The sequence below is a fragment of the Salmo salar genome, chromosome 28, assembly GCF_965601325.2.
Source record: "Salmo salar chromosome 28, fSalSal1, whole genome shotgun sequence".
Lineage (NCBI taxonomy): Eukaryota > Metazoa > Chordata > Actinopteri > Salmoniformes > Salmonidae > Salmo > Salmo salar.
In genome coordinates this window covers 12714814-12775761 of record NC_138318.1, presented here as the reverse complement: position 1 = coordinate 12775761, position 60948 = coordinate 12714814, and the positions used below count along the sequence as shown (strand labels likewise).

Below are 60948 nucleotides of genomic sequence, written 5' to 3'. Positions count from 1 at the left end.
GAATGGGCTACAAGACCATCGCCAAGCAGCTTGGTGAGAAGGTGGCAACAGTTGGTGCGATTATTCGCAAATGGAAGAAACAAAAAAGAACTGTCAATCTCCCTCGGCCTGGGGCTCCATGCAAGATCTCACCTCGTGGAGTTGCAATGATCATGAGAACAGTGAGGAATCAGCCCAGAACTACACGGGAGGATCTTGTCAATGATCTCAAGGCAGCTGGGACCATAGTCACCAAGAAAACAATTGGTAACAAACTATGCCGTGAAGGACTGAAATCCTGCAGCGCCCGCAAGGTCCCCCTGCTCAAGAAAGCACATACACATGCCCATCTGAAGTTTGCCAATGAACATCTGAATGATTCAGAGGACAACTGTGTGAAAGTGTTGTGGTCAGATGAGACCAAAATGGAGCTCTTTGGCATCAACTCAACTCGCCGTGTTTGAGGGAGGAGGAATGCTGCCTATGACCCCAAGAACACCATTCCCACCGTCAAACATGGAGGTGGAAACATTATTCTTTGGGGGTGTTTTTCTGCTAAGGGGACAGGACAACTTCACCGCATCATTTGATGGGGCCATGTACCGTCAAATCTTGGGTGAGAACCTCCTTCCCTCAGCCAGGGCATTGAAAATGGGTCGGGATGGGTATTCCAGCATGACAATGACCCAAAACACACGGCCAAGGCAACAAAGGAGTGGCACAAGAAGAAGCACATTAAGGTCCTGGAGTGGCCTAGCCAGTCTCCAGACCTTAATCCCATAGAAAATCTGTGGAGGGAGCTGAAGGTTCGAGTTGCCAAACGTCAGCCTCGAAACCTTAATGACTTGGAGAAGATCTGCAAAGAGGAGTGGGACAAAATCCCTCATGAGATGTGTGCAAACCTGGTGGCCAACTACAAGAAACGTCTGACCTCTGTGATTGCCAACAAGGGTTTTGCCACCAAGTACTAAGTCATGTTTTGCAGAGGGGTCAAATACTTATTTCCCTCATTAAAATGCTAATCATTTTATAACATTTTTGATATGCGTTTTTCTGGATTTTTTTGTTATTCTGTCTCTCACTGTTCAAATAAACCTACCATTAAAATTATAGACTGATCATTTCTTTGTATGTGGGCAAACGCACAAAATCAGCAGGGGATCAAATACTTTTCCCCCCCACTGTATTAACAAGGGAGCAGGTCAATACAACGCACACATATAAAGTGAATCGATTGAGTGCTCTACAATAATGATGACTGGTCATAGCTGGTCGACAATTCACGCTCAGATGATTCGTTGAGAGCCCCGAGACAAAAGTACAAACGTCTTTTATAGCCAAGATACACCCCTTTCAACCTACATGACGAACAACAGATACATAGAATGGGTCACAAGGTTAAGATCTGGATGAAAGATACCTATAATACATAGCATACAGTATCTGCTGTGTCAACAGTTTTCATTGTATAGACCAGAGTCTGTCCCTCTGACTCCAAACTGGAACCATCTCTCCCTGGTACGGTATAGAACAGAAACATTAACTCATGCTCTGGAATGCTCTTTAGGTTTTATCACCCAAAAGACCTCATAAATCTCCTCTGTCAGTGTTATCTCCCAGAGGCCCATCCTCAGTAGAACACACACACACAATAGTTAATAGAATACTCTATTCTGTTCCATAACACAACCATTTGATGCAATAAAGGTAGTATAACATAGTCTTGCAGTTTTGCTCTCACAACCCTCTATAACGTTCTCATTTATCATTATTCACGATTCATTCAGGATTATCCGTAAATTTGTCACAAGCTTGATGTAGTCCTTACGTACTAAGAATATGGAACCAAATACGACATTTCTGACTACTTTATTTATAAGAATCTTTAAGGCTGTCAATCATTAATCACCCCTATAAAAAAAATACTTAAAACAATCTATTTTTCTGAGCAATTGTATTAGTATAAAATAATATAATTTCCCCTTTTTTTTTGCTTACAATATACTGTAGCTTAGTATTAGATTTTTTACATTTTATACAGTCATTATTGTTCATATTCATCAATGGTGTCAATAATGTCGGAACCCACTGTATGTATAAGAGCATCTGGGTGTGTGGACCCTACACTGTTACTACAAAGTTCAGAGGTAACTGATATCAAACCCACACAGGAGCTGGAGCCGGAGGAGGCTCCACAATCTTTCAGGGTGAAGGAAGAGGGGCTGGTCCAGGCTAATGGAACCTCTGCCCAGGCAGCAGGAGAGGAGTTACAGCTGGCTAGAGAGGCACGAGAGGAGGAGATGGAGGAGGATGAAATTGTCTCACCTTGCTCCCTATCAGAGGTTTTCAAATTCTAAAGTAGGTTTGGAAGTTCTGAAAATGTGGCTTTTTGAGTAGTTGTACCCATTTTGAAATTGGCTGTACAATACTGAGATTAATAAAGGTGCGCTGTCATTGATACTAAACATTTTGTCAAAAATCATTGACTACGGAATGAGTTTTCCTTTTCTCTGCACCACAATGCAATGGTGTGCATGTTGATATTTTCGTCCAATTATATCGACCTTTCTCTTGTCCTGTCCAGTTCCCAGTCCAGACCTGAGCTTCCAGCCAGATGAGCACCTGGAAGTGTATGTGTCAACGTCAGAGAACCCCCACCACTTCTGGATCCAGATTCTGGGGCTGGACAAACTTACTGCCGAGATGAGCCGCTTCTACAGCAAAGGAACCCGGCAGGTCAGTCATACCTTGCTTGTGTTCTATAGACACCAAACAGACAAATGCTTTCCGTTGTGTGCCCTAATGAACATGACTTTCTAGATTCCATCTACAATGAACCACTGAAATAGAATGGTGTCTAGAGCTGACACTATTATTTTATTCTCCATTACAGAGAAACACAATATGTTTCTATAGTGTTGAACTCTAGTGTTGAGCCCTATGTGTGATGTCTCCAGGAGCAGCCAGTGGAAATCTTCATGGTGGGGGACATTGTGGCTGCTCTGTACCGGGACTGTAGCACCTGGAACAGGGCTAGGGTCCTGGGGGAGATGTGCTCTGGTTTGGTGGACCTCGACTATGTCGACTTTGGAGACAGTATAGAACAACACAGGGACAATCTACGAAGTATGAGGTGAGAGGTCAGGGTTATGAGGTTAGGGCTCTGAAATAAATAATTTTGTTTCCAAGAAAGAGCTGGACAATACATTCCAGCACTCCTCGTTGTATTGCAAACGTAATAAATCATAGATGAAAGCTGTTACTCTAATAGCTGTTAGCTATTTGGCTAATGGTTTGTATTTTCTTCTCTCATGCCCCTTTTAGGAGTGACTTCCTCAGCCTACCATTCCAGGTCATCGAGTGCAGCTTAGCTGGAGTCAACCCAGCAGGCAGGTGTGGAGAGAAGAAGTCCTGGATGACTTTGACCGCCTGACATAGTGGAGACCCCTGCTGGCCAAACTGTGCAGCTACACCCACTCTGGCCCAGTGTACTGTACAGCCCTACGACAACACAGAGGGCAAGATCAGTACTAAACTGGACTGGGGTGGAAAATGGCACTATATCTCTCGCCTATCTCTTACTGTCTCTCATTCACTCACTCACGCTCTCTCTCTGTCCTTCTCTGTCACGGTCTTACAGGCACAGTCTCTCTCCCTGTGTATGTTATCGCTGTCTCTCTCCCTGGAAGATGCCTTGTCATTTGTCTCTTACCATGATCTCCCCCTTTGTGTGTGACTGGTTTCTCATTCTCTCTCTGTCAGACTGTGGATCTAGGAGAGGAGCTGGTGAGTCTTGGCCATGCTCTGCCTAGCCAGGATAATTGGAACGGTAGGGGCGACAGGTACTACCCCGGATCACCACAGAGGATGTTGGTAAGAGCACAAGGCAGAGGAGAGGGACAATAAATTAGAGCGATTTAGAGATACAAATGTAAAGTATGTAACTATATCAGGGTTTCCGTTAGCTGGTAATAGACGGCTTTTGGATGATATATTTTGTTTGTTGAAAAACCAATAAATAAAATTGGGTTTGTGCAGATTTATAGAATATTATAACGTTCAAAATGAGACTGATATGAGGTAATAATAATTAATGGATGATTAATACGATAATGATATGTTCTGATATTGTTGAGTTTATTTTGGGAAACGGTAACTCATTAAACAAACTTTTTCTGTGGTGCCCCAAGATTGCTAATGAGTTAATTGTTACATGATTAATTTAACCATCGTATTAATTAAACATAGTTAAGTTGATTTGATAAAATAATCATCATCACATTAATGATATTCACATTATATACAAAATAAGTTACAAATAATGCGAAAAAAACATACACAATAGCACAATTGGTTAAGGGATCGTAAAACGACAGCCATCTCCTTCGGCGCCAAAATCAGACCATATCCGTAGAGGCAATTATTTTATATAAACTTTCTTTCATTTTCCAGTAGCCAAAGGCACAAACCTAGTCATATTAGCAACTCATGCTAGTTGTTGCATCTTAGATCTCCCCTCTTTCAAATTTTCAAAAGGATATTTTCATCTTGGTCACATGATATTCGTCACATGAAACCGCTCACATGTGCGGTGCGCTTTTGACAGTGGTATTTTCCTGCTAATTGAATTATTGTGCACATTGCTGCCCTTATAATGTCATGAAATAATAAACTGAACAAGAACATAAACACAACATGCAACAATTTCAAATATTTTTATGAGTTACAGTTCATATAAGGAAATCAGTCAGTTGAAATACATTCATTAGCCCCTTTTCTATGGATTTCATATGAATACAGATATGCTTCTGTTGGCCACAGATACCTTAGCGTGACCCTGGACAACACCCTGTCGTTCTCCGAAAACATCAAGGCGGTGACCCGATCCTGCGCACAATCCACTGGCTTCCAGTTGAAGCTCGCATCTGCTACAAGACCAAGTTGCTTGCCTACGGAGCTGTGAGGGGAACGGCACCTCCGTACCTTCAGGCTCTGATCAGTCCCTACACCCAAAGAAGGGCACTGCGTTCATCCACCTCTGGCCTGCTCGCCTCCCTACCTCTGCGGAAGCACAGTTCCCTCTCAGCCCAGTCAAAACTGTTCGCTGCTCTGGCACCCCAATGGTGGAACAAGCTCCCTCATGACGCCAGGACAGCGGAGTCAATCACCACCTTCCGGAGACACCTGAAACCCCACCTCTTTAAGGAATACCTGGGATAGGATTAAGTAATCCTTCTAACCCCCCCACCCTCCCCCCCCAAAAAGATATAGATGTACTATTGTAAAGTGGTTGTTCCACTGGATATCATAAGGTGAATGCACCAATTTCTAAGTCGCTCTGGATAAGAGCGTCTGCTAAATGACGTAAATGTAAATGTAAATGTAATACCTTAAATAAAGGTAGGGGCATGGATCAGAAAACCAGTCAGTATCTGGTGTGACCACCATTTGCCTCATGCAGCGCGACACATCTCCTTCGCATAGAGTTGATCAGGCTGTTGATTGCGGCCTGTGGAATGTTGTCCGACTCCTCTTCAATGGCTGTGCGAAGTTGCTGGATATTGGCGGGAACTGGAACACGCTGTCGTACACGTCGATCCAGAACATCCCGAACATGCTCAGTGGGTGACATGTCTGGTGAGATTGCAGGCCAATAACTGGGATATTTTCAGCTTCCAGGAATTGTGTACAGATCCTTGCGACATGGGGTCGTGCATTATCATGCTGAAACATGAGGTGATGTTGGCGGATGAATGGCACGACAATGGGCCTCAGGATCTCATCACGGTATCTCTGTGCATTCAAATTGCCATCGAAAAAATGCAATTGTGTTCGTTGTCCGTAGTTCATTGCTACCCATACCATAACCCCACCGCCCCCATGGGACACTCTGTTCACAACGTTGACATCAGCATACCGCTCACCCACACGATGAAGCCGTACACGTTATCTGCCATCTGCCCGGTACAGTTGAACCTGGGATTCATCTGTGAAGAGCACACTTCTCCAGTGTGCCAGTGGCCATCGAAGGTGGGAATTTTCCCACTGAAGTAGGTTACGACGCGGGAACTGCACTCAGGTCAAGACCCTGGTGAGGACGACGAGCACGCAGATGAGCTTCCCTGAGACGGTTTATGATAGTTTGTACAGAACTTCTTAGATTGTGCAAACCCACAGTTTCATCAGCTGTCCAGGTGGCTGGTCTCAGACGATCCCGCAGGTGAAGATGCCTGCAGTCAGCATGCCAATTGCACACTCCCTCAACTTGAGAGTGCAAGTTATTGTAACCTCTTCAAAGTGCGCATCAGAATTCGGTAAGAAGGACTGCACATCGTTGCATCCTCAACTTGCATGTTCTGTTAAGATTAATTACCATAAACTAAATGTGATTTCTGTCATTCTGAGCACCATGGGTGGATGCCCTAATCAGGTTACACACACAATACATGTGGGTCCGGTAAATTTTTCAAATGTCTGATAAATTAAAATGCTGCTGGTCAAATGTCCGGCGCCACGTTTTCCTAACAGAAACCCTGAACTATATATGACTTTACTGTGTCTGTATTTCGTTAGGATGATGTGACGGAAGCCTGTCCTGCATCAGCTTATCAGGTGGGTTTACACTGAGAAGGGTTACATTCAGTAGCTAAGAAATTGACTAAATGTTTTGAAATAGAGGAATGGATTATGTTCTACCTGAATGTGTGAAATCACTTACTTTCATTTTCTGTTTCAATACATTTTCCACATTTATTGAATATTACATTATATTACATTATTACCATATACTACCCACCACTGCGACCTGTACGCTCTCGTTGGCTGGCCTTCGCTTCATAATCGTCGCCAAACACATTGGCTCCAGGTCATCTACAAGACCCTGCTAGGTAAAGTCCCCCCTTATCTCCGCTCACTGGTCACCATAGCAGCACCCACCTGTAGCACGCGCTCCGGCAGGTATATCTCTCTGGTCACCCCTAAAGCCAACTCCTCCTTTGGTCGTCTCTCCTTCCAGTTCTCTGCTGCCAATGACTGGAACGAACTACAAAAATCTCTGAAACTGGAAACACTTATCTCCCTCACTAGCTTTAAGCACCAGCTATCAGAGCAGCTCCCAGATCACTGCACCTGTACATAGCCCATCTATAATTTAGCCCAAACTACTACCTCTTCCCCTACTGTATTTATTTATTTTATTTATTTTGCTCCTTTGCACCATATTATTTATATTTTAACTTTGAACTTTCTTCAAACTACAAATCTACCATTCCAGTGTTTTACTTGCTATACTTTATTTACTTTGCCACCATGGCTTTTTTTGCCTTTACCTCCCTTATCTCACATCATCTGCTCACATTGTATATAGTCTTATTTTTTTCTACTGCATCATTGATTGTATGTTGTTTTACTCCATGTGTAACTCTGTGTTTTTGTATGTTGTCGAACTGCTTTGCTTTATCTTGGCCAGGTCGCAATTGTAAATGAGAACTTGTTCTCAACTTGCCTACCTGGTTAAATAAAGGTGAAATAAAAAAATTCAAAAATATTAAACACAGTTGTCCACAGGTGTTTTCTCTCCTTTCAGTATGAACAACTCCTTTTGGCGGCACATGTCTTGATTAAAGTACAGGCCCTCATAATGGAGAGTGGGTGTCAGAACTGGCCACAACATCATCTCTGTTCCCATTGTCTTCAGGTTCTTTGAGGTTTCTGGAGCTGCAGCGGGCTGATGTTGAAGACAGCCCCTCCTCTCCCCAGACCACCAGGTCCCAGCCCAGCGCTTTCACACGCTCAACCGAACCACCAACCTCTACAGCATCTCGGTGCCCCAGCTGCCGCTCACACACACTTACTTTAATGTATTATTATTTTATTTTATGGAATATTAAAACATACAATCTACTTGCAGTGAAGCCGCTCAACATCTACATCACATTCACTCATCTAACAGACTCCCGTCCAGAGCGACCCACAGAAGCAACCAGGGTCAACACCCTGCTCAAGGGCACGTCGACAGATCTCCCACAAGATTAAAAACGGGGACCCGAACCAGTGACCTATCAGCCACTGGCCCAAGCTCCCAACCGCCAGGCCACCAGCCCTCCAAAATGTAATCATTCCATTCCCCACCCCACCCCCAAGACCGCCCGTCCCCACAAGCCCCTGTCACCCAATGCACTAACAACCAAAAAAATTAAAAAGACAAAGGCAAAGAAAAACAAAAGACATCAAGGACAACAAAAATCATAACAGCAAGGCCAACTGAATATGTTTGAGTGCATGTATGGCACTATTACCTGTGTGTGTGTCCATGTATGTGCACATGTGTGCATTTGAATGGGTGTGTGTGTGTATATGCATGTGTACAAACACATGCACGGCAGCAGCCTCAGGCAAACCGGCATTAGCTGTAAAAACGCTGCCCCTCAGTTTCATTCAAATATACTTTTTGTTATGTTTTATTTTGACTTTGTTGAATTTTTTTAATACTTTTATCTTTGACTGTTATTCTATCCCTGCCCAGCAACTCCACTCCCTCTTGTCTCTAATTCCACATTCCAACCCTCAGCCCCTCCCATCTATCTCTGCTGGCCACCCTCTTCGGATTTTTATGCACCATATATCTTTCAACTATGCTGTGATGTTTAACATACAATTTCAATCTATGTAATTGAATAGAATCCACAGATTGCAAGTTGAAGATACATACTTTTACTAAGAATATTAGTATATTCTTAATTGACTGACCCGGTCTCTCCAGATCTCCCAACAGTACTATTTCTAGGGTCAATTTTAGATCAATGTTCTGCATTTTTAGCCATTCCTGAACCTGAGACCAGAAACAGGCTACCTGAGGGCAATACCAAAATAAATGGTCTATTGATTCTGCATCCTCACAACATTATCTGCAGAGCTTCGATGATTGAATGCCCCAAATATTCAAAATTTAGTTGGTGGCAAGAATTGTATATAATCATTTCTGCTGATAATTTTATATATCAACTCATACACCCTGTAACATGGAATTGGTGCGTCAAAAATCTCTTCCCTACTATTTTGCAATCTGTATGGCACAGCTGTCAACATCCTGGTCCTCAAATGAAACTGGTATACTTTCCGATTTATGAATATTTTTATTCCTCCACCCTTTTTGATCCTTTATATTGGGCAGACAGACCAGTTCCCTACTGTACCTCCTCCCGCTGCCACCTGCCTCCTCTATTTTTGGGATAATGCTGTAATCAATTGGTTGTAATCTTGGATTGAGCAGACCTTCCCATACAATTCTGCTAACTCCATGAAAGACAACTCTACCATTCCAATTTACAATATCATTTAAAAACAAAATACTCTTTTCAAACATCTTTACCATAAATACAGGTATTTTATTAACCAGGTTTTATCAATAGGTGCCCTTCTTTGCGAGTTATTGGAAAACCTCCCTGGTCTTTGTGGTTGAATCTGTGTCTGAAAGATAATTGTATTTTGTGGGGTACAGAGATGAGGTAGTCGTTCAAAAGTCATGTTAACCACTATTATTGCACACAGAGTGAGTCCATGCAATTTATGTGACTTGTTAAGCAACTTTTTACTCCTGAACTTATTTTGGCTTGCCATAACAATGAGGCTGAATACGACAATTCAGCTTTTAATTTTTTATTAATTTGTAAAAATGTCAAAACATATGGGGTATTGTGTATAGGCCAGTAACACAAAATCTAAATATAATCCATTTTAAATTCAGGCTGTAACACAACAAAATTCAGAAAAAATCTAGGTGTGTGAATCCTTTCTGAAGGCACTGTAGGTAATTGTGGCTAATGTTTGGATTGTGTTTGGTTTTCACTTATTTTCTATCTCTATGGAAATGCAAATGTAGGCCTCTGTAATATTGTGCTTCAGATGTTTATGTTGTGAGAAAGAATTAAGATATATTACACGTTAAAATATTTCAATATAAGAAGGGTTTTCTGATTTTATTTCAAAGTACACTACAAATTCCTTTTAAATTATCTTGAATCTGAACCTTTTGCCAGTTTACTTTGATCCTTTTACTTTTATGATCAAAGATTGTGGTCATTTAGTAATCAATTTACATGGAGGGTAATCTATTTACATGACAAGAGGGATGGTCTGTTTTGTTTTCTACAACTCTCGTTCAACTCTGACCAATCACAGCAAAGTGGGTTAAACACGCGCGTGCGCTTTCGATACATTGTGTTTTTGTTGATATCCTGATATTTTCAGGCTCCGACTTTAGCTTTCTGAAGCTAATAAACCTCCCCTACTTTGGGGGGTTTTACTATTATAGCCAATTGAGACAATAATAAAATACCATAGCTAGCTATATGAAGGGCTGATGGAGAACACAAGGAATTTGGTGAGTTCATTTCCCCGATATGGTTCGTCCGCTTCCGACTTGTTGTGTAGCTAGCTACGTTAGCTAACGTCGTTAGTTGGCTAACATTAGCTAGCGCTCCCCCTTCGTTGTTATCAGATTATAGTAAGAACAGCTGATTGAATCACCAAAATTGCTAGATAATGTCCAATAGCCCTGATTTGGAAAGTGAATAAACGGATGCTTTATTCGTTTTTTACACGATAAAGGTCTACTCGTTTATTGAAATAATTTATTGCAAACGGTCTTGTTACTAGCCAACGTTAACTAGCTAGGTCTGGCTAGCTAACTAACGCTATGGTGGAACTGAAATAACAGATATGCTAAGGCCCCAGCTCTCACATTCATTCTACACAAGTCGGTTAGTTACTTAGCCAGCTAAGTGTGCTAACTAGAACATTCTAAATAGCTAGCCAGTAACGTAGTGCGAAACAGATCATGGGGAAATCATTTTACAGTAACGTTACTGTCATATGCAGAAGAGGAAGTGGTAAATAAATGCATACTCTGAGACGGCTTTGTAGTTGTATAGGAAGGTAACTGCTATTATATATGCTAACTATGTGGCTAAGACTCAGTCATTGCTCAGTAAAACGTTATCTCATACTATTAACGTTAGCTCTATTGGTATGGATGTTGTTTCTCATCTCATTGATACCGGTAGCCATGTACATATGCATAGCCATTGTTTACCATACCCAGTTTCCAAGTATACCAGTTTTCAAGTCAATATTCTATTATGACTATGCCATAATAAAACATGTGGTTACAAAGTTATAATTACTTACTTTTTGAAAGAAAAAACAGTCATAATAATGAATGATAGATCTCTTAGTCTAGCTCTCCATAAAACTCTAGCACAACATTATAGACTCACTCACACACCCTCTCACTGTACAGTTGGTGTCATTCACTCCCTCTCTTTGCTCCTTCCAGGCTGAGCGCACCCCGCGTTCGGAGCGTAAGCGTCAGGACTCGTTCGGTATGTTTGACGGGTACGACAGCTGCAGTGAGGAGAGCACCAGTAGCTCCAGCTCAGAGGACAGTGAGGACGAGGTGCCATCCATCCCTGCCAGCCTGCCCATCATCAAGAACAATGGACAAGTTTACACCTATCCCGACGGCAAGGCCGGCATGGGTCAGTACGGACAAATATAGATATAGAATCTGAAGATATAGATCGAAATTGGTCAGGAATATCTATGGGTCAGTCAGTGTCACTCTGGGGTGATCGCACAAAGCCGGTTGGGGATTGGTGGATGGAGCCGGTGGAAGAGATTGTGAATTAAATGGCTGCCTGTAATTGAGGTTAGACTATAGAGTGTGTATTGACATGGATCCCGGGCCTGCAACTGAGAAGAAGAACTGATGAAAGAATACATTACTTTGAATGAATTGGAATTTCCTGCTGTATTCTTAGTTTCCTGGGAATGTTTATGTGTTGCCTCTGTTCTCCAGCCACCTGTGAGATGTGTGGGATGGTTGGAGTGCGAGATGCCTTCTACTCCAAAACCAAGCGCTTCTGCAGCGTCTCCTGCTCTAGAAGTTATTCTTCTAACTCTAAAAAAGCCAGTATAATGGCTAGACTCCAGGTAATCATGATATGCCCAACTATGTTCTGCATTTTGTTTTAGCCAGATGGTAGAATGAGAATCTTTTATTGTATTTCCTTTGGAAATGCAAGAAAACATCAGTAAAATTTGTTGTCATTGTTATGTGCTTTTTACTCGAAGGGTAAACCACCTACGAAAAAGGCCAAGGTCTTACAGAAACAGCCTCTCATGGCGAAGTTGGCAGCTTATGCCCAGTACCAAGCAAGTCAACAACAACAAAACCTGGCTAAATCAAAAGCAGGTGAGTCCCCCAGTAGACCAAACATACAGTCTCTCATATTGTTGTAATGGAGAAGAATGACCTTGAATGGAAAGTTAGTTCAGTCAAAAGAACACACGTTCTCTGTATTTTCTTGACCCAGTATAGTGAACATGTGATGTTGACCTTGTTCCTTCTCCCCTACAGTAGTTCCTGTTGAGTGCTTTGATTGGGGAAGATACATCTGTAGCAATAACCTGGTTGGAGCACCAGTCAGCTGCTTCAAGCACGTACGTTTAAACAATAGCCAGACATTCAAATTGTCTATTACAGATGCTAATGTTATACATCTGTAAATCTACACTGTTTTGATCAAAACAATTGTCCCTTGTGGGAAATAATATGAAGTCGTGTTAAATTGAAATGTTTCTCTGTGTCTTAGGTCCCTATGGGTACGTGCTGGGGAGACCTAGCTGAAGGAGTGAGGGTGGAGGTGCTCAACTCCGATACTAACCTCTCTACTAAAGTCTACTGGATAGCGGGGATCGTCAAACTTGCAGGTAAGAATACATCTAAACACATGGAGGATTTTGTAAAAATTGTACCTGGGGTACAATAGAAGTATTACGTGGCTTTTTGTCACTATGATCACACTATACTTGTATAACAAGTATAAGGTATTCCTCTTAGAAGAATGGACGGTAATGAGGTTGTAACGATGTCACGTGAAAGATTCTGTTTTATCTGTTGTCTCTTTCTGTTTTGTTCTCTTCCCAAGGGTTCAAGGCTCTGCTGCGGTACGAGGGTTTTGACAACGACACCATCAGGGACTTCTGGTGTAACCTCTGTGTTCCAGAGATCCACCCCGTGGGGTGGTGCGCCTCCAGTGGGAAACCCCTCGTACCTCCCAAATGTAAACATCACTCTAATCATAATAATGATCATAGTAATACGCTTTGTTTTGAACATGCCATTGATAAAATAGTCACCTATTCCCTAACAGAAGATGAAAAACCAGGTTGATAGACTGATGGCGGATATGTTTTTGTGTTTTCTCAGCGATACAGAATAAGTACTCTAACTGGAAAGCTTTTCTTGTGAAGCGACTCACTGGAGCCAAGACACTGCCACCGGACTTTGCTGCTAAGGTAAGATTTCATAATTACGAGCCGCAGAGGCAAGATGATAGCCTAAGCACACCAGTATTTCTACTTACACATCATCATCTGCACATCTCACTCCAGTGTTAATTTGCTAAATTGTAATTACTTCGCTACTATGGCCTATTTATTGCCTTACCTCCTTACTCCATTTGCACACACGGTATATAGATTTTTCTATTGTGTTATTGACTGTACTTTTGTTTATCCCATGTGTAACTCTGTGTTGTTGTTTTTTGTTGCACTGCTTTTCTTTATCTTGGCCAGGTCACAGTTGTAAATGAGAACTTGTTCTCAACTGGCCTACCTGGTTAAATAAAGGTAAAATAAAAAATAGAGCTCTTAAAGCTCCCACTCTAAACCAGGGGTTGGAACCGGTTCAGGGAACAGAACCAAAAACTGGAAAATAATGTACATTTTTCAAGGAACAGAAACAGAACAGGGAATGAAAGTGACCTCTGCTGCTCCTGTACAAAACCGTTATTTTTAAAAGCATGGAACCGGTTTATAATGTTCTTCTTTTACATAGTGCTTTCGGGAAGTATTCAGACCGCTTGACTTTTTACACATTTTATTAGGTTACAGCCTTATTCTAAAATTGATTGTTGTTTTTTCCCCTCATCAATCTACACACAATACCCCATAATGACGAAGCAAAAAAAGTTTCAGAAATTGTTGCTAATTTAAGAAAATTAAATAATGATCACATTTACGTAAGTATTCAGACCCTTTACTCAGTACTTTGTTGAAGCACATTTGGCAGCGATTACAGCCTCGAGTCTTCTTGAGTATGACACTACAAGCTTGGCACACCTGTATTTTGAATTTCTTCCGTTCTCTGCAGATGCTCTCAAGCTCTGTCAGGTTGGATGGGGAGCGTTGCTGCACAGCTATTTTCAGGTCTCTCCAGAGATATTCGATCGGGTTCAAGTCCGGACCCTGGCTGGACCACTCAAGGACATTCAGAGACTTGTCCCAAAGCCACTTCTGCATTGTCTTGGCTGTGTGCTTAGCGCCGTGGTCCTGTTGGAAGGTGAACCTTCGCCACCCCCAGTCTGAGTTCCTGAGTGCTCTGGAGCAGGTTTTCATCAAGGATCTCTCTGTACTTTGGTCCATTCATCTTTCCCTCCATCCTGACTAGCCTCCCAGTCCCTTCCGCTGACAAACATCCCTACAGCATGATGCTGCCACCACCATGCATCAATGTAGGGATGGTGCCAGGTTTCTTCCAGACGTGACGCGTGGCATTCAGGCCAAGGAGTTCAATCTTGGTTTCATCAGATCAGTGAATCTTGTTTCTCATGGTCTGTAAGTCTTTAGGTGCCTTTTGGCAAACTCTAAGCAGGCTGTCATGTGCCTTTTACTGAGGAGTGGCTTCCATCTGGTCACTACCATAAAGGCCTGATTGGTGGAGTGCTGCAGAGATGGTTGTTCTTTCTCCACAGAGAAACTCTAGAGCTCTGTCAGAGTGACCATGAAGTTCTTGGTCACCTCCCTGACCAAGGCCCTCCTCCCCCGATTGCTCAGTTTGGCTGGTCGGCCAGCTCGAGGTAGAGTCTTGGTGGTTCCAAACTTATTCCATTTAAGAATGATGGAGGCCACTGTGTTTTTGGGGACCTTTAATGCTGCAGAATTCTTTTGGTACCCTTCCCCAGACGTGTGTCTCGACACAATCCTGTCTCGGAGCTCTACAGACAATTCCTACGACCCCATGGCTTGGTTTTTGCTCTGACGTGCACTGTCAGCTGTGGGACCTCATACAGCAAGGTGTGTGCATTTCCAAATATGTCCAATCAATCAAGTTGTAGAAACATCTCAAGGATGGTCAATGGAAACAGGATGCACCTGAGCTCAATTTCGAGTCTCAGAGTAAAGGGTCTGAATACTTATGTAAATACGGTATTTCTGTTTTTTTATTTGTAATAAATTAGCAAAAATGTCTAAACATGTTTTCACTTTGTCATTATGGGTTATTGTGTGTTGATTGCTGAGGATTTTTATTTTTATTTCGTCCATTTTGGAACAATGGAATTTTAGAACAGTGAATACATTCCGAAGGCACTGTATTTCCAGTCCCACCAAAAAACAAACAAATAAGGGCTTATGCAAGGCCTACTGACATGCCAAGTGTGATTCACAAGGGGACAGAGATGTTTTATTAGAGAAGAACAGATTAACTATAGTATCCTTAACTAGCATTGAAAAAGTTATCACATTTCACATTTGATTTATTAGCTACAAAAAGGTAATACGTGTTTTTAATTCTGGTGCCGCTCTGCACACACAAGCTTGTTAGCTAGCTCTGGTCCAGCGTTAAACCTACTCCGTTCAAAGGACTTTGAAAGTTCCTCCATAGAAGCCGCTCCTCCGTAGATGGGCTATATTCTGTGAGCCTAATTCAGGTAATGCATGTCATCACAAGATGCCCAGCGCTTCAAGCCTCCTCTGCTCTCTCCCCAACCGCACAATTTCAGTCGTATCTCATACCCTACACTTGTCCGTCCATTACGTATGTTAACAACTAGCTTGCCCGCTCCATAGCAAGCTGCTCTATCCGCATTGATTGATGTAGTAATTTAATGAGCTAAATGTTAAAAAACAGTAAATTTTCACAGGTTAAAAATGGAACAGAAAGGAGCAATATTTGTTTTGAACTGGTTCAGAATTGTATTTTGCTGGTCGGAACAGCGGGGGGGAATGTGTGGTTCTGTTCAGAACGAAATAGTTGGAAAATAATTTAGCTTCCAGTCCCTGCTCTAAACGCCTTCCATTCCCCCCTCTCAAACCAGGTCCATGAGAACATGCAGTTCCCTTTTAAGAAGCTGATGCGAGTGGAGGTGGTGGATAAGACACATCTGTGCCGAACTCGGGTAGCTCTGGTGGAGCAGGTGATTGGGGGAAGGCTGAGACTCGTCTACGAGGAGAGCTCCGACGACTTCTGGTGTCACATGTACTCCCCGCTCATACACGCCATCGGATGGTCCCGGAGCATCGGACACCGCTTCAAACGATCCGGTCAGTCAAGTTCGTTGTTTTGGGTAGTTAAGTTGTTAGTGAGTTAGGCCTAGTTAGTTAGTTGGTTAGTCCAATGTGTTTGTTTTCTGGCTCTGATGGCAAGGATTGTTTTCCAGATGTGTCAAAGAAAATCGATGGTCAGATGGACGCCCCCGCCCCGCTGTTTGCCAAGGTAATGTAATACCTTGCCATGTGTAGTTACAGTGGCCCAAGTCTTTCTGCCTCTGTGGTTTCTATTGATATTTTCCTATGTATGGATCCGGAATGATGAATGTGTCTGTGATGTTTCCTCAGGTGAAAGATGTGGACCAGAGTGGTGAATGGTTCAAGGACGGGATGAAACTAGAGGCCATTGACCCTCTAAACCTCTCAGCTATATGTGTAGCCACTGTAAGAAAGGTAACTGTCTCACCCCTCCGCTATATGTGTAGCCACTGTAAGAAAGGTCACTGTCTCACCTCTCAGCTATATGTGTAGCCACTGTAAGAAAGGTAACTGTCTCACCCCTCCGCTATATGTGTAGCCACTGTAAGAAAGGTCACTGTCTCACCTCTCAGCTATATGTGTAGCCACTGTAAGAAAGGTAACTGTCTCACCCCTCCGCTATATGTGTAGCCACTGTAAGAAAGGTCACTGTCTCACCTCTCAGCTATATGTGTAGCCACTGTAAGAAAGTTCACTGTCTCACCTCTCAGCTATATATGTAGCCACTGTAAGAAAGTTATGGCAACAGTTTGGATTGTTACCAATGGAAAACTTTCATATAGGGCAAATTCAAGGGGCATTTAGCCCAATCATACTTCTCCATTGTTGGTACCCCTGGATTGGGGAGTCCATGTTCTTATTTTCAGTCCCCTGTAACCTGTTCAGGGGTTCCGTTGTACATTTACATTTAAGTCATTTAGCAGACGCTCTTATCCAGAGCGACTTACAAATTGGTGCATTCACCTTATAATATCCAGTGGAACAACCACTTTACAATAGTGCATCTAAATCTTTTAAGGGGGGGGGGGGTTAGAAGGATTACTTTATCCTATCCTAGGTATTCCTTAAAGAGGTGGGGTTTCAGGTGTCTCCGAAGGTGGTGATTGACTCCGCTGTCCTGGCGTCGTGAGGGAGCTTGTTCCACCATTGGGGTGCCAGAGCAACGAACAGTTTTGACTGGGCTGAGCGGGAACTGTGCTTCCTCAGATGTAGGGAGGCGAGCAGGCCAGAGGTGGATGAACGCAGTGCCCTTGTTTGAGTGTAGGGCCTGATCAGAGCCTGAAGGTACGGAGGTGCCGTTCCCCTCACAGCTCCGTAGGCAATCACCATGGTCTTGTAGCGGATGCGAGCTTCGACTGGAAGCCAGTGGAGAGAGCGGAGGAGCGGGGTGACGTGAGAGAACTTGGGAAGGTTGAACACCAGACGGGCTGCGGCGTTCTGGATGAGTTGGAGGGGTTTAATGGCACAGGCAGGGAGCCCAGCCAACAACGAGTTGCAGTAATCCAGACGGGAGATGACAAGTGCCAGGATTAGGACCTGCGCCGCTTCCTGTATACATCTAGTCTTGATGTTTGCTGTCTGTTTCAGGTGTTGCGTTGTATACATCTTGTATTGATGTTTAATTGTGTCTCAGGTGTTGGCAGACGGGTACCTCATGATCGCCATCGACGGGTCGGAGGCGGCTGATGGCTCAGACTGGTTTTGCTACCACTCCACTTCTCCCTCCATCTTCCCTGCTGGCTTCTGTGGAATCAACAACATTGAACTCACGCCCCCTAGAGGTACATTTCTATAGCCCCTTTCTTTTCTTTTCACAGACTACAACATTCCTTCACTCCGACTAATTTTTTTTTCATTCAACCATTGTTTATTTAATTAAGGATATTCTCATTTACATAAGAACTATTGGGACAAAGAGATACTAAGGTAGTTTTCCTTCCTCTTCCTTTCCTTCTCTCTGGTCGGGGGTTATATGTTAACCCAGCCTTACCACTGACTTTGCCCCACAGGGTACACTAAACTGCCATTTAAATGGTTTGACTACCTCAGAGAAACGAGTTCAATAGCCGCTCCTGTGAAGCTCTTCAACAAGGTAGGACTGATTCCTGACATCGTGGATTTGTTGTTTCGCCCGGTCCTGTAGTTCTGTGCCATGCCAACATGCATTTTGTTCTTCTATGATCACATGAAATATACAAATAAATAAAAATATGTTGATAGGTTTCGCTTGCATACATTGGATATTATAAGTATTCACCCCCCCCCTTGGATTTTTTCCACATTTTGTTGCATTACAAAATGGGATTGAATTTTATGTAATTGTGATTTTCTGTCATTGATCTTCACAAAATACTCCATAATGTCAAAGTGAAAAGAACATTCTACACATTTTCACAAATTAATAAAAACGAAATTACTAAAATATTATATATTGTATATTGTTGCGCAAGTATTCACCCCTTTTTTCCGCAAGCATAAATTAGTTCAAGAGTAAAATGTGGTTAAACAAATCACATAAGTTACATGGACTCACTTTGTGTGAAATAATAGGCATAACATGATTTCAACTACAAAGACCAGGGAGCTTTTCGAAAGTCTCAAAGAAGGGCAGTGATTGGTAGATGGGTAACAATAGCAAATCAGACATTGAATGTCACTTTAAGCATGGTCAAGTTATATAATTATGCTGTGGATGATGTATTAAACAACCCAGCCACATCAATGAAACAGTTGTTCTTCAGAACGGAGCTGCAGGACAGGAAGGAAACTGCTCGGGGATGTCACCATGAGTCCATTGGTGATTTTAAAACAGCTACAGAGTTCACTGGCTGTGATGGGAGGAAACTGATGAGGATCAAAAACATTGTAGTGACGCTGCAATAATGACCAAAAAGACAAGTATAAAAATATACTGAATATGCATCCTGTATGCAACAAGGCACTAAAGCAATACTGCAAAGAAACTAAACGACAAAAGGAATACACTTTTTGGCCGAAATGCAAAGCCTTCGGTTTGGGACAAATCCAACATATCACTAACGGCCTCATTTTTTTGCATGGTGGTGGCTGTATCATGGTATGGGTATGCTTGATATCAGCAAAAACTGGGGAGTTTTTCAGGATAAAAAGAAATAGGATGTAGCTAAGCACAGGTAAAATCCTACAGGAAAACCTGATTCAGTCTGCTTTACACCAGACACTGGAAGAGGAAATCACATTTCAGCAGGACAATAACCTAAAACACAAGTCCAAATCTACACTGGAGTTGCTTACCATGAAGACAGTGAATATTCCTGAGGAGCCAAGTTACAGTTGTGACTTAAATCTGCTTGAGAATCTATGGCAAGACTTGAAAATCACTGTCTAGCCATGATTCCCAACACCTTGACAGTGCTTGGAAGAATTTTGAAAAGAATAATGAGCAAGTATTAAACTATCCAGGTGTGGAAAGCTCAGATTTCCACCTGAGTTAAGCGAGAGTAAATGGAATGTAAATCCCTTAATGCACTTTTCTCTCTCCGCGTATTCTGACATTGAACTTAAGCATGAGAATAGCATGCTATTCACCCTCTATTCGTTTGGGGTGGATATCAAATAAATGAAGGTGTGGTGGAGGTGTCTACAGATACGCCATATTCTGACCTTGACTTAATTTCCCAATATTTCCACCATCTTTATGCACAAGGAAACCATGAATAAGGTCTAGCGAACCTACCGGTTCCAAGTGAGAAAAAACATCTACTTAATTTTTCTTGATAGAAATAACACCATTCTCCATGCACTGTAATGTACAACTCGATAAGAGCTATTGATAAGAGCTAGGTTAAATGAGTAATCAGTTTGGATAAGGAATTGTAAAAAATATTTTACCTTATAATCGTTAGAGACATGTGAAACCAGTCATATGGCAGCAAACTGAAGCATATCAACATATCTTTCCCGCTGTAAAGTTTATGAAATGACAACACCCTGTCGTTCTCCACTAACATCAAGGCGGTGACCCGATCCTGTAGGTTCATGCTCTACAACATTCGCAGAGTACGACCCTGCCTCACACAGGAAGCGGCGCAGGTCCTAATCCAGGCACTTGTCATCTCCCGTCTGGATTACTGCAACTCGCTGTTGGCTGGGCTCCCTGCCTGTGCCATTAAACCCCTACAACTCATCCAGAATGCCGCAGCCTGTCTGGTGTTCAACCTTCCCAAGTTCTCTCACGTCACCCCGCTCCTCCGCTCTCACCACTGGCTTCCAGTTGAAGCTCGCATCCGCTACAAGACCATGGTGATTGCCTACGGAGCTGTGAAGGGAACGGCACCTCCATACCTATCAGGCCCTACACCCAAACAAGGGCACTGCGTTCATCCACCTCTGGCCTGCTGGCCCCCCTACCTCTGAGGATGCACAGTTCCCGCTCAGCCCAGTCAAAACTGTTCGCTGCTCTGGCACCCCAATGGTGGAACAAGCTCCCTCACGACGCCAGGACAGCGGAGTCAATCACCACCTTCCGGAGACACCTGAAACCCCACCTCTTTAAGGAATACCTAGGATAGGATAAAGTAATCCTTCTAACCCCCCCCCCCCCCTTAAAAGATTTAGATGCACTATTGTAAAGTGGTTGTTCCACTGGATATCATAAGGTGAATGCACCAATTTGTAAGTCGCTCTGGATAAGAGCGTCTGCTAAATGACGTAAATGTAAATGAAATACTGTGCCATTATGTAGAATTTAAATTGTACAGCCTTTTAACTTGCAGCCAGGGATGTGCACTCTCGAATGTCCTAATTATATGACCCCGACTTTCTCTGTTTCCTGTTTCTATCATGTTAAATATTAGCCACTATCAGTATCGACCATCAGTAGGCCTAATAACCACATATATTCAACTGCCAATTTACTGTTGGTTCCCTTTAGTTGGTATAGCCTACATTATCATTCCATTTAATTACGTTGTTTCGTTTACTTTCATTTGCTTCCTCTGTAAACATCGTCACGGCGGTGTGATTATTGCTGAGGATCATTAGTAACAGTTGATAATATAAGAAGAAAAAAACATGTAGGCTAATTAAATCGGAGCGCAGGCCAAGCCGTAACAGTGTGGCATAATACTTGGCTGTATCATCACACAGTTCCATGGTTAGTGCAGGCAATAAACGAGGAGGGTATAGCCTAACATTGTACACTATTCTCCCTATTATAATTTGAGTAGACTAATCTTCCAACATTACCTTGAGTTGAAGAACTCAATGAAGAAGAACTCAATGAAGAAGAACTCAATGAAGAAGAACTCAATGTGGCAATTTTTCTTCTTTCGTGTGTAAAGGCTCTCCAAACCAGTTTTTTTTTATGATTCATATATACTTAATTAACTAAACTTAAATAATCTAAAATAACCTTAAAAATGAAATGTAGATGAATATGCACATATTTAGATGACTTTCTTTCATTGATCCCTAATATTCTGAACTTGTTTTCTCTATATATTCTAGTCTGTCGACAAAAGGTACAACGTATTTAAAGGGATGTCTTAAGATAAATGTACTGAAATCTGTTGGCCGGCAAGTGGGAGGGTTTTCAGCGGTTGTATGAAGTTTATTCAGAGCGTGCAAGGTAGCCACACCTGCAGAACATGTTACGTGACTGAATAAAGTAAGTCTGAATACCAAATACTGAGAAGTCCGTAGGAAAGGCATACATTCCTAGGTCTTTGTAACACAATAAAATGTGAAGAAATCCAAGTGGGGTGAATACTTACGATACCCGCTGTACATCTTTGTTGTAAGAAAATGCATCAAAATTGTAATGGAAAAAGAAAGGAAAAAACACTGGATTGAACATTTAACCAAAAAATATCTCTCGTCTTTGCCTCCGCTATCTTGTTGCCCCTGCCCAGGATGTTCCAAACCATGGGTTCCGCCAGGGCATGAAGCTGGAGGCCGTGGACCTGATGGATCCCAGGCTGGTGTGTGTTGCCACAGTGACTCGGATCGTCCACCGCCTGTTGCGCATCCACTTTGACGGCTGGGAGGATGAGTATGACCAATGGGTGGACTGCCAATCACCTGACCTCTACCCCGTGGGCTGGTGTCAGCTGACCGGCTACCAGCTACAGCCCCCCGCCGCACAGAGTGAGATCAAGCACTATAGTTCTACCCAAATATAACACACTAACATGCTCAGACATAAACCAACCTCTACCCTTAGGTTCTCGTTGATGGATTGGATTAGGTTCCAGCGATATGTTGCTAATTACTCGATAACATTCAATTGGAGTCCCAAATAGGGTTTATTATTTTCCTTCCCCGATAAATTGCAAACACACCTGGGGCATCCATGTGTTCCTGTTCAAACCAGAAATGCTATTTATTCTCTAGAGTCTGGGGGGGGGGTCTTTAGTAACAAATCCCACAGAAACGCATTGAATAACACATTCATAAATGGCAAAAAAGACAGTCCAAAAATAGATCATAAGGTTTTGAAGTGTCTGTCCTATATCTAGGAGATATAAAGCTCAGGAAATATTTTAGTATTTTTTTTGACACATTTAACCCCTTTTTCTGGGGGTAGGCACAAATCCATACTTCAATTTTTTTTTTTTAAGTACCGGTTACCTTCCGACGAGTCCCGTGACACTTGTGGGGGTCGTAGAGCAAAGCGGAGAACACCGTCGCGTTCATGAGAATCTCCCCTTTCCACACCGATTTTCCGGATGTCTCATGAGCTGACGAACACCGCTGTAGCTCGGCCGCCTTTCACCGCAGATGCGGAAGGCCACCGTAGACGGATGCGGTGGATTCAGACGCAGCTCTTGCAACAAAAGAAAACATCTCTCTAGCTTAAAAGAGCATGTAATAAGAGTATGTAATACCAGCGAAAAAATCTGACCACTGTAAATGGAGAAATATATACACATGAATACGATGGTGTCTTGATGTACTGTATTTGTTGCCATTTAATAACTCAAAAGTTCTCTGTCACCACCCTATTTCGTTGATGAGGCACTGCGCAGACCAACTGTTAAGTGTCTTCGTTGATGAGGCACTGTTGGCCGACTGGTAAAATATTATAAGGTTACCTTTGACTGAAATATGTCAGACAGCTTGTTTGTCCTTTTCTCTCCCCTTGCACTTGGCTATCAGGGGGAATTTGGGAGGGTTGTGGCTGTTTTTACTTAATGCTAACCGACTTATTGTGGTGACTTTGTCACAGGGAATATATATGATTCTCTCTGAACAAACAAATGAGCAAGTAGAGGAGATCCAACACTATGGATAGCGCAGTGGTTGATCAATTTCCTGCAAATCTGACTAGTAAACCCGCTGTGTTCCTGCTTTTTAAGTTTAACATCATGGAACAATGTTGTAAATGTCTATTTCGGACCCAGTGTAGATGCTGTTTTGTTAACATTGAGTAGACTAGCACATGTTGAACCTCTGCCAGTGCCACACAGTTAGTTTGGAGATTTGTGAATGTAAGATGGAGATTTTCTACTGTAATGAGAGGTCGCATGTAACCTACACATGATAGTCAGCAATTCGATTTATAAAAGCCAAGTGTTTTTTTAACAGGGGACTTTATGTTGAGTAAATATGGTAGGCTGCTAGCGTTGTGATGACTGGTTTGATTTATGAATGAATCCAGAGAGTAGGTATGTCCGTTTCATGCAGCTATTTGGACGTGCGTATTTTAATATTTTTGCATTAGTGAGCCATATAATTTGTATATTATTGGTCCATGGTACCTTTCATTTTCTTTCTCAGGAAACCTTAAGGAGCTTGGTCGGGAAATCTCGGGATACCAGTTACCGGTATTACACCCTAGTCCCGAACTAACAGGCAGAAATGTACCTTTGTGTCAGTAAAACAAAAGAGAACTGTTTATTTACTACTAATTTATGTAATTTCAGTGGCCAGAGAAATCCCACCTGCTGTACCTAAGCAGAAGAAGAAAGCCCAACAGTACAAAGGCCAAAAGAAAAGTGAGTCATCACTCCTTTCCTCATTTCCTCATTCCGTTGGTCCACACTCTGGTGGGGTCAATCTATCTACCCTTTCTCTTATTGGTTAGTTTTTTCTTTCTTGTCTGTTCCTTGGGTTCTGATTGGTTGGCACGAGTCACATGAAAGGAAACTGTGGTACTTGGGGTAAAAGCCAAAGAGGTGGGGAAGGTGCTTGTAACACCAGGTGTGACTGTCCAAACACAGCTTGTTTCACACCTCAGGGAGTGGTTTAGCAGGGATATGTGCAGACACGTGGTCACACACACCACCAATGCTAGCTGATTTACTTGAGTCTGGCTTACCTGGTAGCTTACCTGGGGTGTATTCAGATTATGTAAGGTTCTAGAACGTTTCATAATCGAACAGAGATCATTCTCTGAACCGTTTGAAAGGTTTTTCAACAAAACAATTCATTGGGGCCTGGTGATTGGTGTTTTGAAATATTATATGAAAGGACTTGGAATATGTACATGTTATGTAATCTCATTAAAGCATGGAGTTATCTAGGCCTTTGCCTAATACACACAATATTATCTATGATGAATAAATGAATGCATTTACTACATTTTTCAAAATACATATAAAGCAACACTGTGCAACCAAACATTCAAATCTATTGGGAGCGCTAGCATCCTGAAAACACCCCTGGTAGCTTACCTGAGTCTGACTTGGTGTCTAGAGCGGAAGATTCCGGTTGGTCGACGGCCCTTCAGTCAGGCAGGCAGGAGGAGGAGCCTATCAGGGGAGGAGGAAGAGCAGAGTCCGCCCCCTTACTCCAGCCAGGGCCCCACTATGGTCCCCCGGCCCCGCACCCACCACCACCACACCCACAAACCAGGTAACACACTAACAATGAATAACAACTGAGACCTCCACACAGACAGAGGGCAGTAACAGAGGCCAGTCCTCATCCACTCTAGGTCCTGACCTTCATGTGTGATCGCTGTGTGTCGGATGCAACTGCAGGAAAGACAAATCTATTTGATCTATTTCTGTGTCATGTTATTGAAGTGGAAGTATTAATGTGAAAAATGTAATTTTCTCCTCCCACCTCATGATGCGTACTAGGTGAGCAAAAGTGGTAATATGATTTACTGTGTATGTCTGTTTGTATTACAGGAACCGCAGGCTCAGATGGAAGGCTAGGTATTAAGTCAGCTGTTCTGTGTTGCAAAGGGTTTTGTGAAGAAAAAAATGTTTTGCTGTTTTGTTCTGTCTTGGAGTTGAAAAATGAATGCTCTCTCTTGGTATGACGGAAACAGTTTCGCCTAGAATTTTGAGATTCATCTAACCCTCAATTTGGCTAACGCTCTCTACCCCTCTCTCTCCTGCTCTCCAGAGTCTCTGTTGCGTCTGAAGGAGGAGCCGGCTGAGGTGGATGAGTTCACCTTCTCCCAGGGCATCTCAGATCAGGAGAGCAACGGCTCGGGCAGCTATTACATCAAACAGGAGCCCTGATGATCCGGGGGACAGGGGCCTCGGGCTAGGCCTGGGAGGCCAGGGGGAAGCCGGGTAGGACAGGCCAATGGGAACCTCCTACATCCCCCCCCCAAATAGGATAAGACCAATCTTTAAACCAAGACGAGAACAACAGGGCAGGGAGCATGGAGTGCCCAAAAAAACGTATACAGAGAAGCCAGCTTCTTACACCCCAATCAGGAGAGAATGCTACTGGGGTACAAAACACTGAGTGACTTCATGCCCTGAAACCCCAACCCACAAATTAAGCTACTTGGGGCTCCCCAAAACCACCCAGGGGAGAGAACCCTTCTGAGCAGCTACAGCCTCAAACCCTGGCGCTCTGATAGACAGTCACTCATTCACTGAGACAGACATACCATATGAACAAGGCTAACGGGTAACTGGACACTTCCCAATGCCACCGGCCCGGCAGAGGCCGCTTATGATACCTGGACAACCTGATTTAAAATCCCAATTCCCTGGATGATTGGATACGACTGTGGCTCTCTCTCTTCCTCCATAAATGCATCTATCTAGGGGGCATTGAAGCTCTGGATGCCCAGAAACAGAAGCCTCTCATTTGGGTAGTCTCTCTCCCCCACACTGCCAGGCAGGATCTCTGACTCAAAACTTGGGGCCCAAACACACAGTCACCTGGACTAACTGTGACAGATATTTCTGAGCCAGGTCTTGGTTTATTTCTTTCAGGTAAGAAGGCTAGCCGCACATGGTGGGACTTAATTTCACACGGTCTTGAGAGGGAGGGAACAAGTTGTATAAAGCAGGATTATTATTATTATTTTTCCAACATTTTGCCAGGTGGACTTGCTTTGATTTGTTAATAGTACTTGAAGTTTTCAGTTGATATTTGTAAAGTTTCTGTTTTTTGTTTGTTTTTTTCCTTTAAATTGGAGGGTTGTTGTTATTTTGACTTAAACGCTGATTTGTTATCAACCTCTCTTTTGGGGGTTGAGATGCCGTCGGAGTGGTGTAGATATTATAATGAGGATACATATTCATAGATGTGACTATTCAATATAGAACTATATAGATATTAAGAATTGTGATTTGACGAGAGTGGGTTTTGAATAGATGTTGTATGAATCCGAAACCTTGCTGGTGTGATAGGACTGACGCTCTCAAACTAGATGGGCTTTGTGTCTTAATAGGGTAACTTGCGTACTACTTAGTATTGGCTATGCATACTAGGTAGTGCTAATGTGTCTATTGGGATACACTAGATAAACACTGTCACACATTGCACTACAGGAACAAACAACCAGTCTCTTTGGGTTGTTGGAACCACCCTTTACCATGTCAGCAGCTTTAGAATAGAAGGACCGGACTTAGCTAATGTTTGCATCTGTTTTTTTTAAGTACAGGATACAACTCCAGAAACAAAGCTAAACCATGATATACTCTTTATTTTACTCTACCATATTGTCATAACCTATTTTCCTCGAAGAATACAAGTGTAAACTTAGTAAGTCTGGCCCTAAAAGACAGAAAAGATTTAGTAATCAAGCAAAGTTGAATCCTAAAATGATGTTGTAAAGCAGGCAGAAAAACAATGTAGGCTACATTTCATGGATGACTTCTGAGATATGCAAAATCGGTCATTTTATTTCAGTGGTGTTTTTCCTCTTGTGTATGGGTAGTTCTTTCTGCGTACTGGTTAAGTATTCAACCGAGCCACTGGATAACAACTTTATTGTCGGTATTGTCTTCTTTTATTAAACACTGCTTTGTTGATAGTCTCTGTAAGTGTACGTTCATAAAACCAATGGGATCAGATTGGAGTAGGCTATAGCAGGAGAACCTTTCCCATTGGCTTCTTTATTCACCAATTAGAGGTCATACACTTTTATAAGATTCCTGATTGGTTGGAGGAGATCCTCCTGAATTCCTGAATCTGCTTGTGTGTTGTAGCTGGTACTGAGTGGTGACGCATCTGTATCTAGACTTCATTTCTATCTCTGTACTACCTCCTGGTGAGCTTGTCAGTCAAATAGAGACAGGGTTGGGGCTCATTGTGAATTCATGATGGGTCTCAAATTTGAAATGCAGGTTTGGGCAACTTGATATACCATATGCAAATAGAATAATTATATCCTCATATGTTTGACTTTAAGACTAGACCGCAAACACGGATATTTGTAACATAGCACATTTGAGGTAGTCCTCGAAATGGAATAATATGCAATAATGTTTTCTGTATTATTTTGCTATGTCACGTCCATGAATTATAACACTCTAAAGTGATATTAAGATACATAAAATATATTATACTTACATCAGTTTACCTAAATTCTATTGCATAACTGTGACAACTGTGAGCTATGGTCTATAATCAGAATAGAATAGTTAGGTTTGTTAGAACCACACGCTATATACACTGAGTGTACAAAACATTAAGGACACCTTCCTAATATTGAGTTGCTTTTCCTTTTTTTTTTTTATTTGAAGTGGATTTAACAAGTGACATCAATAAGGGATCATAGCTTTCACCTGGTCAGTCTGTCATAGAAAGAGCAGGTGTCCGTAATGTTTTGTACACTCAGTGTAGAAATAGACTAGTACAGAAAAATGGGTCTAGCTCAGTGATCGTCGCAGTGGATGTGAAATTAGCTAGAATCTCTCTCTATACCAGTAAGGTTGACGATTAACTTCTCAGGAAATGTTTGCTTTTTCTTGTCTGCAAGGGTCAAGCAAAGCACATTACAGTTAAAATCAAACAGAATGACATTGCGTAAAGTTACTTAAAGAAAAGTCTTAATGGAACAACTTGCTCACAAATTGTTTCTTCTTGTCCATGTCTGAATGTTGATTTCTCCCGTTTTGATATGGTTTCTTGTGTTCAGTGATTTACTGTTCAGTTGATTGGTAAGGTATTTTATATAAACCCTTCATGTTCTAACAGTAACAATTAAGATCCCTTGGATCAGCTTTCAGTTTGACGCCGTGCTTTGTGTAGATAGGTATGTTACCCTCATTGTTTCCATGTGGAGTTCCTTTTCCAAGGGATGTATAGTTTCTGCCAATATGCATTTCCTCTCTTTGTTGATTTAGATTGAATTGTTCATCATATTAATTAAGGTTATATACAATGTCCAGCAGAGCAATAAAATGTAGTGTCTCGTTATACCCTTATGTGTAAAAGGTTTGGAGTTCAGGATTTGCTTTTTGTTTGTGATTCACTTTATGAAATTCGATCTGGCACAGACTTTGACTAACTTGATGAGAACGAAGAAAGCATTAAAGGATGATGGTCATCTTAACCAATTTACTGACCAAATTACATTATCACCTTAAGGAAAATAAAGACACGGCTGTTTATAGACTAACTTTGCTGCTACTTTCCAAATAACCCAAATGATTCCTAACGCACAATCAAACACAGCAAACCTTTTCTGCATTTTGAAGAAAGGTTTCTACTTTTTCAGTGATACTATGCCTCTATCTTTATTCTTAGAAATGTATGTAAGAATATCCCAATATCACCTAGAAGCCCAATCCAAAGTCAACACCTTGCCTCTCCATCTAGACACTTCTGAATCCTTCTTAGAGATCTGAAAGAACAGGTTGGGTATAAGCAATATGACATTATATGCTCACATCTATCCGGTCTGTTCAGATGTACAAGGGGCAATTCAGGAAGTGTGTAGATTTGAGGAGTGGCTGATTTGGTAGTGGGTGCACTGATCAATCAAGTTAGAGTGCATGCAGAATAGTGAGGTCTTTCTGTGGTCCTGTACTGAGCATTTTTTTTTTGCTGTTATGGTCTTTGGCCGTGCTACCGCCCACTCTAAATCCACCTCTAGCCCCTAACCCTAAGTATCTCCTACAGATCTGAATGGATTTGATAGGTATGAGAAACATGGTAATACCTCCATTTTGCCCTTTTGGTAAGCTTGGTGGAATTTTGAGCCATATTGCTTACACCTATCCAAACCTTTTCAGACTCAAACATGGTTTCTAGTGGTGGGGGCTAGGGAGTCAATTTAGAATGCGGTGTCTGTTCATTGAATACTAACACGGGTCTCTTTTTGTATGCGACAAACCCTCTATATTCAGCCATTATATCATGGTGCTACATACATTTGATAACGTGATTATTAGTTATTTTATTGGGGAAATAATTCTCAATTGTAATTATGAACGGAGGGGCTTAAGTTGTGTTTTGATGTTTTATTTTGGATACAAATAACTAAACGATTTGTTAAAAAGATTGAAATTATTAACACTGGCCCTTGTGATACATATTAAGTTGCAGTGTAGGGTTTGTTAATTTTTTGATAGTGTGTCTATAAAAATGAGGTTTCCTTTCATCATTATGGTAATTTTGTGCTGTGATCAAAGTTTGATAGACAATTCCTTGAATTTGTAAATATACCAAATGTTTGGGGACAATATTGGTTGTATTATTTGTTTCTTTGTTTACAATCATTGCAAACTGTTTCCGCATGGCTGTGAAAAGGTATATCTGTTAGTGATTTTTGTAAGAACTAACTTTTTACACTGAATAAAATGATACTTATAAATTACTATATTTGTTGATGCATATTTTTTCCAATCTTTGTAGTTATGATTTCCCTTCACTGGAACTAAGGGACCTAGTCCGGACCATGAAAAACAGCCACACAACATTATTCCTCCTCCACCAAACTTTACAGTTGGCACTATGCATTGGGGCAGGTAGTGTTCTCCTGGCATCCGCCAAACCCAGACTGCTAGATGGTGAAGCGGGATTAATCACTCCAGAGAACGCCTTTCCACTGCTCCAGAGTCGGTGAGCTTTACACCACTCCAGCCCACGCTTGGCATTGCGCATGGTGATCTTAGGCTTGTTTGCGGCTGCTAACGATTGTAGAGTCTCCAGAGTCCTGCAATGAGACTGACTGCAGAGATCCGCCAGGCTCAGGTGCTTCCAGTGCTCACTTCACATGCACGTCTGATAGACATCTCAGGTCAAATCTTCCCCAGTGACACAGGTACTATTCTAAGCATACAGTATGTGTGTGATACCCCCTTTGAGCCTTTGTGTCTTCCCAGGTTCCAAAATGCTCGTCCACCATTAGGTTGACCGTTTACTCACCTGAGCAAGGCAGCAGATCCACAGTTAATCCCAACCTAAGATTATGGCGCTGGCTAATCCCTCTTAATGTTGGCAGTGACCTGGCCAGGCCTGCTAATGTTTGAACTATCAATGTGGTCAGCAGGACTGAGGCCCACAAGACTTTGACGTTGATGCAATAAACCCTATCAACCTACCGTAGGCCATGTCAGGTCAAGAGCAGTGCACTGAGTGGCTGTTGAAAGAAAAGGGTTTTCATGATGTGAGGTAGATCAAATAAAATCCCTGGTGTCTACAAAACACGGTTGGAACTTTCCCTGAATCACGAAGGAATAAGCAAGAAATCCAGAATCCTCCAACCAGGATTTCTGGAAAACCTGGGAATTTTGGTAAGGTTACCAGATTTTGGCAACCCCTAGCAACAAGAAAAAAGATGTGGTTGTGAGTTTTTTTTATTGGAAAGCTCAGTTGAACAAAACAGGCAGTCAAACACACATTTACCCTAGTAAATGGTCCTCAGTCGCCAGCTAGAGTAGGATGAAGTTGTCTCTGATCTAAGGCCAGTTTTACATTCCCCCTCCTAGTCCTAATGGTTAGGGTTTGTGGATGGTAAACTGATCCTAGATCAGTAAAGCCAGCTGGTGGAGCAGCTAGTGTAGCTACAAAGCTCCTCAGGTTTGAACCACAGGTTGATCTCTGTGTTGGCACTCTCTATTGAGTCACTGCCATGGATGATGTTCCTGAAAACAAGGGAAGAAAGATGGAGACTTAACGATGGGATAATTAGTGTCTGGATAGAGTTTACCAAGTACTGGAGTTGTCCAAGTGATGTCAATGATCACCGATGCAGAGGTTTTGTAATAAACACACATTTACTTAGTAAATGCTTTTGTGTGTTATCTGTTGTGTGTAACTAAACGCTGCTTTATTTTCTCATTGTATCATGTGCAGTCGTGTGGTGCGATGAATTTTCACCTGCCCACTTGGATGCAGTAGTCCCCTCGGATGGTTCCGGGTTTGGAGTCTGCAGGGTTGGTCTCTCCCAGCATTACTCTGCCTGTCTTCACCACGTTGAACCCTTCCCACACCTGGCACCCACACACAGATGGATAGCACTGTACTAACCAAGTATTCTTTATGATCTTCCATTTCGATGCACAGCAGTGAAATATATTTCAAAATACGAGCACTAATGTGAATATGTTGAAGCCTTGCGGCTCAAAGCAATTTTTTCATTTTTTTTTCACCTTTAACCAGGTAGGCTAGTTGAGAACAAGTTCTCATTTGCAAGATAAAGCAAAGCAGTTCGACACATACAACAACACAGAGTTGCACATGGAATAAACAAACATACAATCAATAATACAGTAGAAAAATCTATATACAACATGTGCAAATGAGGTAGGATAAGAGAGGTAAGGCAATAAATAGGCCATGGTGGCAAAGTAATTACAATATAGCAATTAAACACTGGAATGGTAGGATGTGCAGAAGATGAATGTGCAAGTTGAGATACTGGGGTGCAAAGGAGCAAGATAAATAAATAAATACAGTATTGGGATGAGGTAGATTGGATGGGCTATTTACAGATGAGCTATGTACAGGTGCAGTGATCTGTGAGCTGCTCTTACAGCTGGTGCTTAAAGCTAGTGAGGGAGGTAAGAGTCTCCAGCTTCAGAGATTTTTGCAGTTCGTGCCAGTCATTGGCAGCAGAGAACTGGAAGGAGAGGCGGCTAAAGGAAGAATTGGCTTTGGGGGTGACCAGTGAGATGTACCTGCTGGAGCGCGTGCTACGGGTGAGCTGAGATAAGGCGGGGCTTTACCTAGCAGAGACTTGTAGATGACCTGGAGCCAGTGAGTTTAGTGACGAGTATGAAGCGAGGGCCAGCCAACGAGAGCATACAGGTCGCAGTGGTGGGTAGTATATGGGGCTTTGGTGACAAAATGGAAAGCACTATGATAGACTGCATCCAATTTGTTGAGTAGAGTGTTGGAGGCTATTTTGTAAATGACATCGCCAAAGTCGAGGATTGGTAGGATGGTCAGTTTTACGAGGGTATGTTTGGCAGCATGAGTGAAGGATGCTTTGTTGCGAAATAGGAAGCCGATTCTAGATTGGAGATGTTTAATGTGAGTCTGGAAGGAGAGTTTACAGTCTAACCAGACACCTAGGTATTTGTAGTTGTCCACATATTCTAAGTCAGAACCGTCCAGAGTAGTGATGCTGGACGGGCGGGCAGGTGCGAGCAGCGATCGGTTGAAGAGCATGTATTTAGTTTTACTTGCATTTAAGAGCAGTTGGAGGCCACGGAAGGAGAGTTGTATGATCCGGAGTCTCTGACAGTGGTACAGGTAGTGAATGCATGCACGGTGAAATGGTATTAGAAGCATTTTACAGTGTGCAGGCTTTTCTGTGTTCTTGAAGGAGAAACCAGACCACTTGTCTATGAACACAAGGAAAGTCTCTCCTACCATGGCCACCACTGGTCCTGAGGTCATGTAGCTAACGAGGCCTGGGAAGAACGGTCTGTCCTCCAGGTCAGCGTAGTGCTCCCTCAGCAGAGACTCCGGGGCCTGGGTTAGTCAGACACAACATAACACCACAGGCAGTCAGAACCATCAATAAACGATCAATAATCCATATAACCATAGACACACAAGAGGCAGATCACAGCAAAATACAGCGGGCCATGTTGAACACCAGTGGTAGAATAGCAGAAGTAAAACAGTGGAGGCTGCTGAGGTGAGGACAGTTCATCATAATGGCTGGAACGGAGCTGATGGAATGCTATCGAACACATGGAAACCATGTGTTTGATGTATTTGATACCATTCCACCTATTCCGCACCAGCCATTACCACGAGCCCGTCCTCCCCAATTAAGGTGCCACCGACCTCCTGTGGAGTAAAGGATCCTGTAACAGTCATGTCTTAACAAAACAAGGGTTTCATAAAGCTATAGCCTAAATCTGGATACACTCTGCTATAGTGTATATAGCATCAATCACATGAAGTCAGAGTTTATAACTAGGTAACCGTTGAGTGCATGTGTTTAACCTTTAAACAGCCCATTGCAAACAGTGACTATTATTGGTGGGCACTTCTGATCCCTGGGTTCGTAGGTCACAGGCAGCCCTCTTTGGCCACAGACCAACGCAGACAGGATCAGGAGACCTATGCTAAACATACATGTGGTTAAGAAAAGCCAGCAAGCTAATCTGCTCACTAGGACCTACCTCAAGGACTAGATGAGGCCCCACTGTACTGCACTGTATGCCCAAACAATGTGTATTGGCAGTTATTGCTTAGACGATTTGTGTGCTTATTTAGAAAAGATGTCAGATAGCCTGTTTACATAAGAGACAGGCCTGCCATTCAGTCCTACTTATTGGCTATACCATTTGGTCTAGTAATGCGCTGAAAGTGCATAGGACTACAGCCTACATATAAAATAACAGAGATTCCAGTTAGTAGAATGACGTACCTGGACGAATTTCATCCCCACCATTTTGAAGCCCTTTAGCTCAAATCTCTTGATGATTTCTCCAACAAGCCTCCTCTGAACTCCATCTGGCTTGATGGCAATGAAAGTCCGCTCCTCGTTCGACATGGCGCGATGAGGATAGAAGATAAGGAACAGAGAGAAGAGGGAGAAAGCTACACAGTGACAGAGGAGGTGTGTGATATGAGAGAGAAAGAGAGGGAAGGAGGGGGTTAAGAGATCAAGGGGATGGAAGAGAGAGAGGATAGAAAAGAGAGAGAGAGGCGAATTGCACCGACTATAAGAAAACGTTATGCACATTTGGCACATTCAGCTTGGGGTCGCGGTGCCGAGGCCCCCCGACTCCCATCATGGGACAATCCCATAAACGGAGCCAATGACACTGTGCACACTGGACCCCCCTTAGCAAGGTAACCCCTCTGCCTTCGCATTTGAAGCCTGACAACTGTCATGCTCTGTGGCGTCTTTGACCCGCTGCCAGAATGTAATCTACCTAATCACCCGCATCAAAATCACCTTAGTGGATGATTTGTTCCAACACATTTTCTAGCAACACTGAGCAAATAAAATGTAATAAAATACCACAGCACTATGTGTATTTAAACGACTAAATATCCCAAATATAAATGAAACAAGGTTCCAACTAGGTCTATCCCAGTAAGATATAGACATATCATATCAGTTAAATAGGTCACAAACAGGTAGACTATACTATAGCTACAATGGTTTTACTATACCTTGACAACTGAGCCTCCGGGTTAGTGACTGACAGGCAGCTGGGCAGGTTATTTTCGCTAATGCGGTGCTTTCAGTAATCCAATGTAGATTGCAGGAGCGCTACTGGGTTTTACACATGGAGGCGCCCATTGGGCAAAAACTGGTTGAATCAACATTGTTTCCACATCATTCAAAAAAGCAATGTGATGACGTTGAATCAACATGGATTTGCAAAAGATCATCAACGTAAGGGATTGATTTCATTTTTTAACCTAAATCCAATGATGTCATTTTTTGTTGATTTCACGTTTAATTCACATTAGTTGACAACTCAACCAAATATATATGAGCAAGACAAAGAAGCTGATCGTGGACTTCAGGAAAAGGAGGGCCGAACAGACCCCCATTAACATCGACGGGGCTGCAGTGGAGCGGGTCCAGAGTTTTAAGTTCCTTGGTGTCCACATCCCCAACAAACTATAATGGTCCAAACACACCAAGAAAAGTTGTGAAGAGGGCACGACAACACCTTTTCCCCCTCAGGAGACTGAAAAGATTTGGCATGGGTCCCCAGTTCCTCAAAAAGTTCTACAGCTGCACCATCGAGAGCATCCTGACCGGTTGCATCACCGCCTGGTATGGCAACTGCTCAGCATCTGACCGTAAGGCGCTACAGAGGGTAGTGCATACGGTCCAATACATCACTGGGGCCAAGCTTCCTGCCATCCAGGACCTATATATTAGGCGGTGTCAGAGGAAGGACCCAAAATATTTCTGCTGAACAATTAATCAAATGGCCATTGACACCCCCCCACCCCTTGTTTTTACACTGCTGCTACACGCTGTTTATTTTCTAAGCATTGTCACTTTACCCTCTACCTACATGTACAAATTACCTCGACTAACCTGTACCCCCGCACATTGACTCGGTACCGGTACCCGCTGTATATAGCCTCGTTATTGTTATTTTATTGTGTTACTTTTATTTTTTACTTTAGTTTATTTAGTAAATACTTTCTTAACTCTATTTCTTGAACTGCATGGTTGGTTAAGGGCTTGTAATTAAGCATTTCATGGTAAGGTCTACACCTTCTGTATTCGGCGCATGTGACAAATACAATTTGATTTGATCAAAACTAAATGTTGAAATGACGTCTGTGCTCAGTGGGCAGGGACTGGCAAACTGGTTCATGGAAAGCCATTAGAAGATAATAACATTTAAATGTTTATCTGATTCTACTCTTTGCCTCTTAGTGTGTGTCAGTTTAATGAGTATTGAGATGCTATATTGCCACTTTTACACTGGGCACAGTCATTGAAAGTTGTGACACCTGTGGCACGCCATCTCATACGAGCCATGGTGCATGTGAATTATTAAACTATTTTGATGGTTGTACAATGCTGGCCTTAATCTTCCATAAAAAATATGTCCGCAAACAAGGGATCCAGTTTGTGCTGTTTAATGAAAATCTTGTAACGGTGTGGTTTTACAGAGGAAAAGATAAACTGATGAGAATACGGAGCATTTATAGTACATTGGATAAAGACTATATACACACTAGAGGTCGACCGATTAATCGGCATGACCGATATCAAGTTTCCATAACAATCGGTAATCTGCATTTTTGTTTGCCGATTATGGCCAATTACATTGCAATCCACGAGGAGACTGCGTGGCAGGCTGACCACCTGTTACGCGAGTGCAGCATCAAAAGGACCTTGTGGCTGCAACGAGTTGCTAGCTAGCATTAAACTTATCTTATAAAAAACAATCAATCTTAACATAATCACTAGTTAATTACACATGGTTGGTGATATTACTAGGTTAACTAGCTTGTCCTGCGTTGCATATAATCAATGCGGTGCCTGTTAATTTATCATCGAATCATAGCCTACTTCAACTTCGCCAAACGGGTGATGATTTAACAAAAGCTAATTCATGAAAAAAGCACCGCCGTTGCACCAATGTACCTAACATTAACATCAATGCCTTTCTTAAAATCAATACACAAGTATATTTTTTTAAACATGCATATTTACTTAAAAGAAATTCATGTTAGCAGGCAATATTAACTAGGGAATTTGTGTCACTTCTCTTGCGTTCAGTGCAAGCAGAGTCAGGGTATATGCGGCAGTTTGGGCCGCCTGGTGCACAGCGCTGTTTATGACTTCTAGCCTATCAACTCCCAAGATTAGGCTGGCAATACTATAGTGCCTATAAGAACATCCATTAGTCAAAGGTTTATGAAATACAAATGGTATAGAGAGAAATAGTCCTATAAGTCCTATAATAACTACAACCTAAAACTTCTTAACTGGGAATATTGGAGACTCATGTTAAAAGGAACCACCAGCGTTCATATGTTCCCATGTTCTGAGCAAGGCACTTAAACTTTAGCTTTTTTACATGGCACATATTGCACTTTTACTTCTCCAACACTGTGTTCTTGCATTATTTAAACCAAATTGAACATGTTTCATTATTTATTTGAGACAATTGATTTTATTTATGTATTATATTAAGTTAAACTAAAAGTGTTCATTGTTCATTCAGTATTGTTGTAATTGTCATTATTACAAATATATATATATAAAAATCGTCCAATAATCGGTATCGGCATTGAAAAATCATAATCGGTCGACCTCTAATACATACAGTAAGGCCTATATTACAAATAGACTTACATAATGCAGCGACCCTGGCTTATAAACGCAGATATTGACTCTGCCACATGAGCATGCTTTAGTGGCACAGTATATGGCTGGGCTTTCTGCTAGAAGGTTGTGTGTTCGAGCAGCTCTCCCTGCCTGTTTCATTACATCACTCCCACTTCTGACACCAATGTAATGAAACAGGCAGTTGAAACTTCTCTCTTAAGATTTTCTCTGCTGTTAGTGTTCGGTTGTATTATGTATACGTTATACTACTTAATGCTTATTACAATCAGTTGGTGTCATTTAAAGTTAATTATATATTTAATTAACTTTAAATGACACCAACTGATTGTAATAAGCATTAAGTAGTATAACGTATACATAATACAACCGAACACTAACAGCAGAGAAAATCTTAAGAGAGAAGTTTCAACTTTTACAAACAGCGGTCGGTTCAAGTTTTCCTAAACTAAAGCATGCTCATGTGGCAGAGTCAGGATTCCTGCCTGCTTCATGGCAAAATGTGTAGAATTGCAGGAAATTAGCTTTAAAAATCCTAAATTGTCTCTCAGCTTTTTTGGCCCACCCAAATTTCTGCAGGCCCACCCATCAACTAATTACTGGCTATGCTACTGCAATGAGTGATTATACAGAAATAATAATAATGCCTATAACCACTGTGGACACGAACAGTACCATTAACAGGGCTAAACAAGCAGGCTGGTACATACAGGCTTCGATTAACAAAATAGCGCGTGTGCCTACAAGCACAACCACACTGCCATGAGGCAAAGGCATGCACACTAGCATGATGTAGCATATTACACTTAGTTGTAGCACTAACAAAGCAATGCCGCTGCATTTGCATGCAACCACATAATGTCACAACTAAGTAATAACAGTGTAGCTAATATTCATGAGGCAAACAATGTGACCAAATAGTAGGCTTTGGACCTATACAAACATCAAAGAGAAGCCATATCAGCCTAACAGCTAGTCTAGCAATCTGCCATTACTCAACGGATAAAGGTGAAGTTAACACTACTAATGGCAATTAACACTTGGGCTTTCAATAGAATTACGATATAACCTCAAATACTCACTAGTATCTGAACGCACACAAAACAGTTTTAGAAAAGTTGGGAGCCTCTCTTCAGATGGTCACCCTCAGTAAGTGATCTCGTCAAAGATTTTTTTATAACTAAACCTCAAGGAGTGAGATGCGTGAACAGCTAAACTGTGATTGGCTGGGATCAAATTAACCATATAATGGTTAAAAGAGTAAACTGCATGAGTGGCGAGCAGTGTTCCCTCATGTGTCTGAAGCTGCAAACTTTGCCTTCCCGGCAGGCCCAGAGAGCAAATCAAGTGCACTAGGCCTACTGCTGGCCAATCAGATGGCTTAGATGACCGTGTCTGCATTATTGTTAACAGGCATAAAATAACCATGGCTAGAGAGTCTGTCAACGAATACAGCAAAGAGATGCTGTTTTTATGAGTGAGTTCATGCTTAAGTTCTTTCTCAGCACTGTCAACACATTTATAAGGCATAACATGGGTGTTCGTCCTATTTCCACTCTGCTCTACAACAAGCACTGCAGCAGTAATGAGTATGAAAGTGTATCTAGGCTTGCATTGTTGTTATTATTAGCGGCTTGGGTCTTTTTTAATATCAAGGAATATTTCACTTTTTCTGTTCATAGGAGTAACAACAGAATTTTGTGCATGAGGCAGAAATAATGAGATGCGACTCGAGTTTTGCAATCAGCTGGAAGACGGTGTCCCCTTTTGGTCAGTGTCAGTGGAGAAAAGGGAGAGCTGAGGGATGTTGAGAGACAGACCCTCAGCCCTAGTCTATGGATTTCACATGACTGAGAATACAGATAAGCATCTGTTGGTCACATATACCTGAAAGAAAATGGGCCTCACAATGGGTCTCGGGATCTCGTCACAGTATTTCTGTGCATTCAAATTGCCATCAATAAAATACAATTGTGTTTGTTGTCAGTAGCTTATGCCTGCCCATTCCATAAACACACCGCCACCATGGGGCACTCTGTTCACAACATTGGCATCAGCAAATCGCTCGCCCACACGATGCCATCCATGTGGTCTGCGGTTGTGAGGCCGGTTGGACATACTGCCAAATTCTCAAAAACAACATTGGCCTCCAATGGTAGAGAAATGAACATTACATTCTCTGGCAACACCTCTGGTGGACATTCCTGCAGTCAGCATGGCAATTGCACGCTCCCTACAAACTTGAGACATCTGTGGCATTGTGTTGTGTGACAAAACCTTTTATTGTTCCCAGCACAAAGTGCACCTGTGTAATGATCATGTTGTTTAATCAGCTTCCTGATATGCCACACCTGTCACGTGGATGGATTATTTTGGCGAAGAACAAATGCTTTGTAAACAAATTTGTGCACAAAATTTGAAAGAAATAAGCTATGGAACATTTCTGGGATTTTTTATTTCAGTTCATGAAACATGGGTCCAACACTTTACATGTTGCGTTTATATTTTTGATCAGTGTAATAGGCTAAATGTTTGACTCAATCTGTATAATGATTTTACTATAGATAAATAAAAAATGTACTCAGGCAAGGAAAATAAACAAAAACTGAGTTGGGAAAAAGATAGACTCTACTGTCTGTAGTAGGCTGTGTACAAAGCATACTTGTAATGACCTGTTGGGATTGGCATAGTTTCGTTATCACTCACAATGATGGATGTGTCACCATGCAGCAACAACACTGCAGACACCAGACTAGTATGCTAAACCGGTTTGCCTGCTAGGCTACACCGACAGCCTCATTGCATTTTGGTATGCCAGAAGTACATTCACGCTTCAAACACACCGACTGCCTCCTTGCATTTTGGTACACCAGAATTATAATAATTTCCAATGAAATGCTGCGTTTGCCTTGCAGCATTGCATTGCAGAGGCAGTTGCAGTGTGTTCTGTGTGGTGCATATGTTGGATTTATCGAATGTATGCGTCAAGCTGTATTAATAGACGGCTTGACAGAAATGGTTGCAGGAGGTGAATGTTGAACTTTTGTTGCATACATATCCAGATGATGCTGCATACTATTTTGCGCAAAGATGCTATCGGCAGCTGCAATAGGTGACTGACAAACAACCCTAGTTGCTAGGGAAGGGGGGTGGCAGGAGGTGGGTGGTTTGATGGAGAGATGTTGGATGGGTGGGATTGGGGGAATGGGATGGGAGGTTAGGGGTGGAGGCTCACTTCTTGCTTCCAAAGTAAAATGATCAATACTTTCTACCTACAGTACATAAAAAGTGACCGTTAGTAGGATAAAAAACATTCAATATACATGGAAAAACACAGGTCTTGGAACAAAAAATTCTGAAAATCAACCTGCAATTGAGCGTGCTGGGAAATATGATAATGATGGGTGAGGTTTTGAGTGGTTTTGAGCAAACATTCATTTGTAATTTTACTCAACAAGCTTGTTCAAATTCAGTTCACTTCGAGCAGAGTTTGTTGATTCAACATACAATTTTAAGGCAACCTGCTGCAATAAGATTGTGAGTCTGCGCAACTTTTGGGCATATAGCTGAACCAAAATATAGTGTTGCCTTCCAAAGGCAAACATGAATTTGTAAAACGACTCAACAAGTAATATGCATTCAGCTAACTGTGAGGAATTTTGTTGAGCCAACAAACATTCACGCATTAACTCAATTTTTCTTCTCTTTTCTCTGTGTACATCAATGATGTCGCTCTTGCTGTTGGTGATTCTCTGATCCACCTCTATGCAGACGACACCATTCTGTATACTTCTGGCTCTTCTTTGGACACTGTTTACTAACCTCCAGATGAGCTTCAATGCCATACAACTCTCCTTCCGTGGCCTCCAACTGCTCTTAAATGCAAGTAAAACTAAATGCATGCTCTTCAACCGTTAGCTGCCCGCACCCGTCCGCCCGTCCAGCATCACTACTCTGGACGGTTCTGATTTAGAATATGTGGACAACTACAAATACCTAGGTGTCTGGTTAGACTGTAAACTCTCCTTCCAGAATCACATTAAGCATCTCCAATCCAAAATTAAATCTAGAATCGGCTTCCTATTTCGCAACAAAGCATCCTTCACTCATGCTGCCAAACATACCCTCGTAAAACTAACTATCCTACCAATCCTTGACTATGGCGATGTCATTTCCAAAATAGCCTCCAACACTCTCCTCAGCAAACTGGATGCAGTCTATCACAGTGCCATCCGTTTTGTCACCAAAGCCCCATATACTACCCACCACTGCGACCTGTACGCTCTCGTTGGCTGGCCCTCGCTTCATATTCGTCGCCAAACCCACTGGCTCCAGGTCATCTATAAGTCTTTGCTAAGTTAAGCCCCGCCTTATCTCAGCTCACTGGTCACCATAGCAGCCCCCACCTGTAGCACGCGCTCCAGCAGGTATATTTCACTGGTCACCCCTAAAGCCAATTCTTTCTTCGGCCGCCTTTCCTTCCAGTTCTCTGCTGCCAATGACTGGAATGAATTGCAAAAATCACTGAAGCTGGAGACTGCACCTGCACCTGTACATAGCTCATCTGTAAATAGCCCATCCAACTACCTCATCCCCATACTGTTATTTATTTTATTTATTTTGCTCCTTTGCACCCCAGTATCTCTACTTGCACACTCTTCTTCTGCACATCTATCACTCCAATGTTTAATTGCTATATTGTAACTATTTCGCCACTATGGCCTATTTATTGCCTTACCTCCATTGTCCTACCTCATTTGCACACATTGTATATAGACCTTTTCTATTGTATTATTGACTGTATGTTTGTTTATTCCATGTGTAACTCTGTGTTGTTGTTTGTGTCGCACTGCTTTGCTTTATCTTGGTCAGGTCGCAGTTGTAAATGAGAGCTTGTTCTCAACTAGCCTACCTGGTTAAATAAAGGTGAAATAAATAAAATAAAATACAATTCTTGTCCTTCTGAAGTCCACCCAACTCACAGAATAACACTGATTAAGCAATTGTTTTTTGTCTTTTTTACTGTGTAGTTCAGCACTCCTACTCTGAGACACTTTGTGGATATGGGCCTAGATCACAAATCTGGTTGGGGTAGTCTGGTGGAATGCTAATGGGTGCATCTCAATAGTCTAATGTGGCATCCTCTCATCTCCTTCCCTAAAGTACATTACACTGGTGTGAAAGAGTTGGACAGGTGAAACCAGGAAGGCCATATTAGACTATTGAGATGCATCTCTGCTATATATCCGATTCAAACCTAAAAGGTGCTGGCTGACCTCTCTGACTTCAGTTAGGTGATGGTGTGAATTACATTAATGTTGAGACTATAACAGACACCACTTAAGAATGTACCTGTAAACATAGTACATGTTCATCACATCTTATAAATGTTTTTTTTTTAATCCCGTTTAGTTACATGTACACAACTGCAGGGCTCTCCAGAGGGTGATGCGGTCAGCCCAACACATCACTGGGGGCTCACTGCCTGCCCTCCAGGACATCTACAGCACTTGGTGTCACAGAAAGGCCAAGAAGATCATTAAGGACCTCAGCCATCTGAGCCACAGCCTTTTCACATTGCTACCATCTAGAAGGATGGAGACAGTACAGGTGCATCAACGTTGGGACCGAGAGACTGAAAAACAGCTTCTATCTCCAGGACATCAGACTGTTAAACAGTCACCACTAGCCTTAGTCACTGTTCTAGTCGGCTACCAACTGGTATTCTACCCTGCACCTTAGAGACTGCTGCCCTATATCTATAGAGTCATTGAACACTGGTCACTTTAATAATGTTCACATACAAAACACACCATTATTATTATATGTATATATATTTATAGTCCAGTCTCTGACATTGCTCGTTCTGATATTTCTTTTATTTTCTGGATTATGTGTGTATATATTCTTTTTTATTGCCAGGTATTACTGCACTGTTGGAGCTAGAAACACAAGCATTTCATTGCACCTGCGATAACATCTGCAAATCTGTGTACGTGACCAACACCATTTGATTTGATTACTGTAATGCTGAATGTAATGGGTACCACTATTACAGTTTACACACCTGAATAAGCTTGTCAATTAACACAAGAAGAACACCAATGGAATTATAACAATATAATATGGCTAACCAGAATTAAAAAAGTTTATGGTTTTTGTTAAGGATCTACAAAAAACTTTTGAGAAAAATAAATTGTTTATAGAACCATTCTCCATAAAGGTTCTTTAAAGAACCATCAAAAAGGGTTCTATATAGTCCCAAAAAGGGTTGTTGTAACCATAGCGAAACCGTTCTTTTTGGTGCTATATAGAACATTAGGAAAGGGTTCTTTATAGCACCATGAAGATTACATTTAGAACCTTATGAACTTTATAGAACCTTCACATTTTTTTATATATAGCACCAAAATGGAATCTGCTCTGGTTACAAGCCAAACAACCCTTATTTGGCACTATATAGAACCGTTTTTATTGTGTATGATCAACATACTCATCTCCTCTCCCTGTATCTTAAACTTCATTCTGTGAAAATGGACTGAGAATTTTAGAGCAACTCGCCTGAAGCTTTTTACGATGAAAACATTTGAAATCTCAACACTGACTCAAATCTCCCTCTGAGATGGAATCTACTTCATCCCAGAGCTCTTGGCCTGTGTCCCAGTCAGTGTTTACTACAAAGACCAGTCTCTTTCTGCAAGCTGGCTGACCATTACACAAGGAAAGCAGCTTCTGCAGGCAGAAGTATTTGTAGAGAAGCTCCCTGTTAATTAGTGTGAGCATTAGACAGGTAGAGGAAGGAGGAAGTGTAGTTCTACAGAAACATGGGGTGATGCTTCACTGGTTCTTTACACTCATACACAAGTGCAAACGAACTCGGGCACGCATGCACAACCATGTGAGGAAATTTCACTAGTCACTGTCTTGTCCTCCCTCCTATCTCCATGCATCCCTAAACCATGATTCATCATTCATCACCCTTTCAGCCTCTCCCCTTCTATGTGCTCCCTCTCTCTCAGCTCAGTGTGTCTAATGGATTAACAAGCACTAGCTTGCCAGGCCTGTCACACGAGCTGAACACCGCACCAGCAGCCAGAACCTCTCCAAGCCTTTCCCTTCCCTCGCCTCCCCAATCCACAGCGCTCACCGAATGGATAGCTAACTCTCTGCTGCCTGGATGACTGTTAGACCCAGTCCTATTTTTACCAGGGTTTAAGATCAGGATTAGGAGCCTTGGCAGCCAAGTGGTACTGTTTAATACCTATGTTTTAATATGGAGCTATTCCGGAGCGGCTGTTGATCGTAAACGTTATTCACTCAACTCCTGAAATCTGGTTAGGCTGCTCTGTGTGTGTGTGTGCATGCAGATTGTACTTCTGTTGTATGGGGCTACTATAAAGTTCCTCTGGGGAGGTGGAGTAGACAGACTAGGTGGTATAGTAATTGTACTTAAGTGTGTGTCAGCTTAAGGTTTTTATGGCCGTGTCTCTGTATGTGGAGTTCATGTTTCATTGAGAATGTGGTGCGCTGTGTGTAAGCAGGGAGTTGTTTGTGTTGTAATAGCTTGTAATGGTGTGTGATCATTCTATACCACAGCAGAGGCATCACCATTCATAATAGGAAGGGTGAAAATGGCACAGATTCACCCAGAGAGAAATGTATAGATATTGAGTTGTCAGGGGAAAAGGTTGGCCTAATGGTAGTTGCAGATTGCCTGGAAGGCAGGGTTGGGCTCAATTCAGAATTTTGCAATTGACTCCCATTCAACTCATGAGTTGAAATTCTGATTGAACTTGCCACAACCCACAGGATGTCAAATTTGAGTTTGAGTGACAGGAAATATTTAATTTAGTGCAATTCAAAGAAATTCCATAGAATTTCCATGGAATCTGACCGGTCACACTTCCAGATACCAAAAAATATATAACTTTTTCTATAAAACAATGTTCATATATTCTTTTAACCTTTGTTAAGAATAGCCAATTACATTTACACCAACAATTTCATTTGTTTGGCTTCTTTTTGAAGGCCTCGGGATCAACTGGTTAAATGAATGCATTCTCGGAAGTGTAGTATTTTCCCCATATTGAACAAAATGTAAATGATTAATGAAATACACAGAGTGTACAAAACATTAGGAACACCTCCCTAATATTGAGTTACACCCCCCTTTGCCCTCAGAACAGCCTCAATTTGTTGGGTCATGGACTACAAGGTGTCGAAAGCGTTCCACAGGGATGCTGGCCCATGTTGACTCCAATGCTTCCCACAGTCGTGGCAAGTTGGCTGGATGTCCTTTAGGTGGAGGACCATTCTTTAAAAAAAAATGGTTGTTGTAATTTTCACCCCATTTCTCTCCCCAATTTCGTGATTACGATCTTGTCTCATTGCTGCAACTCCACAATGGGCACCGGAGAGGCGAAGGTCGAGTCATGCGTCCTCCGAAACATGACCCGCCAAATCGCGCTTCTTAACACCTGCACGCTTAACCCGGAAGCCAACTGCACCAATGTGTTGTAGAAAACACTGTTCAACTGATGACCAGAGTCAGCCTGCAGGCGCCCGGACGGCCACAAGGAGTCACTAGAGTGCAATGAGCCAAGTAAAGCCACCCCAGCTGGGCCAATTGTGCGCCGCCCTATGGGACTCCCGATCACGGCTGGTTGTGACACAGCCAGGGATCAAACCCCAGGCCGTAGTGATGCTGCAACACTGCGATGCAGTGCCTTAAACTCGGGAGGACATGAATGCACCATTCTTAATACACACAAGAAAATTAAAAATCCTTATTTAACCTGTCTCTTCCCTTTCATCTACATTGATTGAAGTGGATTTAACAAGTAACATCAATAAGGAATCAAACTGTAGCTTTCCCCTGGATTCACATGATCAGTCTGTCATGGAAATGTTTTGTACACTCAATGTACATATTCAAATACAGGTTTTGATTTAATTTTAATAGTTTTCCCGGAAAATCAAGTGTTTCGACAATTGCATGTATAAATGACATGTATGATGTTTTATGTACAAGATGTATATTTCTATAAACAAAAATATAAATGCAACATGTAAAGTCTTGGTCCCATGTTTTATGAGCTGAAATTAAAAAATCCCAGAAATGTTCCATATACGTCTCTCAAATGTTGTGCACAAATTTGTTTACATCCCTAGTAGTGAGCATTTCTCCTTTGTCAAGATAATCCATCCACCTGACAGGTGTGGCATATCAATAAGCTGATTAAACTGTATGATCATTACACAGGTGCACATTGTGCTGGGGACAATTAAAAGCCACTTTAAAATGTGCAGTTTCATCACACAAGACAATGCCACAGATGTCTCAAGTTTTGAGGGAGAGTGTAATTGGCATGCCGACTGCAGGAATGTCCACCAGAGCTGTTGCCAGAGAATTGGATGTTCATTTCTGTACCTTAAGCTTCCTCCAACATCGTTTTAGAGAATTTGGCAGTATGTCTAACCGACCTCACAACAGCAGACCACGTGAAACCACACCAGCCCAGAACCTGTGAGGGGATGCTGAGGAGTATTTCTGTCTGTAATAAAGCCATGTTTGTTCAGTTTAGAATAGAAGAGGCATTTATTTAAAAATATACATTTTTTTAATTACTAATTCAATTCAAATTCAAGAATTTAATTGGAATTTATGAGGCATTCTCAATTCAATTCTGGTGACATTTAAAGGGCCTGAGATGGACAGCTATTGCATAAGGAAGATTTAACTACTCTATATTCTCTTCTAGGGGGCCAGACTAAATGTCTGGAGACAGATATTTTCTTCATGCCACCAGAATGAATGATCTGCGACAAAAGCGATTACATTTTTGGTCAGTTTTACCACAATATTTTCCTGTTATCCAAACGCCTCTGCCTGTACAATGGGGATGGAGTCATTATTGTAGTAGACTGCCCACTGGGATCAAAGTTGTAGCCCTCCTCTACAGCCCATTGCCCCTCATAAGCAGTATATGTAGTGTGTATTCAGAAGGGCACACATTACCTCAGAAATGCAGTAGTTTATGAATCCATAATTTAACAGCTTTGTCGAAAGAGATCTGTTTTCTTGTCAGTTCGAATGAGTTTCACCCGTTTTCAGTGTTTTTTGCAGTGAATATTTATCAAGATGTCTGAAATGAACTTGTAATCACACACACACACACACACACACACACACACACACACACACACACACACACACACACACACACACACACACACACACACACACACACACACACACACACACACACACACACACACACACACACACACACACACAAACACACACACACTTCGATCTGTGACTCCCACAATATCACCATAAACTGAGGGTCATAGAGTCGAGGTAAGGATCATTCTCAGCATACTTAAGAATTCCATAAAATGTTCACGTCTCTGTGTACATGATTTAAAACGTAAGCACTCATAACCTTCTAAAACAAGAGTAGTGTACTTTTAGGAAGAAAATAGGACGGCATATGAACTCATTCAAACATCTGAATTATTGATGATATCTACATCTGCCTGATATCTATTTGTACACAACACTATTGCTATGACTCATAAAAACTGCCCTGACTTTAGGATGGTTGGGTGATAGGGTCCATTTCAACACTCTAAAGTAACTTCCACTCCTTGTCTCCTCGCCTTAATTTACACTAATTCAAAGCCACAGGAAAGGAAGCCACTTAAAATAATTGAGATGCACCCAAGGAGAGGATGCATTTAGATTTGGGGCTCAGCCCATATCAACAATCCCCTGTCTGCCATTATATCTACCTCAACAAGATGGCAGTGTGGCAGTGTGAATGAGTTAGAGTGGAACCACTGACATCATGGACTAAGTAGTAACAATCTGAAAGAATCTGCTATCAATATGGTGGAAGAGTTCTAGTAATGACATGTTACACCTGTGTCAAAGTTGTTCCTTGCAGAGCACAAGTAGCTCCCTGTTGACATTCACTGAACATCTCTTCAGCTGCAAAACAAAACAGTAAACAAGTCGTCTCCCACGAATGATGCAAATTAATGTCAAACAGAACATACAGAACTCAGAATATCCAATATTAATGTTCTAGACACATTACATGAGAACACTGCAAGAACATCCATGTGTCCAGTTTTCTGTAGGTTAAAACCTGTTTGGGATAGGGGGCAGTATTTTCACGGCCGGATAAAAAACATACCTGATTTAATCTGGTTACTACTCCTGCCCAGAAACTAGAATATGCATATAATTAGTAGATTTGGATAGAAAACACACTAAAGTTTCTAAAACTGTTTGAATGGTGTCTGTGAGTATAACAGAACTCATATGGCAGGCCAAAACCTGAGAAGATTCCATACAGGAAGTGCCCTGTCTGACAACTTGTTGTCCTTCTGTAGCATCTCTATCGAAAATACAGCATCTGTGCTGTAACGTGACATTTTCTAAGGCTTCTATTGGCTCTCAGAAGGCGCCAGAAAGTGGAATGGGGTGTCTGCAGTCTCTGGGTGAAGAACAGCAGGAGAATTTGTGAGTGGTCAGGCTGGGAACAGTGACACTGGAGATGCGCGTCCACGAGACTACTCAATTTTTTTCTTTCAGCCTTTGAATGAACACAACGTCGCCTGGTTGGAATATTATCGCTATTTTACGAGAAAAATAGCATAAAAACTGATTTTAAACAGCGTTTGACATGCTTCTAAGTACGGTAATGGAATATTTTGATTTTTTTTGTCACGAAATGCGCTCGCGCGTCACCCTTCGGATAGTGACCTGAACGCACGAACACAACGGAGCTATTTGAATACAACTATGGATTATTTGGAACCAAAACAACATTTGTTGTTGAAGTAGAAGTCCTGGGAGTGCATTCTGACGAAGAACAGCAAAGGTAATCCAATTTTTTAATAGTAATTCTGAGTTTGGTGAGGGCCAAACTTGGTGGGTGTCAAATTAGCTAGCCATGATGGCCGGGCTATGTACTCAGAATATTGCAAAATGTGCTTTCGCCGAAAAGCTATTTTAAAATCTGACACCGCGGTTGCATAAAGGAGTTCTGTATCTATAATTCTTAAAATAATTGTTATGTTTTTTGTGAACGTTTATCATGAGTAATTTAGTAAATTCACCGGAAGTTTGCGGTGGGTATGCTAGTTCTGAACATCACATGCTAATGTAAAAAAAGCAGTTTTTTGATATAAATATGAACTTGATTGAACAAAACATGCATGTATTTTATAACATAATGTCCTAGGAGTGTCATCTGATGAAGATCATCAAAGGTTAGTGCTGCATTTAGCTGTGGTTTTAGTTTTCGTGACATATATGCTTGCTTTGAAAATGGCTGTGTGATTATTTTTGGCAGGGTACTCTCCTGACATAATCTAATGTTTTGCTTTCGCTGTAAAGCCTTTTTGAAATCGGAAATTGAAGTTATAGCATTTTTGAGGTATTTGTATTTCGCGCCACTCTCTACCATTGGATATTGGTGAGGCGTTCCGCTAGCGGAACGTCTGTCCCTAAAAGGTTTTAAGAGAATATTCCATCAACATCCCACCAAACATACATTCATGGCTGCCGTGTTCTCAGAACATAAGATATGAATGTTCTAGACACGTTTCATGGGAAAGTTGCAAGAGAATTTTTGTGTATCAGTTGTCACGACGTCACCTGATGGTCCTGAAGAAACTTTCTCCCCAAAAAGTGGTTAATTACACATAACGCCTTGTTACTGTTGCCAATCAAGGCCCTAATTGGTGAACCACTGATGCATTCATAGCTCGTTGTCTGTTGGCATGGCTAGGGAACATATATTAATAAGAATATGAGAGTAGAGCAGGGCTCTTCAACCCTGTTCCTGGAGAGGTACCCTCCTGTAGATTTTCACTCCAACCAAAATTGTATTGGAGCTAATCTGCTTCAATTTATCAACCAGCTAATTATTAGAATCAGGTGTGCTTTATTAGGATTTGAGTGAAAACCTACAGGACAGTAGCTCTCCAGGAACAGGGTTGAAGAACTCTGGAGTGGTGTGACTCACCTAGCATTTCTCAAACCCAGGCCACCAGCACCAATGATGAACACCCTAACCACTGGCCTAATAAGGGATATCTCTAAGAAATGTGCTTATTGGGCCAGTATAGTTAGGCCCTGTCCAGAAGAAAACCTAACCCCTTCTCCCTAGGAACTTATGTAGATTAAACAACTTAATAGGTGTAAGCAATAGGGTGAATGCACGTTAAAGTAAAACTCAGCTCTGTTAAAAGTACACAATAAAAAATATTTCAGGCGTTCAGGTGTATCGTTAAAGCAGGCTAATATGCTCCACCAACATTAGACAACAATACAGAAAGCCCTTAAATTGCTGAAATAAGTCATTCAAATCAATGATGAAAATAGAATATCCAATACTTGACAGGGACATGGTGGCAAAGTGGGAAGATCAAAGTACAGTGCATGTTTGGTTAGAAGTTGATGGAATATTCTCCTAAACCTCAGAAAACGGGAGACATGACTGTTCATGCAACGTTTCCATGAAACGTGTCTAGAACATTAATATCTTATATTCTGCGAACATGGCAACCATGTTCTGTGTATACATAATTTGTGGGAATTATTTAGTAATTTCAATTACACTGGGCTGAACTACACTCCAATTTATTTTATATTTTCAAAAAAAATAAAAAATAATCTATAACGGTTCACATTTTGTGGCCCTCCATTCACCCTGCATTGGTATCAGCACTATGGTGTGATAAAAGCATCTGCTAAATATACATTTACATTGCATTCGGAAAGTATTCAGACCGCTTTCCTTTTTCCACATTTTGTTACGTTACAGCCTTATTCTGAAATGTATTTAAAAAAATAAAAAATCCTCATCAATCGACACACAATACCCCATAATGACAAAGCAAAAACACGAATACCACATTTACATAAGTATTCAGACCTTTTACTCAGTACTTTGTTGAAGCACCTTTGGCAGCGATTACAGCCTCAAGTCTTCTTGGGTACAACGCTACAAGCTTGGCACACCTGTATTTGGGGAGTTTCTCCCATTCTTCTCTGCAGATCCTGTCAAGCTCTGTCAGGTTGGATGGGGAGTGTCGCTGCCCAGCTATTTTCAGGTCTCTCCAAAGATGTTCGATCGGGTTCAGTCCGGGCTCTGGCTGGGCCACTCAAGGACATTCAGAGACTTTGTCTTGGCATTGTCTTGGCTGTGTGCTTAGGGCAGATGTCCTTTTGGAAGGTGAACCTTCGCCCAAGTCTGAGGACCTGAGCGCTCTGGAGCAGGTTTTCATCAAGGATCTCTCTGTATTTTGCTCCGTTCATCTTTCCCTCGATCCTGACTAGTTTCCCAGTCCCTGCCGCTGAAAAACATCCCCACAGCATGATTCTGCCATCACCATGCTTCACCGTAGGGATGGTGCCAGGTTTCCTCCAGACGTGACGCTTGACATTCAGGCCAAAGAGTTCAATCTTGGTTTCATCAGACCAGGGAATCTTGTTTCTCATGGTCTTAGAGTCCTTTAGATGCCTTTTGGCAAACTTTTACTGAGAAGTGGCTTCCATCTGGCCACTCTACCATAAAGACCTGATTGCTGCAGAGTGCTGCTGGAAGGTTCTCCCATCTCCACAGAGAAACTCTAGAGCTCTGTCAGAGTGACCATCGCGTTCTAGGTCACCTCCCTGACCAAGGCCCTTCTCCACCGATAGCGTCCAGCTCTAGGAAGTCTTGGTGGTTCCAAACTTCTTCCATTTAAGAATGATGGAGGCCACTGTGTTCTTAGGGACCTTCAATGCTGCAGGAATTTTTTGGTACCCTTCCCCAGATCTGTGCAGCGACACAATCCTATCTTGGCGTTCTACGGATAATTCCTTCGACCTCATGGCTTGGTTTTGGCTATGACATGCACTGTCAACTGTGGGACCTTATATAGACAGGTGTGTGCCTTTCCAAATCATGTCCAATAAATTGAATTTACCACAGGTGAACTCCAATGAAGTTGTAGAAACATCGCAAGGATTATCAATGGAAACAGGATGCACCTGGGCTCAATTTCGAGTCTCATAGCAAAGGGTCTGAATACTTATTTTTTATTAATTTGCCAAAAGAAAAAACTGTTTTCACTTTGTCATTATGGGGTATTGTGTGTAGATTGATGAGGGAAAACATTTATTTAATCTATTTTAGATTAAAGCTGTAATGTAACAAAATGTGGAAAAAGTCAAGGGGTCTGAATACTTTCCGAATGCACTGTATATGTTCAAATTAGCAATTGCAAAGCATGCTGAGTACTATTCTAATGAGCTCTGCCCCTTTGCAGTTAATTTTGGTATGTTCATCATTTTCACATATTTACATTTTGGTAATTTAGAGACACGTTTATCCAGAGTGACTTGCTCAATTGCTCAACAACATATCACAGTCATAGAAAGTATGTTGTTGCTGTTCGGGCCGGCTACTTGCGAATGTATTTTTGTATTTTAAAATACGATGTGAAAAAATAAGAAACCTGTACACTGCTCTTGCTGGTGTCACTGCTCTTTAATAAGCTCTGACGAAGGCCTTGAGGCCGATACGTAAAGCTTATTAAAGAGCAGTGATACTAGCAAGAGCAGTGTGCGGGTTTCTTCTTTTTTCTCATCTTATTCAACTGTTACCATGCACCTGCAACAAAGATAGCTCAGATGTGCGAGTGCCTTTTGAATTTTGTATTGTAAAAAACAAAATATACTGAACAAAAATATAAACCCAACAATTTCAAAGATTTTACTGAGTTCCAGTTCATATAAGGAAATCAACCAATTGAAATAAATTAATTAGGCCCTAATCTTAGGATTTCACATGCCTTGGAATACAGATATGCATCTGTTGGCACAGATACCTTAAAAAAATGGGCCTCACAATGGGCCTCATGATCTCATCACAGTATCTCTGTGCATTCAAATTGCCATCGATAAAATGCAATTGTGTTTGTTGTCTGTAGCTTATATGCCTGCCCATACCATAACCCAACCACCATCATGGGGCACTCTGTCCACACGATGCCATACACGTGGTCTGCGGTTGTGAGGCCAGTTGGACGTACTGCCAAATTCTATATAACGATGTTGGAGATGGCTTATGGTAGAGAAATTAACATTCAATTCTCTAGCAACAGCGCTGGTGGACATTCCTGAAGTCAGCATGCCAATTGCACTCTCCCTCAAAACTTGAGACACCTGAGGCATTGTGTTGTGTGACAAAACTGAACATTTTAAGGTGGCCTTTTATTGTTTCTAGCACAAGGTGCACCTGTGTAATGATCATGCTGTTTAATCAGCTTCTTGATACCTGTCAGGTGAATATCTTGGCAAAGGAGAAATGCTCACTAACATGGATGTAAACACATTTTTGCACAACATTTTAGAGAAGTAAGCTTTTTGTGCGAATGGAAACTTTCTGCGATCTTTTATTTCAGCTCATGAAACATGGGACCAACACTTTACATGTTGCGTTTATATTTTTTGTTCAGTGTACATGTATTTTAATTAAATACATTACAAAAGTATTTTGTAAGACAAGTATTTTGTAGTTTATTTTGATACATTGAACTCTATGGTATTTTATACCTGTATTTTGTAATTGTATTTTGTAATCTTTGCTCATCCCTGGGCTTATTAGGTCCATCCTAGCCAATATTTGCCTTTACAATTGTATTGTAGGGGCGGCTCCTCAGTGACAGAGAGGCCAGGTTTGTTGTCTGTGACGACCACTTCTAGGAGATGGACAGGGTGAATGATGCTGGCCTGACACACAAACACACACACACAGAGTGAGCGATGCTAGGCTGTCAGACTGTGAGATCTAGTGGTGTCTCAGGTATATCTTTACAACTTTGTGATACTGCGTTTCCTCTTTCAGCCTCTTGTCAGATATCAATGGAGCTAATGGTCTGTTCTCCTTTACAACCCTCCATCACTCTAACTCTACCTACGATCTGGGCCAAAGATAGGCTGGGAGTGGAGGGGTGTGTGTGTGTGCGTGCATGTGTACGTGTGCATCATGCAACTCTCTCTCTCTCTGTGTGTGTGTGTGTGTGTGTGTGTGTGTGTATGTGTCTGAGTGAGAACGTGTTTATCTGTGTGAAATATAGTATGACTCCAAAATCAATGATCCTCTATCTGTTCCAATACCTTTTCAATGATCTTCCTTCACTCCCTATCTATACCAGGGATGGGCTACTTTGATGGGGGTGGGGGCCCAAAAAAAGCCTTGCGAGCAAAACATTTTAGCAGTCCCCCCCTTCATAGCAAAGAGAAAATAATACAGTTTTAAAGTTAATTTCCTGCAATTCTGCTCATTTTGCCATGGGGCAGAGAGAAGATTTAACAATTTTATAACTAATTTCAATCAATCATACTCATTTAGCCATGGGGCGGAGAGAAAAGTTAGCAGCAAATTTAGAAGTTACACCTTGTATATTCTATTATTCTAACTCTCAACAGTAAGTTGAGACTCCAACTGAGTTTATATTTATTTTTTATATATTAATTGGTCCACGGGCCTACAAAAGTGGAGCTGTGGGCCGCCAGTTACCCATCCCTGCTCTACACCATTACACATTAAAATCCAATCATTGGAAAACACAGGGACATTACTACCCATGTCCCAGTTACAGTAATAATTCTGGGGAGAGAGAACGTTTTTGCAATGTTACCCGTAATGTTCCCGTAATGTTTGTGTCCAGTTTTCCATTAGTTAGGGGAACATTCTATCAATGTCAGCAACAACTTGAGAACCTTTTTAGCATGTTTTGGTGTTAAAGTTAGGAATACATCCCCTTAACGTCAAACGGAACTTGTCTATAACATGGTTACAATGTTCTCAGAATATACAACATTAAAGTTTTATGGGACATTGCAAGAACATTCATGTGTCCAGTTTCCTGAGGGTTAGGAGAATATTCCATCAACGTTCCACCAAACATACACCGAACATGGTTGGCATGTTCACAGAATATAAGATATTAATGTTCAAGACACTTTTCATGAGAATTTTGCAAGGGTTGATATGATAACTGATGATCAATGGACCCCACCCCAGTCGATAATTCCACCGTGCTTACTACAAGTTTAGATAGCTGGCCGCTAGACTAACTTACCAATCTAAAAAAAAATAGCTGACATGGGCTAATTGAGTGACTGCTGATGCACAACCACATTTTGAAATTGCACCTTGTTTATTCTATTGTTCTATCAACAGTAAATTGAGAATCTGACTGAATAAAAAAATAAAAAAAATGTTCTATCCTTGATATAAAAATTGAATGTTCTAGACTCATTTTATGACAATTTTGAGGGTTAGGAGAATATTAATGAGAACGTTAACATTAATGAGAACATTAATGTCCCACCAAACATAAACAGAACATGGTTGCCATGTTCTCAGAATATACAATATTAATGTTCTAGACACGTTTCAAGAAAATTTCTGTCACCTGATGACCACAAAGAAACATGACTATTGACAAGCCAATCAAGGCCCTGATTGGTCTGTTGGCAAGGTTAGGGATACTCACAGACAGTGCTTAAACTTACTTATTTGGCATATTGTACGTGATTGCATTGCACAGTAATTACTATTCAATATGTCATCACTTGGGATTTGAACTCACAACCTCTTGGTTCACAGCATTCAGATGGTTGTGCTACACCACCATATCTGTGTCAGTTATAATTTATTTGGACTATTCTCTCATCATGGATTTGATTGACTTATTTCAACAATTTAATTGTTTTCTGTATAATTATTGTCTAATGTTGGTGGGGCATATTAACCTGTTTAAATTATACTTCTGAATCACTATGATCAATAAAGGCTTTTTTGGGGTGTATTTTTAACAGGGCTGAGATGTACTTCCAAGTGTCTTCACTCTATTGCTTACACCTATTAAGTTGTTCCAGATTTACACAAGTGCCTAGAGAAGAGAGGTTAGGGTTTCTTCTGGACAGGGCCTAACTATACTGGCCCAATAAGCACATACCCTACAAATATGTCCCTTGTTAGCACAGTGGTTAGGGTGCTGGTTCTGGTGGCCTGTGTTCGAGACCTGTTAGAGGAGTCACCCTACTCCGTCTTTCTTAGCAATATATGTTATTGTTTGGCAACAGTTACAACACACCTATGTGATCTAATTAAGATTAGTTTCTCATTAAAAGATGGGAATTGGTAGAATTCTACGTAGCTCAGCATCTCAGTGAGAGCTGGCTATCGTCTTTTGAAATCCACAGCAAATACACCACGTAGCACTAAACACATCTCTGATAAGGAATCACATCAGCTCTCGTCATTGCATTTCTACCTGTAACATTCCTAATTTGTTGCCGAAACATGGCCCAGGTGGTAATGTTGCTTCTGATAGAAACGTACCCAGAACATGGTTGCCATATTCTCAGAATATCAGAAATGTGTTTATTTACAGGAGCATGTCTGTACTTTCTTACATTTGCCATTTAAACAACAATGATGCCAGCTATACCAAAACAATACACAACACAGAGTTTAATCTCCAAGTTTTCATGCGGAAATATAGACAATTGCAACAGAATACTTAGGACCAGTTTTTGGGATCAAATATTAATTACAGTAATTACTTTTATGAGTAACAGAGTAATATAACGAGTTACCGTCTTCAAATATTGTATCATGCTGCAGGCTAACGTGTTTCAAATAGAGTATCATAAAGCCAAAAATCTAAAAAAGAAGGCAGCTGTGTTGTTACTCCACTTAACCTTTTCATTGTGGAAATGCTCCCATTATTTTAAGTTATTCATGGAGAAAGAGAACAACATTTTAGTCAAATGCAAACTCTAAAAAGGCAGCGTTGATCTCTTCGTCCAGAAACACCACATCAAACCTGAAAAAGCATCTGGAGGTCATACACAAGAGGGGAAATGTACGCACATTATGGTAACAAAGATTTCCAAGTGTTCTAATGAAATGTCCATACAAACAATTGAAATGTCTGATGAATGCAATTTAAAATGGAAATAACATACAGTATATTTGTACGAATGTGAGAGAAGGCTAACTCCCATTTACATTACATTTTAGTCATTTAGCAGATGCTCTTATCCAGAGCGACTTACAGTAGTGAATGCATACATTTAATACATTTTTTTCCCCGTACTGGTCTCCCGTGGGACTCGAACCCACAACCCTGGCATTGCAAACACCATGCTCTACCAACTGAGCCACACGGGACCCTAGTGGGTCTTGAACCTAGGCCACCAATGACAAAAGCTCTAACCGCAATCCCAATAAGGCGTATCTCCAGGATGGGTGCTTATTGGGGTTGCACCGTAGTCTAATGATTAGAGTGTTGGACTAGTAACTGAAAGGTTGCAAGATCAAATCCCCAAGCTGACAAGGTATAGCAGTTAACCCACTGTTCCTAGGCCATCATTGAAAATAAGAATTTGTTCTTAACTGACTTGCCTAGTTAAATAAAGGTAAAAAAAAATAAAAAATATTGGGCCAGTATAGTTAGGCCCTGTCCAGAAGAAAACCTAACCCCTCCTCCTCCCTAGGCACTGATGTAGATGAAACAACTTGATAAGTGTAAGCAACAGGGTGAACGCTCTTTGAAGTACATCTGAGTTCTGTTAAAAGCACACTCAAGAAAATAATGAATTGATCATAATGATTCAGGAGTATCATTAAAACAGGTTAATATGCTCCACCAACATTAGGCAGCTATACAAGAAACCCTTCAATTGCTGAAATAAGTCAATAAAATCAATGCCTTAAGAATAGTTATATTATGTGATCCCTGACACAACCATGGTAGTGATGCAGGAAGCTCTGAGTATGATGACCCAAGAGGTTTAGGTGTTTTAGGTGTGGACATGTGTAATAATCATTTCTGTATAATACACAATGTAATCATGTGTGTCAGTTACAGTTGAAGTCGGACGTTTACATACACTTAGGTTGGAGTCATTAAAACTTGTTTTTTAACCACTCCACAAATTTCTTGCTAAAACTATAGTTTTGGCAAGTTGGTTAGGACATCTACTTTGTGCATGACACAAGTCATTTTTCAAACAATTGTTTACAGACAGATTATTTCACTTATAATTCACTGTATCGCAATTCCAGTGGGTCAGAAGTTTACATACACTAAATTGACTGTGCCTTTAACAGCTTGGAAAATTCCAGAAAATGATGTCATGGCTTTAGAAGCTTCTGATAGGCTAATTGACATTATTCGAGTCAATTGGAGGTGTACCTGTGGATGTATTTCAAAGCCTACCTTCAGACTCAGTGCCTCTTTGCTTGACATCATGGAAAAATCTAAAGAAATCAGCCAAGACCTCAGAAAATAAATTGTAGACCCCCCACAAGTCTGGTTCATCTTTGGGAGCAATGTCCAAACACCTGAAGGTACCACATTCATCAGTACAAACAATAGTATGCAAGTATAAACACCATGGGACCACGCAGCCATCGAATCGCTCAGGAAGGAGACGCGTTCTGCCTTGTGGAAGATGCTGGAGGAAACAGGTACAAAAGTATCTATATCCACAGTAAAACGTTTCCTATATCGACATAACCTGAAAGGCCGCTCAGCAAGGAAGAAGCCACTGCTCCAAAACCGCCATAAAAAAGCCAGACTACGGTTTGCAACTGCACATGGGGACAAAGATCATACTTTTTGGAGAAATGTCCTCTGGTCTGATGAAACAAAAATAGAACTGTTTGGCCATAATGACCATCGTTATGTTTGGAGGAAAAGGAGGGAGGCTTGCAAGCCGAAGAACACCATCCCAACCGTGAAGCGCGGGGGTGGCAGCATCATGTTGTGGGGGTGCTTTGCTGCAGGAGGGACTGGTGCACTTCACAAAATAGATGGCATCATGAGGGAGGAAAATTATGTGGATATATTGAAGCAACATCTCAAGACATCAGTCAGGAAGTTAAAGCTTGGTCGCAATTGGGTCTTCCAAAATGAACAATGACCCCAAGCATACTTCCAAAGTTGTGGCAAAATGGCTTAAGGACAACAAAGTCAAGGTATTGGAGTGGCAAAGCCCTGACCTCACTCCTATAGAAAATTTGTTGGCAGAACTGAGAAAGTGTGTGCGAGCAAGGAGGCCTACAAACCTGACTCAGTTACACCAGCTCTGTCAGGAGGAATGGGCCAAAATTCACCCAACTTATTGTGGGAAGCTTATGGAAGGCTACCCAAAACGTTTGACCCGAGTTAAACAATTTAAAGGCAATGCTACCAAATACTAATTGAGTGTATGTAAGCTTCTGACTCACTGGGAATTTGATGAATGAAATAAAAGCTGAAATGAATCATTCTCTCTACCATTATTCTGAGATTTCACATTCTTAAAATAAAGTGGTGATTCTAACTGACCTAAAAAAGGGAATTTTAACTAGGATTAAATGTCGGGAATTGTGAAAAACTGAGTTTAAATGTATTTGGCTAAGGTGTATGTAAACTTCTGACTTCATGTTGAGAACTACTGCATGTTAAAAGCACTGTGTGTGAGTTGCCCTGAACTTGTCAACAGAAAAAGAGCTTCAAATAAATCAGTGACTGGCTTGGCAGAAGTAACAAGACGTGATGCATAATACATTTTCTTGGGACACGTAAATGTTCTTGCAACATTCCCATGAAACGTGTCTAGAACATTAATATCTTATGTTCTGAAAACAAGGCAACCATGTTCTGTATATTTTTGGTAGGACATTGAGGGAATATTCTCCTGAGTTCTGAGAACATGGTAACCAAGTTCTATTTGACATTAAGGGAATGGTCTCTTGGAAACATTCCTTGGACATCACGGGAATAGTCCTATGAAAATGTTAGTTAATGACCCAAATGAGACTATTAAGGGAGTGTTCTCGAAAGTTGTGGGAATGTTTGTTGTTTGCTGGGTTAGCAGCATAATATCTAAATCACTATCTTCTCAAATAGCTTTAAATCAATGAATCTCAAAGTGTATCAAACTGGTGTTGGATAATGCATATCTAATAGAACCACTCACTCCAGGATCCACAGTCAGTCAATTTATAGTTCTGCTCACCCTCTCAGAACTCTTTAGAGCCATTTCAGTGCAGACAAGGATTTACAACTCAATTCACAGGACCAGAGGGTAACTGTAT

The 60948-nt window shown here is 41.5% G+C and overlaps 2 protein-coding genes and 1 non-coding gene across 7 annotated transcripts; 2 read left to right on the top strand and 1 right to left on the bottom strand.

Annotated features, from left to right (window-relative positions):
• The first annotated feature begins 200 nt into the window (after nt 1-200).
• LOC106589232 (uncharacterized) lies at nt 201-8441 on the top strand. Its single transcript, XR_014383029.1, has 2 exons — nt 201-3112; nt 3304-8441. It is a non-coding gene; the product is annotated as an uncharacterized LOC106589232 (transcript).
• A 1746-nt stretch (nt 8442-10187) lies between these two features.
• On the top strand, nt 10188-30352 carry LOC106589448 (MBT domain-containing protein 1). 4 transcript variants are annotated; one of them, XM_045709942.2, is made up of 18 exons: nt 10188-10360; nt 11315-11516; nt 11837-11970; nt 12112-12232; nt 12398-12480; nt 12633-12750; nt 12969-13103; nt 13250-13338; nt 16140-16365; nt 16482-16537; nt 16660-16764; nt 17984-18131; nt 18360-18442; nt 22242-22476; nt 24109-24155; nt 24255-24326; nt 25027-25185; nt 25687-30352. In XM_045709942.2, exons 1-18 carry the CDS (start codon nt 10340-10342, stop codon nt 25702-25704), a joined length of 2052 nt encoding a protein of 683 aa, XP_045565898.1. In that variant the 5' UTR covers nt 10188-10339; the 3' UTR covers nt 25705-30352. The 4 variants fall into 4 exon arrangements, with proteins under 4 accessions (XP_045565898.1, XP_014034919.1, XP_045565899.1 ...); XM_014179444.3 differs by lacking the exon at nt 24109-24155; XM_045709943.2 differs by lacking the exon at nt 25027-25185.
• A 966-nt stretch (nt 30353-31318) lies between these two features.
• nme2a (NME/NM23 nucleoside diphosphate kinase 2a) lies at nt 31319-38999 on the bottom strand. Of its 2 annotated transcripts, none has more exons than XM_014179441.1 (6): nt 38860-38999; nt 35122-35224; nt 34367-34539; nt 33355-33456; nt 31858-31970; nt 31319-31622 (listed from the first exon to the last, which is right to left on the bottom strand). In XM_014179441.1, the coding sequence occupies exons 3-6, from the start codon at nt 34490-34492 to the stop codon at nt 31508-31510; spliced, it is 456 nt and encodes a 151-aa protein (XP_014034916.1). In that variant the 5' UTR covers nt 34493-34539; nt 35122-35224; nt 38860-38999; the 3' UTR covers nt 31319-31507. The 2 variants fall into 2 exon arrangements, with proteins under 2 accessions (XP_014034916.1, XP_045566371.1); XM_045710415.2 differs by having other exon boundaries at nt 35122-35221; nt 38860-38987.
• Nucleotides 39000-60948: the final 21949 nt, after the last annotated feature.

What these genes read in the sequence shown, in the direction of transcription:
- LOC106589448 (XM_014179444.3), top strand. Translation starts at nt 10,340, where the DNA reads ATGGAGAACACAAGGAATTTG. An exon ending in CCGCCCCGCTGTTTGCCAAG is followed by an intron (nt 16,538 to 16,659) that starts GTAATGTAATAC and finishes ATGTTTCCTCAG; the next exon opens with GTGAAAGATGTGGACCAGAG. An exon ending in CTGTGAAGCTCTTCAACAAG is followed by an intron (nt 18,443 to 22,241) that starts GTAGGACTGATT and finishes GCCCCTGCCCAG; the next exon opens with GATGTTCCAAACCATGGGTT.
- nme2a (XM_014179441.1), bottom strand. Translation starts at nt 34,492, where the DNA reads ATGTCGAACGAGGAGCGGACTTTCATTGCCATCAAGCCAGATGGAGTT. An exon ending in TGGGGATGAAATTCGTCCAG is followed by an intron (nt 33,457 to 34,366) that starts GTACGTCATTCT and finishes TGACTAACCCAG; the next exon opens with GCCCCGGAGTCTCTGCTGAG. An exon ending in TACTGCATCCAAGTGGGCAG is followed by an intron (nt 31,623 to 31,857) that starts GTGAAAATTCAT and finishes CCTTGTTTTCAG; the next exon opens with GAACATCATCCATGGCAGTG.